The sequence below is a fragment of the Podarcis bocagei genome (genome assembly GCF_964188305.1).
Source record: "Podarcis bocagei genome assembly, chromosome: 13".
Lineage (NCBI taxonomy): Eukaryota > Metazoa > Chordata > Lepidosauria > Squamata > Lacertidae > Podarcis > Podarcis bocagei.
Window position 1 is genome coordinate 51,558,390 of NC_138138.1, and position 70,619 is coordinate 51,629,008.

Consider the following 70,619-nt stretch of genomic DNA (forward strand, 5'->3'; position numbering starts at 1 on the left):
TCTCTAGAACAATTTTGTGTGTTTTGTTTTTTCCACGCGGGAACCACCAAGACTGCGCGGAGCGTCCCAAGCCCAGATATTTTCCGCCCAGAAGCGCCTCTGATCTTTTCGCCCGCCTTGCGGAGCCAGATGTGTCCCATCGCCGCTGCCACCGCCAGGCATGGCTCTGAGCGAGTGTGTGACCTCCCCCTCCCTTACACTGCGGAGTCTAGGAAGGGGGAGGAGCCAGCGAAAGACATGGGATGGAGGGAACGTGACAGCAGCAGAAAAAGAGAGAGAGCGCGCGCACGAGACGGCAGGAGGAGCGAGGAGGTGGAGGGGAAAACGACAGAGCCACAACAAGGACTTGCCGGGGAGAAAAAGAGCCGCTCAGCAGGAGAGGAAGGAAAGGAAGAGAGCAGCCCAGAGGACCTTCCATCCTCCGCAGCCTTCTGCCAAGGTAACAGCTGCCTCGCCTCCTTCTGTCTCAGCCAGCCCTGCAGTGGTACCCAAGGAAAGCCATTTCCCCCGCCCACGAGGGATGCTCCGGGAGCTGTCCTGGTGCTGAAAGGATGCTCCGCAGCGCACTGCCCTGTCTGTGCGGGTGCTGCTGCTGCTGCTGCTGCTGCGACGCGTTTGGCAGAGTTGTGGGATGTTGCGCGTGTCCCGGGACCCCTCCCCCAGGAAGGGGTGCCCCTCGGGTGGGGAGGAACCCCTTCCCACGTAGGAGTCCCTGTGGCTGCGTGTCTCTTTTCACGCGGGGCTGTGCCTGGTTATCTGGGCTCGTCTGCCGGGATCGTGGCGCCTTCCCTGCCCCACGCCTCCAGCCACGAGTCAGGTCATGCGTCGCGCAGCTGCCTTGCACCCCCGTGTCTCGTGCGCCCGCCTGGGGCCAGTGACGCATGTCACAAACTTGAGCACCGCCCTTGGCATGTTTGTGCACCTTTCCCTCTGTGTTGGTGTTGCGAGAGCCCGTCCCTGTCATGCGTGTGTCTGGCACTGCGATCCTGTCCATCTTTAGGAGATCCTAACCATGTGCGTTACGCGTGCCCTCTCGCCTTGCAGGGCAGGGCTCAGCTGTGTTGCTGCCCTGGGTGTGGCAGAACTGAGCCCTGGCTAGGCTTGCTCGCCCCTCTTCTTCGCCTCTCTCCTTGCCCACGGAAAGATTATGAAAACAGCCCCTCCCCTCTCCTCCCTCCCTGTGTCCCGGTCTCTTTCGGTGCTGCGTGGAACTGCACTTAGTTCTTCTCGGTCTCCAGGCAAACCTTTCAGGATCCCCCAGAGATTCGAAAGCAGGAGTTTGCAGGCAAAACTTTATTTAACTTGGACAATGGCCTGAACTCAGGCCGGGTTTTGCAAAAATTATATTAGTATATGAAAAGTATTAGACAGATTCTGGGAGGGTTCATAATCCTTCTCCTGGAAGAGTGAAAAAAATGGAGCCTCCACATTCAGTCGCAGTAGAGCTCTAGAGACAGACAACAACAAAATGCAGGGGGTTATTGCCACCTTTCTGGCTTGCTTGGGAGCACCTGGGGTGTGTCCCTTCAGCAGGATCAGAAAAGGGGTTCCATTTTTGTGTATTCCTTGAGTGCATGTTGGTGTGCTTTGTGACAACACTACACAGCTACAAGGGGTGTCTGTTTCATATTTTGTCAGGTCTCTTCCTCTTGTGTATGCGCGCTTTATGTCGTTCCTCCTTTCTGATGTGGGTCCTTGTGGTTTTGGGGGTCTCCGCTGACCACACCTGCGCTGCCCCCTTCCCCGTGGCCACGTGGCTTCTCCCCACCTCCCACCGTGGCCTCCCTCTGCTTCTCGGAGACATACCGCCCCTTATTCCAACTGCTTCCTGTGGACGCGTCTCCCACGGTTTCGTCCAATCCTTGCCTTTTCAGCCGCACAACAATCCAAGCTGAGAGGCGGCATCCGCTCCAGTGAACGAGGATTTGAACCTGAGTCTTTCTGGACCCGGTTCAGCCCTTGATGCACTCTGTCAAACTGCCGTCCAGTTTTGCACAGGTGTTGGTCTTATACACGTGTGTGTGTGTGTACTTTTCTTCCGTGTGGGCTGCTGAATTTCACTGCATCTCTCCACATGCTGAGGTGTGTGGCTTGGCCATAGTTATTCTCCCAGTTGATCCTCAGCTTGTGTTACCCTCAAGTCCCTAGTCCTCTTGGTGCCTCTGCGTAGCGTGTGCCTGGACTGCGAATTGTGCAGTCCCAGCACCTTAGACATCGCCTCCTTCAGGCCATCAGTTGTCAGTCACCTTGTGTGTTCCTCAACAGCGCTGGTGGGGTTGTCACATACCCTCAATCTACAATGTCCTTTGGGGAAAGGCAGTAGCTCAGTTCCAGAGCAGAAGGTCGCAGGTTCAATCCCTGGCCCCTCCAGGAAGATTTGGGAGACGTTCCCTGCCCGAAATCCCAGAGAGCTGCTGGAAATCAGTGTAGACAGCATGGAGCTAGATGGAGCAATGGTCTGACTCAGGATAAAGCAGTTTCCTATCTAGCTAACACACTTCGCTGTGTAATCTTTGCTCGCCCCAGGCTGTGTGTACTATACCAGCAAATGGGAGTTCCTTGGTCTACAAAGTGTACAAAGTAAGTCAAATGACGTTTCATGGCATTAACCTAGATTTCATAGCTTGCGTGTGTGCAAGCTTCGGGGTTCCACAGAGCTCTTTGGCAAGGGGATTCTGGGGTAGGGAAATGATTCTCCATGCAACGCTGAGATTTACTGATGGGATTGACTGCTGCAAGCTGTTGTGCTGGCCTTGGAAATGGGATTTTTCCAATGATTGCATCAACGGAAATTAGCCGGGACGGCTAAGAGATCGTTACGCATTGGGGGGGCAGCTGTGGTGGACAATTATAGGCCGTCTCCCTCTGTCAGGCCAGGCTCATGAGCTGCCCAGCAACACGTGACAGGCCTCTGGACCAATCTGGAGGAGCCTTTCCATTCTCATGATCTCAGCCTGACAAAGCGTTCTGTGGCCCTCCGAAGCTTGCATACCCAGACCCTAACTGAAACAGTTCCAATTGCAGCTACAATTGACCTGCTTTTAGCCTGCTGTGCTACACGCCTCATCTCCTGGTCCTTGAACTCTTTAGACGCGATGCCATTTGGATGTGTCTTGAGAACATTTGCCTCCTTGCAACAAACTTGGTGGGTTGCCAGACTCTCCTCTCTGCATGGGCTGGGGCTGCCCTGTTCCTGTTAGGTTTCCCCAAAAAACCTCCCTGGTGTTGTTGAGTTAGGCAGAACCTTCAAAGCCAAAAGCGGCCCAAGTTCCAAAGGCGACTGAGAATCCACATGTTCCACACCAGCACAGCCTCTAAGAGTAGCAGATTGTGGAATTGCCACAGCACTGAAACTGCCCCCAAACAAGTCTTTTTATTCCAGACATGCTGATTCTCAGAAACTGCAATTGTGTTGTGTCTCTCGCTGAGAAACTGCTCTGATCCTGCCTCTGTTCGGTCAACAGAGCATAGGCTGAGTTCTGCAGTTGGGTCAGGCCAAAGGCCCATCTATCCCAGAACCCTTTTCTGACAGTGGCTGGCTTGAAGTCTATATGGAAAACCCGTGAGCCCAACAGCCACCTCCCCTCCTGCCTTTTCCAGCAACTGACATTCAGAGACTTCTCCTCCAGGAATTTGTCTAATCCTCTTTTAAAGCAATCCAATATGGCGGCCGTTGCTGCTTCATGTGGCAGTGGGTTCCACCGCTTATGCTCTGTGTGAAGAAGGAATTCCTTTTGTTGCCTGGGTTCTGGTCCTGCTCAGCTTCCTTTGAGGACGCCCACGGGTTTCTACTCTTGTGGAAGAGGGAGAAAAAGCTCTTCTCATTCGCTTTCTCCACACTGCGAAGAAGTTTGAACATCTCATATCCCTTGCTTGCCATTCGCCCCCAAAAAACTATATAAAAAACCCCACCCAAATGTTGTAACCTTTGCTCAGAGGGAAATTGACATTGCTTAAGGAGGTGGGGACTGGGAAGCAGTTCTGGCTGTGTGCTCGGATCGTTCAGAGACACGACAGTTTCCTCTTCACCCCGAGGAGTCGTGCCAGAACAGGGACTCATGCAGAAGAGGACAGAGGTCCTCCTCTGTTTTCCCCCTCACACACTTTACAGAATGAAGTGGGGTTATGCACCGGTCCCAGCTCTACTTCCTTGGGGTATCTGAGTTTGGAGCAAGCATCCGAACTCCTGGTCTCTGAGGGCCTGGTCAATGCTCTAACTGCTATGCACACTGCTGCACAAATGCACCCAAAATTCACTGAGACCTAAAATAAGTCGAGAGAGCCAGTGTGGATGAACCATAGTGTCGTTTGGTGTAATGGTTAGAGCGTTGAACTACGACTCGGGAGACCAGGGTTCAGAGCTGCACTCTGCCGTGAAACTCGCTGGGTGACCTTGGCCATTCCCTTCTTCTCAGTCTCACCTACCTCGCAGGGCTGTTGTGGGGGGGGGGTCAAATGAGGAGAACGATGCACACCGCCTTGAGAAAAAGGTGGGATATCAGTGCAATAAATTATAACAATAATCCGAGAGTGCCGTGATACTTTCTGTTTAAATCCTTCGCCAGCCACTGTTGTTCTAGGAAGGGGTTTTTGAACTGGGCGGAGATCTCTCTCTTGTACACCAAATCGGTGTGCAGTCAGCCATGTGGTACAGCACACACACACACACCCCAAAATACACAGACACCAAAATCTTCATGTATTTGGAAAAGCAGGACACGGGGAGGAGGAGCTGAGCAGGAAGAAGAGGCAGCAAGCCAGGAAATTACATTTTTTCGTGCAGCCGAGGTTCCCTTATCACAGAACCTGAGCGCTGGAGCAAAGCGCTGGTCCCCGGCGCATTAATGCACCTCGCAGCGTCCGTAAAACCTTTTCCAGGAAATACTCAGTGGGCACAATTCCCCCTTCTTTCTTTTCTGCTGAGCCTGGCTGCGGTGCCTCAGTGCAGGCTCCGAGCAAGCTTTGCTGGATCAGACCCAAGGCCTGCTTGGTTCAGCATCCTGTTCCCCACAGCGGACAGCCGAGCATGACAGGGAGGCGACGGCACCCCTCTGCTGTTCTGCACCGTTCAGGGATAGAATGCTTCTAAACATGGGGCTTCCCTCTGACCAGCTGTCCCACTAGCCACCGAGTCTTCGTGTTGTTATGAATGTGTGTGTGTTGCTTTTACAAATGCAAAGGTCTACGGCGGCCCTTGAAACTAGACCCACGGCATCTGCTCAGATGTCCCTCTCGCCCCCCCCCCCCCCGTGGCTCTCTGCTCCTCCCCACACAGGCTGGAGCCTCTCGCTTTTGACCTGCCTCAGGTCCCTAGTGGGAGCCAAACCAGCCGTCCAGGCCGCAGTGTAATAAATCAGGGCTGGAGCTGAGTCAGCACCCTTTGGGCCCAGAAGCTCCCCTGCCAGTTTGGAACGTGTCAATATATATTTTCCTCCCAAAATTCTGCATCCAGAGCTGGAAGCAGGGCGGATGATGAAGGGAGGGGGGCAGAGTGGGGGAACGGGGTGGGAATCTCCATAACACCCCCCCCACACCCCGACTTGAAAACCTAGAAGCTTCTTTTCAGTGCCATTTTTCTGCTCAGACTTCTGAGCATGCACAGAGCGCCATCGGCGTTGCCAAATCCGCCTCAGGAGAAATTATTTGATTCTCACCCCCACAGGCCATCACCTATGTTTGACTCACAGCACCCCCTCCTTTTAGCACCCCCTCAGATTGGACCTCCGTCCCCCTCAGAGACTCTCATATGCAACTTTAACCCTCCTTTTTTGGCAAAAAAACACAATTTTTTGATTGCCCACACCTCTGAAGAGCCCTGGCACTGCCCGAAACAGAATTTTGAGGCACTTGGACGAAAAATCCTTTCTCTGAGCTTTTACCTCGGTTTGTTGTTGTTTTTTTGCTATGGGCTGGGGTTCCCGAAGGCATCTGTTTTCTGCCTCGAAAGCTCAGCTGTGGGGGGGGAAGGATTCGAACAGAAGTGGAAAGGCCTTTCTGACCGAGCAGGTGAAGAGCCCGTTTCTCTCCCTGGGGAGGAATTGCAGAGTTTCCCCACCCACCCCACAAGCCAGGAATATATTTTGGGGGACAGATTAGGGGGAAGATATTTCCAGATTGACACGAGCCCCCCTTTTTCGCTAGATTCCAGGAATTGAGCTCTGCCATTTTCGGTGTGTGAAATTGACCGTTCGGCTCTCCCATGAGAATGTGGACATTTCCCACTCCTTTTTTTTATAAATATTTATTAAGGTTTTACAATTTATAACAAACATAACAATACACACACACAGAGACAAAAATAACACAAAAAAGAACAAGTATAATTTCAATACCTTATTTTCTTAAAACGTATTTCACCCACCTCCTCATACCTCCCCTTTCTGCATTCCCATTTCAAAAATTTAATTCAGCAAGTCCTCACCCTTGATTTTATCTAATTATCATCCTTACTTTCCTTTCACTCAATCTTTACAGCTGTACTCCATTTAATTTTAAAAGCCACATTATTCTAAAATTCATAAATTTTACAGTATTTCTTAAGGTAATTCTTAAATTTCTTCCAATCTTCTTCCGCCATCTCTTTTCCCCGGTCTCGGATTCTGCCAGTCATTTCTGCTAGTCCCATATAGTCTATCACCTTCATCTGCCATTCTTCCAAGGTGGGTAGATCCTGTGTCTTCCAATACTTTGCGATGAGTATTCTTGCCGCTGTTGTAGCATACATAAAAAATGTTCTGTCTTTCTTTTGCACCGACTGGCCGACAATGCCCAGGAGAAAGGCCTCTGGTTTCTTAGGGAAGGTATATTTAAATACCTTTTTCATTTCATTATATATCATTTCCCAGAAAGCCTTAATCCTTGGGCACGTCCACCAAAGGTGAAAAAAAGCACCTTCAATATTTTCCATTCCTCTCCTTTCTTGTTGTCCTATTCCTTCGCTCGGACCTCTCCCAGTTCCATCCATTCCCCACCCAGCCAGCTCCCTGTTCCGTTAAGCAATATCCTTCTGTTTGTTTCCGCCCGCCAATCTCTTCCCCTCCTGCCCTTCTTCCTCCGACCCCTTGACCCCACTCAGGACCCACCATGTCGGAAGGGGTCGACTCTCAACCCGTGGCCCTGGGAGCCAGCCGAGTGGAGCTTAGGGTTTCCTGCTGGAGCCTGTCGGAGCGAGAAGATGCCACCAAACCCGACCCTTGCCTGGTTCTTCACCAGCTCAGCACTGGACAATGGAGTGAGGTAAGACCACCGCTTTCGACCGGGCTGATGACCTCTGAGGGTCCCTATTTTCTTTTCTTTTTAAAAATCATTTTTATTGATTAAAAAACATCCCGTTAATATATCCAATCATAATAATCCAATTAAAATAAAAAAACTAAGATTAAAAAAAGGACCAAATTATAATCCAAATTATAATTATTGATTTTTTTGGAGCTCCCCACAGTCTGGACCTCTGAAGCATATTTCCACATCTCAGTTCTGTCTCTCCCATATTTTGGGCATCTCGATTTTAACGCTTTAAAATTCTCCGTCCCTGGTTCCATGATTCTCAATCCTGTCAAACATCATATATCCTTTCATCCGTCAAATACAGCTTTATTTGTATATACATATTTTTCCAACTGCCTTTTTACCAGCGCAGCTACCTCTGACTCCATTCCAATCCGGGATGTTGTCCAAGTCTGTTATCTGAAGTTTAATGGTGCAGCAACTCCCAATCATTAATTGTCCAAACCTTCCGTTTGAGCTTTAATGAACCAGTACCTTCCACGTTAAATTGTTGGGCAAAACCGTTTGCAATATTGCAGTGTAAAGAATCTGTATTCCAGAGGCTGATCGAGGGTCCCTATTTTCCAGGGACATCCCTGATTTAGAGAAGCCGTCCCGGTTTCTGATTTGATCCTGGGATGTCCCGCTTTCCCTTAGGATGTCCCTATTTTCTTTGGAGGGTTTGGCGCTATCTGACCCCTGAGCCGTCGGAAGGCAAACTAGAGAAGGTTCTTTGAAATGTTTAATGTTTTATTATGTTTTTATATATATTGGGAGCTGCCCAGAAGCTGGCTGGGGCAAGCCAGTAAGACGTGTGGGGTATAAATAGTAAAATCATCATGATGGAAGGGGACGTCCCTCTTTTCGTCAGAGAAATGTATGTGATGAGTGGGAACTGTAACACTTGGTTGCAGTGCGCAGGGCTTCCTGTTTAGACGTCTCTCTGTGCTTAAGCTTTCCCTCCCCCTTAATATTATCTGCAAACGTTGTGGGGTTTCCTCCAGACTCCCGATTCTGGCCATTGGTCATAGAATCATACAGTGGGAAGGTACCCCAATGGACATCTAGTCTGACCCTCTGCAACGCAGGAATCCTTTTTGCCCAACATGGGGCTCGAAGCCACGACCCTGAGGTTAAGAGTCTCATGATCTACAGACTGAGCTATCCCAGAGTGTGATGCTTTCGCTGAGATTCCTGCGTTGCAGCGGGTCAGACTAGATGACCCCCGGGGTTCCCTTCCATCTCTGCAATTCTATGATTTACGGTTCCTCGCCTGTGCGTGGCTGATGTTTCCGTTTGCCTACGTATAAACTCCACGCACGTCCACTCGACTGCTCCGATCTGTAGATCAGGCACTTTTGCAAACCCCACAAAACATTTATTCCGTGGCTGCAGGAACGCCACGAGTACCAATAGTATTGATTTGGAAGCTGCAGCTGATGCAGAATGCTGCAGCACAATTGCTGACAGGAGTGAGGCCTTGTCAGCAAACAGCACCTGTGCTCAGAGATCGGCCACTGGTAGCCGATTTGCTACTTGGCCAAGTTCAAAGGATTACTTTTAGGATATAAAACCCCTGAGATTACAGGTGAAACATCAGACCTGTTTTGCACCTGTCAGATTTTAGTGTGGCAGCACCTGTACTTGGGAACTCCTTGCCACTTGATATCCCGCAGGTGCCTTCCCTGTTCTCTCTTCGGCACCTGCTAAAAACATTTTTGTTTCAGCAAGCCTACCCAGATATTTAGAATGCCGATGTGTGTTTTAATCTGATTTTAACTTTTTTAAAGGTTTTAAATAGTTTTAAACTGTTTTCGCAGAGAGGTTTGTTATATTCGTAAACTGCTTTGAGGTGTGTGTTTTTTCAACGATCAAGCAGTGTATAAATATTATGTAATTAATAAAAAATAATAATAATATCGGCATCATCTTGACCTTCTGCTTATAAAGCACTTGGAGCAGATTTCATCAGAAAGAAAACCACAACAACACAAAGTACAGATTTAAAACGTTGCCGTCTGAAAGCAGGAATTGATTTGTAAATATCCCTTTTGCTCCTTTTTCACTCATTATGATTATATCTGTAATATCAGCGATTTTAAAAATGCTAACATGGCCATTTTCAAGAAGAGCATTGGGAGGAAGTTGATTAGCTATTGGGATAAAATGTACCCATGGATGAGTATTTAAGCGGAAATTTTAGTACTGGGGAGAGGTAATAGATAGTTAACTCTTATAGCAATTTTATTATTTTATTGCTTTTAAAAGCTACCTTGATTCTGGATAATATGTTTTGTTTTAATTTTGAATAAAAGTTTTTTTTTTAAAAAAAGCTGCCTTGAACTCCTTGCAGGAAAGATGACACAAACAGGGAATAAAAAGAAGTTAAATCAGTTCAAAACGGCAGCCGAATCACATGTTAACTGGCTACTGAAAACTGGAAGAATAGAGATATGATTCCCTTAATCAACGGCTTGACAATATGACAATCTTGGCAATATATGAACGCAATATATAGACGCAGACTTTCTTTGGAAAAATATAGTGATATTTGGAATGACTGTCCACAGAATATATTAGGTTACTGATAAATATATCTGTACGAGGATAATAAGACCAGACACATCTGTATACGAATGTACGGAAATGTGACTGTTTTCCTTTTGTTTCTATTTTCATTCGCTTTTTCCCTTTTTCCTTTTTTATCACTCTTTCGTTTTACGAATGGAATTCTTCTAATAAAATATTAATTTAACAACAACAACAACTAGCTACAGATTTCTTTTTAAATGGCTTTCCGTTTCTAGCTAAGAGCTTATCCAGACTAACCCTCCCTCCACTCTTTCCAGGACGATCAGTGATTTAAAGCTCTCTGCCCAAGCACCCCTCTTTTTGAACTCTAGACCATGGGTAGGCATACTAAGGCCCGGGGGCTGGATCCGGCCCAATCGACTCCTAAATCTGGTCTGTGGACGGTCCAGGAATCTGTTTGTTTTTACCTGAGTAGAATGTGCCCTTTTATTTAAAATGCATCTCTGGGTTATCTGTGGGGCCTGCCTGGTGTTTTTACTTGAGTAGAGTGTTTGCTTTTATTGAAAATGCATCTCTGGGTTATTTGTGGGGCATAGAAATTAATTTTTTTCTCCAAAATATAGTCCGGCCCCCCACAAGGTCTGAGGGACAGTGCGCTGGCCCCCTGCTGAAAAAGTTTGCTGACCCCTGCTCTAGACCTTCCCCTGCGAAAACCTGCAGAAAACCCCACACTCGGACACGAAGCGTCAGCGGGACAAAAGGAAAGAGGGGGATAAGCCCTATGTCAGCCTCTGCCAATCTGAGGCTGATGGGATTTGTAGTCCAACACATTGGAAAGGCCCCGGATTGGCAGGAGCCTGGTCTGAAGGTCCATTTTATAAGAAACCAGCTTCCTTTAGTGCTCAGCCTCGTAGAATCAAAGGAGCATAGAAAGGCAGAGTTGGAAGGGCACCCCCAGAGCTCATCTAGTCCAACCCGCAGCAAAACCTCCTCCCGAAACTCCCTCCTTCCCCCTTTCTGCCTCTCCTCCCAGGTGGGTCGCTCCGAGGTCCTCCGTGGCTCCAAAAACCCTGTCTTTGGTCATGTATTTGCACTGGACTACTTCTTTGAAGAGATGCAGATCCTGAGGTTCGACGTCTTCGACGCCGATGGAGAGAGCGCCGAAGACGTGGGGTCCGAAACAGGGGTCCTTCTGGGCACCATTGAGTGCACCTTAGGCCAGGTAAGGCTGGTTTGACCCCCTGTGGGGGGTAAACCTTTCTCTCGCTGTATTTTTGGGAAATAGAGGCCCAAACGTCAATTTATTAGGATTGCTCCAAAGGGTTGTGGGCGGGTGGGGAAAGCACAGCAGGACCAGCGATGTCATCTGCCGGAGGGAGGGCGGCACCCGGGAAACTCGTGGGCTTTGCTGGCTCCGGCAACCAAATGCGGCGATAACGAGGCTTTCAAGTTTCGCGGCGTGGTTTGCTCGTTTCACTTTTAAATAGGCAGCGTAGTTTCGTGCAGCCGAGGCACAATCTACGTGCCCGAGGTTTTGAGAACGCCAATAGTTAAAGAGCTGGTTTTCAAAACGTGTGTAAAATTTACTCATTTCACTATTTTGGAGCTAGAATGAATGATCGAAATAGTGTTTGATATGTTGGAGCAGAGGCTTCAACAGGTGTTTGACTTGTTTTCTGTTTTGTTTAAAGCTTTCCGCTTTTCCTTCGGTTGCTAAACACAGATAATCCATTTCCTGTTCTGAAATTCCCAATTCCCTTTCTGTATAATCAGTTACTAGTTCTACTTACTTATACTAAACTCCTCTCCCTCCCTCGGCTGTTAGCCGAACAATATTTAAGTTTTCCAATACTTCCCTTACTAAAATCTGATCTATTAGGCTTCTGGTCTCCCCAAGCCTTTGGATAAAGGATTCCTGCTGGATTTATGATGCCTAAAGCTTGATCTTGCTGACTTCCTTCTAAATAGTTTAAACATGGGGGGGGGGGGCGGGCAGCTAATGTAATGTCCAGCTAATTTCCTAGAGTAAACCCAGAAAGCTCTCTGCATATTTAAACTCTTCTTGGGAATGTGGCTTGTATTTTTATGAACCGCCCTGATATCTGCGGATGATGGGCGACGTACAGATTTAATAAATAACAATAATAACAATTGCCCTTAGGCCCCGGATGAAGTGCAGTTGGCTAGTCACTCACGAAGACTAGAAACTTGTTGGACGACTTTTTAAAAAGGAAAGTGGAAATTTCCAGGGAGCTAAATCGTATGCTAGGTTTTGAACCCTGGGCAAGTACTCTTGCCATATGCATGGGCTCGTTTGTGGACCTGTTTATTGAGCGTTCATCCAGATTTGCTTGTACGATATTTGCAGGAACGTCAGATGATGCCAGCTATTCATTAATCCCACAGTTTCCAATGCATTTCCCATCACTTTCGTTACTGCAAGAAGTCCGACGGTGGGATATTAATATTAATATTAACCAATATTAATTCTACAAGCTGAATTTGTTGGTATACAATCCGTGTCTCACCTGAAAACAGCAACAGTCTGGAAACCCCTGTAATTTGGGACACGAAGACTCTTTCCACCTCCCTTTTCATTCTTTATTCTCCCTCCTTTCCTTTCCTTTCTCGTCTCCTTCCTTCCTTCCTTCCTTCCTTCCTCCCCCCCCCTCTCTCTCGCTTTCTCTTTCTCTTTCTCTCCTTCCTTCTACCGTCCTTCCTTCCCTCTCTCTTTTTCCCCTTCTCTTCATCAGCTGATGTGGATTTTAATTTGTTTAGTGTTTTTAACTTCGATGTTTTAACGCATTATGAATATTTCCTGATTGTATGGTTTTTATCTTTTGTCGTAAACCGCTTTAGCCAAGCAGTGTATACATTTTAAACAAGCAAATCGGCAAATAAACATGTCCCTTTCTTCCTTCCCCTGAAGCACAGTTAATTCTCTGCCCTTCTTCCCTCCTTCCTCGCCTGCCTGCCTGCCTGCCTGTGACTCAACTGCCGGCTCCCCAGATTGTCTCCCACACCAAGGTCACAAAGCAGTTGCAGCTGACAAGTGGAGAGATTGTGGAGAATTCAACCATCACGGTACACAAATCGGTCGGTCCAGGGGTGTGGATGGGAGGGGAGGAGGAGGATGGGAGAGCCTGTTGAGGGACAAGGAAGGACGAAGACACTCAAAGGGCAGGCAGGAGACAAAGAGCCAGGAGGGAGCCTCTTTTCGGTGGTTAAAAGTCAGCCTCGGAATCTGTGGGTCGCAAGAGTGCTCCTGAGCATGCACAGAGTGCAATTGGCTACCTGGAGTCTACTGGGGTTAGAATGATAGAATCACAGGTTTGTAGAGTTCGAAGTGATCTCAAGATTCATCTAGTCCAATCCGTTGCAATGCTGGGATCACAAGAGTGCAGGGATCACAAGACGGCCACCCAACCCCTGCTTAAAAACCTCTAAGGCAACAGAGCCCACAACCTCCCGAGAGAGACCGTTCCACTGTCAATCAGCTCTTGCTGTCAGAAAGGGGCAGGGCTTCACTTAAGGGGTGACGTTTGTTTACCAGGCTGGCCATCCTTGCAGGGGTGTTGCGAAGGAGATTGGACCAGAACACTCGGGAAATGCCGAATGATGAATGCCTTGCCGTTGCTTTCCCAAGGACCTGTTTTTTTTTTAAAAAAATTATTTTTTTATTTATACCCCGCCCTTCCCAGTTCAAAAAGACCAGGCTCAGGGTGGCTAACAACAAATTTAAAACACTTAATTGATGCAACAAAAAACAGCATAAAATACAGTATAAAACGTAAGTAACAATAAACTCAGAATTCAAAAATCAATTTAGGGGGGAAATCCATCCAATAAACATAAGATGATCACCAGGGCTAGCTGGCTAAATTACCCTATTTTTTGCTCTATAAGACTCACTTTTTCCTTCCCAAAAAAGTAACGGGAAATGTGTGTGCGTCTTATGGAGTGAATGCAGGCTGCGCAGCTATCCCAGAAGCCAGAACAGCAAGAGGGACTGCTGCTTTCCCTGCACAGCGATCCCTCTTGCTGTTCTGGCTTCTAGAATTCAGAATATTTTTTTTCTTGTTTTCCTCCTCCAAAAACTAAGTGCGTCTTGTGGTCTGGTGCGTCTTATAGAGCGAAAAATACGGTAGTCCTATTTGGGCCAGGGAGGAGACCAGGGGAGAATTAGTTGTGGGATCCCAGAGCGGGTAATCTTCATAAAAAGGGAAGGGGCAGGGAAGGAAGGGGAATAAAAGATCAGTCTAAGTTCAAATTGAAAGCCAGGCGGAATAGCTCTGTCATACAGGCCCTGCGGAAGGAAGTTAAATCCTGCAGGGCCCTGGTCTCGTGGGACAGAGCGTTCCACCAGGTCGGAGCCATCACTGAAAAGGCCCTGGCCCTGGTGGAGGATAATCTGACTTCCTTAGGGCCCCGGACCTCTAAACTATGATTATTCATGGACCTTAAGGTCCTCTGCAGGGCAGACCAGGAGAGGCAGTCCCGTAAATACGAGGGCCCTAAGCCACAAAGGGCTTTAAAGGTCAAACCCAGCACCTTAAACCTGACCCGATACTCCACCGGGAGCCAGTGCAACTGGAAAAGCACTGGGTGAATATGCTCCCATGGCAGGGACCCCGTGAGGAGCCTCGCTGCAGCATCCTGCACCCTCCTGTCAAGAAACTGGGCAGTTCCCAGCCAACGCAGGAACCTGCTTTATCCTGAACCAGACCATTTAGCTCAATGTTGGACACACTGACTTGACAGCAGGATTTTTGGCAGGAGTCTGTCCCAGCCCTGCCTGCCGATGCTGTTGGTTTCCGAACCCGGGACCCCCTGCATTCACGGCACAGGTTCTGCCCTTTAGCTACAGCAGTTTCTCTCCCCTCAGGAGGCCCAGGGAGCTAAACGTCCTTGTTCCAGCGCACCGGGAGGGTTGCGCTTCCTACTGTGGGTCTGGCCAGCACATCTGCAGTCGCCAGGCAGAACATTTGCATCGCCTCTCGTCCCCTCAGACACCAGCTTCACCGGTGCAAATCCCCCCAGTTTATCTATTGCACATTATATTTTAATGTTTCGATGGGTTTTCTTTACTGCGTATTTTAATTATGGGTGTCCCAGGCGTAGTCAGAGGGACGCAGGTGGTGCTGTGGGTTAAACCACAGAGCCTAGGACTTGCTGATCAGAAGGTCGGTGGTTCGAATACCTGAGACAGGGTGAGCTCCCGTTGCTCGGTCCCTGCTCCTGCCAACATAGCAGTTCGAAAGCACGTCAAGTGCAAGTAGATAAAGAGGTACCACTCTGGCGGGAAGGTAAACGGCGTTTCTGTGCGCTGTTCTGGTTCGCCAGAAGCGGCTTAGTCCTGCTGGCCACATGACCCGGAAGCTGTACGCCGGCTCCCTCGGCCAATAAAGCGAGATGAGCACTGCAACCCCAGAGTCGGCCACGACTGGACCTAATGGTCAGGGGTGGGCGTAGTCAGGGGGCAGGAGGGCAGCTGGCCCCCTAGATCAAGTAAGTAAATAAAAACACTCAACTAAAAGTAGAAATTGCAGAAAGATTTTGACAGATTCTTCAGAGCGCTTGAGAGCAAAAGAAAGTGATTTAAAAGAACTGTTGTTGAGACATTTCGTTCCAAATCTGCTAGATGGAGCTGGACAGAGGATAATGACAGGGGGGTGTCCTGCCTCCCCACAACATAAAATAAATCCTGGGCGTTGAATGCTTGTCAGATTGGTTTTTAAACTGTTCACCTGTCTTGGCATTAAGTGGCGTGCACATTAATTCAGCTGTCGTTTGTCAATATGGGCAGGAATGGAATATAGGAATATAAATGAGTTGGGTGACTCTGGTGCCTTGAAGTCCGAAGGAGTTTTTGCCCTGGCTGCCTGGCCATAACTTCAATTTCCACCCACCTCTGCAGTTTGGCTTACTTACACGAGGCTTCTGGAATCACCTGCTCTGATTTCCAGAGCCAAGCTAGCCTGCTCATGGTGTGCTTGTTTGTTTTGCATTACGCTGATAGCCTGCCTTTCCCCAAGGAGATCATGGCTCCGCCCCCTCATTTCCCTCCTTTACAACACCCCTGCAAGGTGGGTTAGCTGAGAGATAATGACCGATTAAAGGTCAGTCGCTGAGTTCTGAACATGGGTATACGGCGACTCTCCTATATTTAAGCACAGTCTATGGGGAGGGGGAACAGGGCAAGTGCCAGGGGTTTTTTTTGGGGGGGGGGCATTTGGCACGCTGCAAGTTTGTTTTATGGTAGTCAGAAGGCCTGTGTTCAAGAAAACAGAATGAAGGCTTTGAGATGTTTATCCACCTGGGACTTGTATCGCCGCAGATTGAAGCAGAGGAGGTCTCCAGAACCAACGAGTTTGTGCAACTGGAATTTCATGGGCAGGAGCTAGACGACAAGGTAGGTAAAAAGCAAAGTGCCAGCCTTGCAGGGGGGGAAAAGTGGTTTTTCGAGTTCCACAGAACTCTTCTTCGCTTTGAGGAATGTATTCAGTGGTCTGTGTTTGCCTGAGCTTGAGTCTGGACTAAAGATTCTGAGCTCCCGTGTTCTGATTGGATACATGACGTCCAATCGCAGAACATTTCAGGATTTGGGCCTCTGCCATTGGCCCTTCAACTTGTGATTGTTATGATTCGCAGTGTGGAAGTTTAGACAGCCAGTCCCGTTGGGAGTGGGAGTGGCCCAGGTTTTCAGGAATGTATATAGGCAGTTGCTTTGCCTCTGTTTCCCAGTATGTAGTTCAATAAAGGTTCTTGCTGTTATCACTGTGTCTTGCCTCGTGGGAACCCGCCTAGACTTCACTGGCGACGAGGATGGGATGCTAGGCTAGGTATGCAGCCCTGGCTAGCTTCCACAAGCTGAAATCACCGCTGAGCTGAAATGGCTGACTGGAGCTATAAGGCAGATCACACAGAGCAGAGCTCTGTGGAACCCAAAAACTGGTGACATTTTTGAGATGTTTGGGGTTGGTCCAATAGACAGGATTATCTCATCAATCATACATTTCTAGATATGGAAGTGGAGAAAGGGGGAGATTTGGTCGTCTGTTAGGTATATTTGCATAAAGTCACACTAAAATCCTGATGAATGTTCGCGAGGACACTTTTTAAAAAATCACAAACTGAACTGATGTGTTTACTGATTTAAATAAGCATAAAGGATATTGCCTGCCGCCCTTGATGTATGCTAGACCATGGATCTTTTGAGCTAATTCTTGAAACTGTAAAGAAAACATAAAGGAGAAAGAAATAGTTAAGATTATCAGTATGCCTCGTTACTGAGCTGTCTTAAGCTGGTTATGTTAATGACTCAGCCTCTATATCCGCTTTCCTTCATTTCATTTTTCGTTTGTACTTTCAAAAAAAATTTTTAATAAAGACTTCAAAAAGAAAGAAAGAAAGCTGATGTGGAAATCTGGAGAAATGAATGTAAGACTGGGAAAATGAGAAGCTGATAGAAACAGAAATTGACTGATTAAGCCCCCCATCCCTAGCCGAACCTCAGCTCTGCCCTGCCCCATAGCATTCAGACAACTGAACCCTCTCCCTGATCCTTGTAGGATTTCTTCAGCAAATCCGATCCTTTCCTGGAGATCTATAAGGTCAACAGCAACGAGAAAGAACACCTGGTCTGGAGGACAGAGGTGAGCTATTATGGGCTGCATGGCGTGCTTAGCGGCAGAGGACTAAGGGGGAGTTTTAGGAACTGGCTGCTTTTAATGAGGGGGCTGGTTCTGTGCTGTATATGCAGTTTTAATTCTATTAATGCTTAATCATTTTTTAATCCCCCCCCATATCTTTAGCTGTTCTTGTTTTATCTTTAAGCTGCCTTGAGTTCCTGTCAGGGGAAAAGGCACGGGGTGTGTGTGTTTATATATATAGGGACGCGGGTGGTGCTATAGTCTAAGCCACTGAACCTCTTGGGCTTGCCGATCTGAAGGCTGGCAGTTCGAATCCCCACGACAGGGTGAGCTCCCATTGCTCTGCCCCAGCTCCTGCCAGCCTAGCAGTTCGAAAGCATGCCAGTGCAAGTAGATAAATAGGTACCACTGTGGCGGGAAGGTAAACGGCGTTTCCATGCACTCTGGCACTCATCAAGGTCCTCCATGCACCAGTAGCAGTTTAGTCCTGCTGGCTACATGACCCGGAAAACTGTCTGTGGACAAATGCTGGACCCCTCGGTCTGAAAGTGAGATGAGCGCCACAAACCCATAGTCGCCTTTGACTGGACTTAACCGTCCAGGGGTCCTTTACCTTTACCGTGTGTGTGTGTGTGTGTGTGTGTGTGTGTGTGTGTGTGTGTGTGTGTGTGTATTTCAAGAAGTAGAAATCTGAACACAAAGAAGTTGTTGAGCTTCGTTTTTTTAATAACTCCCCAAAAGGCACTTCCTGGTTCTGTTGGCAAAAAACCCGATATATTTGAACCAACCCCCCCCCCCAATTCCACCACTTGAATCCTGGACAATCCAAAAATATCTGGATGTATGTCAACTCTATAATACTGCAATCATCATCTTCCGATTCATCCATGGGCTGGGAAGATGAAATTGCACATGATAATAATAATAATAATAATAATAATAATAATAATAATAATAATAATAAATTTTATTTATATCCCGCCCTCCCCAGCCGAAGCCGGGCTCAGGGCAGCTAACAACAATAAAACAGTACAAAAGTACAGCACAAACAACACTCTAAAATCATTCATTATAAAATTAATTAATTCAAGCCACTGGCATCCATTGGGCCAGAGCTCCGTGAAGATTGCTGAGGGAGGGAGGTGGAGAAGGATGACTCGAAGGCAGGGTGTGTGTGATAGGCCCATGAGGAGGAGATGCTTTCAGGCAGCGGGAAAAGATGTTTGGATGTTTGGGTGGTCAAACCATTGAAGGCTAATGAATCCATATTAACCAGTTGCGTTGGCATAAACAGAATCTTTGCCAAAGACGGCAGCTGCCAGACAACCTCTGAATCACAATTTATGTTCCCATCCAATCTGCCGTGGAGACACAGCCACTGAGCTGATCCACACATAGCTTTGCCTCCTTCCCCTTTTAAGTATAGGAATATATAAGATTAGGGACATAGGAAGTTGCCCCACCCTAAACCAGACCCTTTTGGTCCATCTAGTTCAGTGTAGTTTACCCTGACTGATAGCAGCCTTCTTAAGTAAGTTGGCAAACATTTGCAAAACAATAGCAGCAGCAGCAACACGGCTAAGGTTGTTGTTACTGGTGGTGCTGGTTCACCGTATTTTTTGCTCTATAAGACTCACTTTTCCCCTCCTAAAAAGTAAGGGGAAATGTGTGTGCGTCTTATGGAGCGAATTCAGGCTGCGCAGCTATCCCAGAAGCCAGAACAGCAAGAGGGATTGCTGCTTTCACTGCGCAGCAATCCCTCCTGCTGTTCTGGCTTCTGAGATTCAGAATATTTTTTTTCTTGTTTTCCTCCTCCAAAAACTAGGCGCGTCTTGTGGTCTGGTGCGTCTTAAAGAGCGGGAAATATGGTATATTATCTCAGTTTGTTCCACGGTTTCCCCACAAGGATTTTCACCCAAGCATTTATTTTCTTTTACTTAACAAAATCCATGTGCCTCTTGATTGTACACAAACCTCTTAAGCAGTTTACAAGAAATATTAAAGGTTTCGATCAAAAACAGTTAACAGCACATAGAGAGATAATTTAAAATGAGCAGCAAACGGTGTTTTAATTTTAATTTTTTTTAATGCTGCAAACAGCTCTGAGATCTACGGGTAAAGGGCAGTATACAAAATAAATGAACAACCAAAAGGGATTGAAACTTAACATCTATGTGTCTGGTTAGGCTTGCCTAGGCAAAAATGTTTCTAAAAAATACAGTTAAGGCTCCTGCTTGATATCAAAAAGCATTGCGTTCCATGGTGCTCATTCCAGCACACGCAAAGGTTGATTTCTTGCAACTGCAGAACAAGCACCTTATTTACTCGAGTCTAAGGCGCCATTGCATCTAATGCACGTCTCAATTTTCAGAACCTTGAAACCAAAAAAGTATTTGCTGGCGAACGCAAATGTGGCATCGAATCTAATGTACACCTTAATTTATGCATTGCAATTTGGCCAAAAAAAAAAAAGGTGTGCATTACATTTGAGTAAATAAATATGGTATTTGGGGGGCTCGTAATAGTGCCAGTTTTGCAGATACGGTGTACAACAATAAGAACTAGAAGCAATTTGGTACGCTCAAAATGTTCATGACAATCACTCAGCAAGATGAGAAGGCGGCAGATCCAGTGCTTAAACAAGCTGCTTCATGTAAGATAAGAGTCTCAAGGTCCAAACCAAAACATCCTGGCAAGGCTAGCTCGACAGAACTCTCTGTGAAGGGTATCCTGGAATTTCGGTGCAGCCACCAACAAGTCCCCGTCGCTTTATGCTGGCCTGGACAGGAGAGTAGAGATCCATTTTGGGGAGAGGAAGTTGTGCAATGTGGGTGACAGGAGGGCGGGAACATCTTTGGTTTCAGTTTGTGGATCTATTTTTGTGCATTTCCCTTCCCATCATGCACCAGGTGGTGAAGAACAACCTGAGTCCCCGATGGCAACCTTTCCGTGTCTCCCTGCAGTCCCTGTGCAGCTGCGATCCGGGGAAAAGCATCCGGGTGAGTCAAAGGGGTGGGGGCGGGGGTTAGGGCAGGGGGTCAAGGACCTACGGGGAAAGAGGGGCACATTGGGACCCAGACACCCAGGGTAAAACTAATGTTATTTTTATTTTTATTACATATATATAGGGATGTAATAGGGGTGGCATATTTCAAAAAGTAAAATTCCTGACACCTGTTGAGCTTTTTTTGGGAAACCATGCATTTGGGTTTCCCCTGACATTTTGCCAATTCCTCCAGTTTTATGCCCGAAAACCAGGACTTGTCAGGAGTTTTCCTGATTTATGGCAAGCCTAGGCTATAAGGTGGCATGGCGTTGTATACCACCCTGGGATATTTTGATGAAGTGAAGCATATAAATTTAATAAATAATAATAAGTTGTTATAATAATAATAAATAATGGCCCGACTTTCTCTGTGTGTGCATGTTTCTGTGTGTCGCATTCATGATTTCAGGTGTTGGGACAGGTATAAATAAAATTCTTCTTCCTCTTCTTCTTCTTCTTCTTCTTCTTCTTCTTCTTCTTCTTCCATCTTAAGCACACTTCCCCAGGGGATTAGAACCCGTTGCACTTAAGTCCATATGCTTAGGAACGTTTGCATAAACTTGGCTGAGCAAAGAGCATTCAATTAAAATTGAAATTTAATTAACATGTTCGCATTCTGTCAGTACAGTGGTACCTCGGCTTAAGAACTTAATTCGTTCCGGAGGTCCGTTCTTAACCTGAAACTGTTCTTAACCTGAAGCACCACTTTAGCTAATGGGGCCTCCCGCTGCCGCCACACGATTTCTGTTCTCATCCTGAAGCAAAGTTCTTAACCTGAGGTACTATTTCTGGGTTAGCAGAGTCTGTAACCTGAAGCGTCTGTAACCCGAGGTACAACTGTATTGCGGAAACCTTTTCTTCTGGGATTAGAAGCCACAGGCAATTAGAACAGACAATTTCAATCATTCTGGGTCTCACATCGGGATTTCCCACAATACTGATGGGACTTGAACTTGTTTGTTGCATTTTTTAATTTTTTAATTTTTTTGTGGGGGCAGACAAACCCCAGGAGCAGGTATCCCCAGGCCTGGTTCCTATTCTCATCCTCTCACCTGCTTTCTCCTCCTAGTGCATCATCTATGACCACGACTCCAGCGGAAAGCATGACTACATCGGCGAGTTCAGCACCACTTTCCAGGAGATGCTTCAGGCTTCCTCAGGGGATGAGGTAGTTTGAATGGTCAGCCGGGATGCCCAGGGGTGTGGGGCAGCGAGGAAAGCGGAGAAGAACGAGGACAGGCAGGCCTTGCGTAAAAACGGAATTCAGTGACGGCCCCTTAGTTATGGGAGGGGCGTGTCCTGTGTGAGAGGGAGGCCACGCCCACTTTGGGGCACGCCCACTGCTGATATGCGGCAGGTGAGCTGTGGCTGAATGGGTCCCCCTCCCAAGAAGGCCAGCCAACTCTGGATTTCATCCTTGTAGTCTAACACCTGTACTGGCGAATGCCAGAATCCAGGAATCTTTGTCTGCAGGAATCTTCCCAGTCCTTTTCTTCTTGCCCCCAATAATCCTGGAAAGGGTGCATTTTTGCGGGGAGGGAATGATGCAAAGGGACGCAACAGAGGTTGATCAAAACTGTGGTTCGGAGGAAAGAGACTGTTTGGCACGTACCGTATGTGCCCAAACACCTGCCTTCTATATAGCTGGGATAAAATGTAAAGGTAAAGGGACCGCTGACCATTAGGTCCAGTCGCAGACGACTCTGAGGTTGTGGCGCTCATCTCGCTTTATTGGCTGAGGTAGCCGGCGTACAGCTTCCGGGTCATGTGGCCAGCACGACTGAGCCACTTCTGGCGAACCAGAGCAGCGCACGGAAACGCCATTTACCTTCCCGCTGGAGTGGTACCTATTTATCTACTTGCACTTTGACGTGCTTTTGAAGCGCTAGGTTGGCAGGAGCAGAGACTGAGCAACGGGAGCTCACCCCGTCGCGGGGATTCGAACTGCCGACCTTCTGCCCCGCTCTGGCCCAGGTGCCCGGTTTGGGAGTTTGCCGGAAGCATCTGTTCCCTCCTTTGGCACAATGGGTCAATGTGTCTGGCTGTTAACCAGAAGGCTGGTGGTTCGAGCCCACCCGGGAATGGCTGTGGGCAGGATTCATGCATTATTCTACATTATTCTACATTTGATTGGGAGCCGCCCAGAGTGGCTGGGGAGACTCAGCCAGATGGGCGGGGTATAAATAAAAAATTATTATTGTTGTTATTATTATTATTATATTCTGCCTGCTTCGCCAGCTCGAGGAGCAGAGCAGTGGCCTCTGTGAGCCCCTGGACGGATCCAGCAAAGCTCTCCTTTGACTCTGGTGGTCTTGTGTAATAATAATAATAATAATAATAATAATAATAATAATTAATAATAATTTATTATTTATACCCCACCCATCTGGCTGGGTTTCCCCGGCCACTCTGGGCTGCTTCCAACAAAGTATTAAAATACAGTAGTCTGTTAAACATTCAAAGCTTCCCTAAAGAGGGCTGCCTTCAGATGTCACGCGGTGCTCAGATAGCCCTGTCTCCTTCTCTCCCGGCAGGTGAAATGGGAATGTATTAACCATAAATATCAAGAAAAGAAAAAGCACTACAAGAACTCCGGGTATATCGTCCTCGCTCAGTGCAAGGTAAGTCGGCAGTCCGGAGGTCGTCATGATCGTGTCGCACAGACAATCTAGGCGTCTGTCTGTCCCCAGAGACAATGGAGTGCGCCTCTGGGGGTGAAGTCAAGCTGCTGTGTTGCAACACCAAAGTGACCTCCTCGGGGCGGAAGCCTGGTCAGTGTGTCTGGAGGTCCCAGGCTGCAGCCTGGCTGATGTGGTCCAAAAGAAAGCAGAGCAAGATGTTTGGTACCAGCTTGGCTGCAGGCAGTGGCGTAGCGTGGGTTGTCAGCACCCGGGGCAAGGCAAGTAATTTGCGCCCCCTAACCCATGGATTTGCGCCCCCAACCCGTGGATTTGCGCCCCTAACCCTAACCCCCAGATGTTGCGCCCGGTGCGGCCGGCCCCCCTGCACCCCCCACGCTACGCCACTGGCTGCAGGAGTTGCCGGAAGGAGGCGTACAAGGCGCCATCCAACCCCCTTAGGGACTCCATTCCGGATCTGAGTAGGGTTAACTCCTTAGCCCTTTCATCCATAGATATCCCACAAGACAGTGGAGGTTTCGGATCAGAGTTTTCCTTCTCCTAGATGAGCTCCCTTTCCAGGTGGGCGGCTGCCATCTGTCCCTCACTTTCTTCTACAAGACATGAAGAAACCACCGTTTTTTTTTAAAAAAATTATTTAATCATTTTTTCAATACAAACAACCACCACAAAAAACACATACAACAAAAACCACAAGAACACTAATAACACAATTTAACATAGAAACCACCTTCTTGACCATGGGTAGGCAAACTAAGGCCCGGGGGCTGGATCCAGCCCAATCGCCTTCTCAATCCGGCCTGCGGACGGTCTGGGAATCAGCGTGTTTTTACATGAGTAGAATGTGTCCTTTTATTTAAATGTATCTCTGGGTTATTTGTGGGGCATAGGAATTTGTTCATTCCCCCCCAAAAAATATAGTCCAGCCCGCCCCCCAAGGTCTGAGGGACAGTGGACTGGCCCCCTGCTGAAAAAGTTTGCTAACCCCTGTTCTTGACCGTCGGACCCACTCTTGGTCGCCTCCACTCAACCAATTTTTGCACGCAGAAGATGTGGTCTAGGGAATATTGAGCATTCGAAAACAACCCCCCCAAAACCAGGCAATTGCCTTTGAAGTTCTTAAGCTGGGAAGTGCTTAATTAGTGCAAAGCGATTAAAGCCTTTGGTGATGCTTTTGAGAACCTCAGTGATTGCAAACCTTGCTCTCTTCCTAAAACTATTTTCAGGAACAGATCAGTCAAGTTGCTGGTTATTGTTTGGGTAGGCGGCTGCTGGAGCCTCAATGCAGAACCGGGGATTGCTTCATCCGGCAGGGCAAGGGAGCTGGACCTTTGGGGTTCCATCACTCCCATCTAAAGAATATATTTTTCAGAAGATGCCTGAAAGAAGGCAAGGATAGTTTCTGCAAAACTTCTACTGGCAGGGAGTTCCACAGGGCGGGATCTGCCACACTGAGTCCCTAGGGAAGGCTGACCAAACCTCAGGGGTGTGAGTGGGGAGCCACCAGAAATGAGGCTGGGGGAATTTGAAAATGGCTGTCAGTATTCCTTTCCCCCTTTTACCTTTGCAGATGGAGAAAGTTCACACCTTCCTGGATTACATCATGGGTGGTTTACAAATTTCCTTCACGGTAAGAAAAAGAGAATTATGACTTTGGTAATATTATTGTTTATGAAAAGTATTCTTATTTCTTTTCTCTTTTTTTAGTTTGCATTTTGGAAAACATGTATATTGTTGTTGTTGTTGTTTAGTCGTGTCCGCCTCTTTGTGACCCCCTGGACCAGAGCACGCCAGGCCCTCCTGTCTTCCACTGCCTCCCGCAGTTTGGTCAGATTCATATTTGTAGCTTCGAGAACACTGTCCCGCCATCTCGTCCTCTGTCGTCCCCTTCTCCTTGTGCCCTCAGTCTTTCCCAGCATCAGGGTCTTTTCCAGGGAGTCTTCTCTTCTCATGAGGAGGCCAAAGTCTTGGAGCCTCAGCTTCAGGATCTGTCCTTCCAGGGAGCACTCAGGGCTGATTTCCTTAAGAATGGAGAGGTTTGATCTTCTTGCAGTCCATGGGACTCTCCAGAGTCTCCTCCAGCACCAGAATTCAAAAGCATCAATTCTTCGGCGATCAGCCTTCTTTATGGTCCAGCTCTCACTTCCAGACATCACTACTGGGAAAACCAGAGCTTGAACTATACGGACCTTTGTTGGCAAGGTGATGTCTCTGCTTTTTAAGATGCTGTCTTTTATTTTTAACACTATAATCACATGTATATAAATGTGTTTATAGTGTTAAAAAAAAGAAAAGAAAAAGATAATAAGATGGGCAGAAGACCTCAGGAGGGCCAAGAGGGGGAGGACACCTCAGGGTGAATGAATGAATGAATTTATTAATACGGTCACAGACCAGCATCAACACACACAATATCACAGATCATTAAAAAAAAATAATCAGAAATACAGAGGACAATTTGAATATAACAAGGATTTAAATATAAAAAATTAAAATTAATTATTAGCGTGCCCCCTATAATTAACATTTAGGGGTTTGGTCATTATGGGATACCACTTGCTTCCTGCGATTAATTGCAGACGCACAGAATTTGGCTACATTTAATGTAGTCTTGGGATTCTTGTTCTCTAGCAGTAGTTTTAAACTATGGTGTTCCGATTCTTTCCTGGACTTTTGCAAAACAGGTGTAATAAAAGTCAAACGTATATCCTCATAAAGACGACAACGTAATAGTACATGTGAAGCAGTTTCAACTTCCATCGAGCCACAAGAGCAGACCCGTGCTGTATATGGTTTACCCTCAAATCTGCCCTGAAGTAAGGCAGAAGGGAGAACGTTGAATCTGGCGAGGGTAAAAGACCGTCTGTATTTGGGTACCTGAAGACCTGACAGATAGTTAGCTGGAGAGAAACCTCTCCCATGGTCACCTCAGGGTGTCCTTACCTTGGTGTAAGGCGCGTTCCTTCACAAGTTACATTCAATGAGTGTGCAGTGTGTGTATCCTGGTGCACAATGTTCACCAGAGCGCAGGGTCTGTGTGTCCGTTTGCACGGCAGCCGAGCTGCACAAATCGACAACGTTGCACTCTTTGCACTTCTCCTGATTTTGGGGCGCTGTTCTCTGATCAAGTAACATGAGGGGAAGTGCAGGTTAAGGAGCGGCCGTCTCAAACCTCCCCCGGCGAGCTCGTTGGCAAAACGGGGGTGCGACCCCGGATTTTGTCAAGAGGACACTGTAACCCCGGTGCCCCCCGCTCTGCTTTCTCGCTCGCCCAGGTGGCCATCGACTTCACAGCCTCCAACGGAGACCCGCGCAGCGAACACTCCCTGCACTTCATCAACCCCAAGGAGCCCAACGAATACCTGAAGACCTTATCCTCTGTGGGCGAGATCTGCCAGGACTATGACAGGTACCGTTTGCGCTCTGCACGCGGGCAGGAAGGCGTGCCACTCGTTCCTCAGTGACCCAGATTTTTCTCTTCCAGCGACAAGCAGTTCCCGGCGTTTGGCTTCGGCGCACGGATTCCTCCAGACTTTGAGGTAAACCCCGGGGGATTCTGGGATCAGATTAGACGGGGCTGGCGGTGAGTCATTCATCTTCTTCTGTTCTTGCTCGTTGACCTTTTTCTCCTTCTTTGTCTTTTCCTAGGTGTCTCACGATTTCGCCATCAACTTTGAGCCGGACAACCCGGAATGTGAAAGTACGAAGCTCAGATGCGTTTTGGAAAGGCAGATGATCTATAGCCTTTCTCAACAGGGGGATATATTAGGGCAGAGGTTGAGATTGAAAACCGTGGGGCTTTTGAGGGATCGGGGTGTGTGAAGGAATGGATTGACACTGGAGAGGAAGAAAGCTCTAGAGGCCTTAAGAAATAAAACAGGGATGTTCCCAGGTCCTTTGTGGGGAGTCTTTTAAACATAGCATGTGTACGGAGCCTCTGTTGCAAAGACTTGGGCGAGGATAGGCCATCCTTTTCCAACCTGATGCCCGCCCATGATCTGACATGGTTGCCCCAGCCACTGTGGGCGGCTTCCAACGTATATAAAAAACATAATTAAACATTAAAAGAAATTTCCCTCTACAGAGCTGCCTTCAGATGTCTTCTAAAGGTTGTATAGTTACATATCTCCTTGGCTCGGGGTCAGATAACTGCCTATAATTTTCTCCAGTGAAAATAGGGACGTCATAATGAAAAGCGGGACATTCCGGGATCAGATCAGAAACCAGGACGGCTTCTGTAAATTCAGACTGTCCTTGGAAAATAGGGACACTTGGAGGGCCTGGGACCTGCGCCAAACGCATAATGCGCCTGGTGCCTGGTTAATTTTGAACACTGTTTGGCCACTACAGTGGTACCTCAGGTTACATGCGCTTCAGGTTACAGACTCCGCTAACCCAGAAATAGTGCTTCAGGTTAAGAACTTTGCTTCAGGATGAGAACAGAAATCGGGCTTCAGCAGCAGCAGGAGGCCCCATTAGCTAAAGTGGTGCTCCAGGTTAAGAACAGTTTCAGGTTAAGTACGGACCTCCAGAATGAATTAAGTACTCAGCCCCCAGGTACCACTGTTTGAGAACAGGATTCTGGACTAGGTGGGCATTGACTTGACCCAGCAGGCTGTTCTCACATTCGTAGTATAGAAGCATTTCTGTCACCTGAGCTCCTTCATTTCCTGTCCATTCGTCCCCCACAGGGATCGCCGGCGTGATTGAGGCCTACAAACGCTGCCTGCCCCAGATCCAGCTCTATGGCCCAACCAACGTCGCCCCCATCATCAACAAGGTGGCGGCTCCTGCAGCTGAGGAGGAGAAAACAGGGCTGCCAACGGTACATGAATATGCGCCGGGGGGCGGGGCATTGGTTGCGGGTGGCGCTGTGGTCTAAACCACTGAGCCTCTTGGGCTTGCCGATCGGAAGGTTGGCGGTTCGAATCCCCGCGACAGATTGAGCTCCTGTTGCTCTGTCCCAGCTCCTTCCAACCTAGAAGTTCGAAAGCACGCCAGTGCAAGTAGATAAATAGGTGCCACTGTGGCAGGAAGGTAAACGGCGTTTCCGTGCGCTCTGGTTTCCATCACGGTGTCCCGTTGTGCCAGAGGCGGTTTAGTCATGCTGGCCACATGACCTGGAAAGCTGCCTGTGGACAAATGCCGGCTCCCTCAGCCTGAAAGCGAGATGAGCGCCACAACCCCATAGACACCTTTGACTGGACTTAACCATCCAGGCATACTTTACCTTTACCTTTACAGTGGTACCTCAGGTTACAGACACTTCAGGTTATGGACACTTCAGGTTACAGACTCCGTTAACCCAGAAATAGTACCTCGGGTTAAGAACTTTGCTGCAGGATGAGAACAGAAATTGTGCTCCGGCGGTGCGGCAGCAGCAGGAGGCCCCATTAGCTAAAGTGGTACCTCAGGTTAAGAACAGTTTCAGGTTAATAACAGACCTCCGGAACGAATTAAGTTCTTAACTTGAGGTACCACTGTATTTGGAGCAGAGGGAAGGAGCCCAGGGGAGGCTCTGGCTAAGTTTGGGCCTGGGTCCAACCCGTCGCCTCTCCCTCTCCGCAGAAGTACCGTGTGCTGCTGATTCTGACGGACGGCGTGGTGAGCGACATGCCCGAGGCGTGTGACGCCGTAGTCCGGGCCTCCCGCCTTCCCCTCTCCATCATCATCGTGGGCATTGGCAACGCCGACTTCTCTGACATGCGAGAGCTCAATGGGGACCGCGGGATGCTGGAGTCCGACGAGGGCCGGGCCGTCCGCGACATCGTCCAGTTTGTGCCGCTCCGTGAATTCAAGAAGGTGAGGGAGCCTCCCCAGAGACTTCAGGGCGCAGATATAAAAGGAGGTCCTTCTTTGTGTGGTTAGACTATGGAACTCGCTGCCACAAGAGGCAGTAACGGCCACCAACCTAGATAGCTTTGAAAGAAGCTTTCAGTGACTACTAGCTACTGAGCGCACACCCCCAGCTGCTGGGTGTGGCCCCAGTCCCAGGAACAAAGAAAGGCCTACTGGATCAGGCCAGTGGTCCATCGAGGCCAGCACCCTGTTCTCACAGTGACCAGCAAGACTCTGGGAGGAGGTGCCAATAATAATTCTCTCTCCACCCCTCGGCCCAGGTCGTTTTATTCACAAAAGAACTTTTTACACAGTGTTCGTAAGAACCAATCAGATTTCCTCTGAGCATTTCAAAAAAACCCACGTGGGACAAAGTCAGATCAGAAGAAATTCTTTTAACTACAAAGAAACTATTTCCTACTTGAGCATGCATATGTAGTTTAGAGTAAAAAAAAATAGGAATAAAAGGAGGAATGCATTCAGCAAACCCGGAGGTCATAAAGAAGAGTAAACAGGAGAGGAAGGATGACAGTGTTTACCGTCTCCTTGTGAACTCTCTTCCTGGCCCTTAAGATCTATCTAAAAATTAACAAACTACATCAAAGTAACCTACGATCTTTATGTACTGAGGATGCCCGGTGAAGCAACTGGCCTGTGTTTCAGAATGCTTATACGTGCCTGTCAGGCAGAGGGAAAGAAAATGGACAGTAGAGAAAATGGGCAGAGATGCAGAGGCTTGTGGAAATTGATCAGAAATTATTGTCAATGAATCAAACCCCAGTCAACGCAATGCTTTCATTGCTGCCACAATTTGTTGTTGTTTAGTCATTTAGTCGTGTCCGACTCTTCGTGACCCCATGGACCAGAGCATGCCAGGCACTTCTGTCTTCCACTGCCTCCCGCAGTTTGGTCAAACTCATGCTGGTAGCTTCGAGAACACCATCCAACCATCTTGTCCTCTGCCGTCCCCTTCTCCTTGTGCCCTCCATCTTTCTCATCATCAGGGTCTTTTCCAGGGAGTCTTCTCTTCTCATGAGGTGGCCAAAGTCTTGGAGCCTCAGCTTCACGATCTGTCCTTCCAGTGAGCACTCAGGGCTGATTTCCTTCTGAATGGAGAGGTTTGATCTTCTTGCAGTCCATGGGACTCTCAAGGGTCTCCTCCAGCACCATAATTCAAAAGCATCCATTCTTCGGCGACCAGCCTTCTTTATGGTCCAGCTCTCACTTCCATACATCACTACTGGGAAAACCATAGCTTTCACTATACGGACCTTTGTTGGCAAGGTGATGTCTCTGCTTTTTAAGATGCTGTCTAGGTTTGTCGTTGCTTTTGTCCCAAGAAGCAGGCATCTTTTAATTTCATGGCTGCTGTCACCATCTGCAGTGATCGCTGACACAATGGCTTGCTCCATATTTCATAATTCCTCATAGTAATCCCACCTGATCACTATAAGAGCATAGCCACTGTGGCTAGTAACCCTCTCAGTGTATTTGCCTAATCTTCCTTATAAAGCCATCCTGGCTGGTAGCTGTCGTCGCCTCCTGCGGAAGTGAGTTCCAAAGTTTAATCCTATGCGTTGTATCCTCCAAAATCAGCAGGGTTTGAAGCACCCTTAAAGCCTGCAAAAACAAATCCGCTCTCTGGCGCTGTCCACATCTTGAGTCTCCTGAAGTGTTTCCTTCATCTCCCAGCTAAGCAGGCAGGATCTGCTCAACGGCTAGTAACCACCAGCCATCAAGAGCCATCGAGCAAACGCTTTCCGCTTGCAGACTCTGAAACAGTCAAGAGAGAGAGAGATGGTCATTTTTGCCTTCCCAAATGGGATGCTTGTGACAGCCACTGTCTATTGCTCGGGCTGTGCATGGACCATCTGCTCTCTTTCCCCCCTCCAGCATTCAAACATAGTTTTTGAGCCCCTTTTGTTGGGATGCAGATAGAGGCTAGGAGAGTATATCTATTTAGCCTGGAGAAGGGGAGACTGAGAGGAGATACGATGGCCATCTTCAAATATCTCAAGGGCTTTCACATGGGAAATGGAGCAAGCTTGTTTTCTACTGCTCCAGAGGGTAGTACCAGAAACAATGGATCCAGGTTACAAGAAAAGAGATTGCGAATAAACATCAGGAAGAACTTTCTGAGAGTAAAAGCCATTTGACAGTGGAACAGTCTCCCTCGGGCAGTTGTGGACTCCCATTGGCCTACAACTCCCATGATCCCTAGCTAGCAGGCCCAGTGGTCAGGGATGATGGGAACTGTAGTCTCAAAACATCTGGAGGGCCAAGTTTGAGGAAGCCTGGACTAGACTCTATGATATCTATTAGAGATTTCCCTTCCGTCGTCACGTTTTCAAGTTCCCAGAATCATGGGAGGGTTTCTCAACAGCCTTACCAAAATCAAGATACACTACATTCACAGCATTTCCCTGATCTACCAAATTTGTAATTCCTAACCCCCCCCCCAAAAAAAAAAGAAATCAGAGTGAATCCCTTTGCAGCTTGAAGAGAAGCTTAGACAGGCTAGTCTTTGGCTTTTCAGTTTAACAATCCAGGATGCTTTAAGGCAGGCCGGATTCTCCTGCTATTTCCCCCCTTTCTCCCCCTTAAAACAATAATCGCAGAGAGAACCTTGCAAAAGGAAAAAATGACATTTACTCACTTGAAATATTTGTTGAAGAGTAACAGCTGCAGCAGATTTGCTCAGGCGGCTTAAAATGGTGATTCGGTTACAAAGACATCCTTCGGTCTAGCTTAAGAGGGTGAAACTCGGACCTAGCTGATGTTCCCTCATTTCTGGCTTGTGGGGGGGTGAAGAGACGAAAAAGAGAGGATGAGAGAAAATATTCAGCTATGCCCTCTGCCTGTCAGGGCCCAGTGGGAGTGTCTCTCAATACGATATGATACGATAATCTTTATTATTGTCCCATACAGAACAATGAAATTGAATAAACCTACACCAGACATTAAAAAACCAACAAGCCTGCTATCCCAGCCTGGTTAACCCCCTAAAAACTCTGATACCCCATAATTAAATACAATATACTCCCATAGAGACTACCTTACACTGCGTTTAAAACCAAAATCGCATTTGGACAAAAACTGTTTCTCAGGCGGCTAGTCCTAGTCTTTATAACCTTGTACCTTCTTCCAGAAGGCAGAAGCTGAAAGAGATCATTTCTGGGGTGCGCACTATCCTGCGCCATCTCTGCAGCTTTCTTATGGCATCTGGAAGCATAGATTTGATCCAAGGTGGGAAGAGTGCACCCAATTATTCTCTCCGCAGTCTTTACAACCCTGGACAGCATTGCCTTTTCCCTGACCGTGCAGCTCCCAAAACCACACACGGAGACCATAAGTTAATACACTCTCCACAGGACAGTGGTAAAATGCCATCAATGGGTCCTTTGAGAGATTATTTTTCCGGATTCTCAGAAAATATAACCTCTGCTGTGTTCTCTGTAGCAAATTTGCAGGAAAACTCTGAGCTTCAGCCCCTGTTGTGTGCCCTATCTAGCAAGGCACAGATTGTTGGTTTGACTGCATTTTTAAATATATATTTTTTCCTTGTCTAGGCTCCACCCAACGCTCTGGCCAAATGTGTTCTGGCTGAGGTCCCCAAACAGGTGGTGGAATACTATGGCAGCAAAGGCATCGCCCCGGCAACACAGAGGTCCTCTTCCCCTCTGCCCCAGTGAGACCCACGCGCACCTATCCCCCCATGGGCATGGTCTGTCCAGCACCTTAATGTGAGTTTCCCGAAAGGGGGTGTGCGGGGGCAGGAAGCAGATGGAGATAACGGAGACATGGGAAAGATGGAGATTGATGGGAGAGTGGGAGGGTGTTGACAGGAGGAAGAAGACAGTGGAAGCTTTGATCCACAGATGGGCTGAGAGAAGAGATTCAGTGAAATGACAAAATGGGCCCAAGCACTTGAATTTCAACAAGCTGGGTGTGGGTGTGTGTGTCCTGGGTTCAAATCCCCACTATAGGCAGGAATGCTACCTCGCAGGGTTGTAGTGAGTGGAGAATGAGGCAGTAACTACATGAGCTCATTTATTTTATTTATTACATTTATATTACATTTACATTTATATTATAAGGGATGCGGTTGGCGCTGTGGGTTAAACCACAGAGCCTAGGGTTTGTTGTCAGAAGGTCGGTGGTTTGAATCCCCGCGACGGGGTGAGCTCCCGTTGCTCGGTCCCTGCTCCTGCCCACCTAGCAGTTCTAAAGCACATCAAAGTGCAAGTAGATAAATAGGCACCACTCCGGCGGGAAGATAAACGGCATTTCCGTGTGCTGCTCTGGTTCGCCAGAAGCGGCTTAGTCATGCTGGCCACATGACCCAGAAGCTGTACGCCGGCTCCCTTGGCCAATAAAGTGAGATGAGCAACCCCAGAGATGGCCACGACTGGACCTAATGGTCAGGGGTCCCTTTACCTTTACCTTTACGAAGTCTTCCAAGGATCTGGAGGTATTGCACATGGTTTTTCTCCTCCCCACTTCATCCCACAACAACCCTGTGAGGTAGGTCAGGCTAAAGAGACGGTGACTGGCCCAAGGCCACACCCAGTGAGCGTTGTGGCCATAGCTGTCAACTTTTCCCTTGTGAGGAATCCTATTCGGAATAAGGGAATTTCCCTTAAAAAAGGGAAAACGTTGACAGCTATGATTGTGGCTGTGGAGATTTGAACCCATTACTCGATCCGTTATGCTGCACCGTCTCTCCTTCAAAGAAGGGTGGGAGATAAACTGGATCAATCAAAATCAGAGGGTCTTTGGCAGTGGCAAAATGGCAGGTACGTCCCAAGATGGCTGCCTTTGAATTGGGGACCGCTATCAGTTGGCGGACGACTGGAACGCCAGACGGGAGGCGAGTTCTAGAGATGGGTGGGCTGTTTCGTCACCCCATTTCTACTTGCATACATGATGCCTCTGATGCAAGCAACGTGCCGTCCTGCGGCAATCATGGACGCTGGTGGAAGCGGGGCAGCGTATTTTCCCACAATGCCTCAGAACGAAGCGCTGGGGAGGGGGTACAAAATGGTGTCCGCAGGCAGGAGGGCACCCATGGAAAAGGGGGCCTACTGTATGTCCCCTCCAGCTGAAGACTCCCTGAAACCTGGACCTGCCTCCTGGAAGGGGAGGCTATAACGTGAGGCAGACATGCGCTCACCTGGGCTCACAGATTCTCTCCTTTCTTCCCCTCCCTTTTTTCTCTGCGCAGGTGCCTGTTTCTCTTTCCCCACACCTTTGTCTTCCAGCCCTCGGTCCTGTAGGCGCCCTCCCACCCTCCCCTCTGCCTCTTCTGGTGGGGAAGAGAGAGAATGAGAAAGAAAGAGAGAGAGAGAGAGAGAGAGAGAGAGAGAGAGAGAGAGAGAGAGCGCACTTCGCCTCTGGCCTTGGGCCTCCACCCACGACTCAGGACGGCAGCGGGAACAGCATTCCATCCAGACGTTCTCAGCTGTTCCCCATCTTCCTCCCGCCCCCTCACAGATCCTCACCCCGATAAGCCTGCGACTGTGACTCCCATCTCCTTTAATAAACCAGCTCTCTTGAACACAGCTTGTCTCCCCCCAAAAAACTGGGCTCTCTTCTTTCCCCCTCCTTCTTCTCTCCTCCTCTAATCTCTCACGAAAATCTAGAAAAACGGGAGACGGTCGGCGCCTGTTTTCGCAGCGGTGAACGTTCATATTTTTTTTATTGATTAGAATCATTCGTCGGCTTTCTTTCCTTCTTGCAGAAAGTTAACTCAAAGGCAATTACAGCCAGCAGCTCTCCTTCAGTGGAGATCTTTAAACAGGTCAGGGATTCCTTAGCCGTGATTCCTGCATTGTGACAGGTTCAGCTAATAATAATAATAATAATAATAAATAATAATAAAAATAATATTTATACCCCCGCCCATCTGGCTTGGGTTTCCCCAGCCACTCCAGGCGGCTCTCAACAGAACACTAGAAACAGAATAAAACTTCAAACATTAGATGACCCTCAAGGGTCCCTGATTCTGCAAAATAATGCATGCAACATAAAACGAAAACAGAGTGAAATTTAATTTAGTGGAGAGATTATTGATATTGGCCAGCGAATGTTGGCAATCCCATTTCCTGGCATTTGGCAGGAGCGCATGCCTTTGTTCCGGAGGCAGGCAGTGATGTCAGAGGAGATGTGCTAAGCAAACCATATTGGGATTGGGACCCAGATGGGAGATGGGGGGCTGGGAGGGAGAGAGAGCACCCTATAGGCACCATCAGGGGTTGTAAATAGGGGAAATAAACCTATTAAGTGGTAGCAACAATGGCTTAGCATTAATTAATTAGATTCTTGTGCTGCGGGACACAGGAAGAAAACTCTTTTCTCCCTCTCTCTTGCACCACGTCTCGTTTTATGAACTGCTGGTCCTGGCCAGACTCAGCCAGGAAATTTGTGAAGGGTGCCTCTAAGCATGCACAGAGTGCCTTAGCCAGACCACTAAACAAGGAAGCACGGCCAATCTGTTCCCCGTGGCCCGTCAAAGGACACAGCAGCTTACGGGTCAGGCTGGAGCCCCGGCTGCTGAAATTGCCCTCTGGCTTTGAACAGCTGCGCAGCAGACAGAAATTCAACAGAGAGCGCTTCGCCCGGGGTGAGCTGAGGCCTATGGCAAGAAAGTAAACATTGGGCCAGCACTGTGTCTTTCGGAGCCTCGGTTTCCTGTATGCCATAAAGAATTTATGCCTGCTTTTTCATATTTCCTCCCCCGAGAGCCACGATGGAGATACTAAGTTCGCTTGCATAAAAATCCAGAAATGGGGCGAGGAGTGGATGCCTGCAACCTCCTTTGCTAAGTTGCTTCTCCCTTGATAAGCAGCAATTCTCTGCAAAGTGAGGGGCCCGGAAAACACTTGCCTTTACTTATTTATGCAGAGCGCCCAACTGCATATGCGGCTCTTGGAGCTCGCAGTCACGCAATGCTGATAAATGGAGGAGGTTGGCTGCAGAACTTTCCCAGTGATAGCCCGGGGCCACAATAAGCTGGGTGGGAGATTCCCCAGGATAGAATTGCGGGGGAGAAATTGGATTAAGTTCACATTTGAAGGTGAACCTATCTATTTCACACTCTCTGCTTGCTCTGGGAGGTAGGACTTACCTAAACCAATGGATTCAAATTCCATGAAAGGAGATTCCGACTGTACATTAGAAAGAATTTTCCAGTGGAAAGAGCCATTTGAAAGTGGAACAGACCCCCTCAGAAAAGTGGGGGGCTCTCTCTCCTTAGAGGTTTTTTAAACAGATGTTAGATGACCATACGTCAGGAATTCTTTAGCTATGCACTGCAGGGGGTTGGACTAAATTATTTTTTTTGGGGGGGGGTTCCCTTCCAACCCCACCCTTCTATGGCTCTGGGAAACCACCCGAGAACAAAACCACAACCATCTTTTGACATTTGCACTTCTCTGAATTTTGCAATGCGTTTCTTCAACGTGTGCAAAAATGCACATATATGCCAGGCCAGTGATGTGTTAAAATGTATTACAGTGGTACCTTGGTTCCCGAATGACTTAGTTGTCGAACAAAATCAGCTCCCGAATGCCACAAACCCGGAAGTGAGTGTGCCAGTTTGCGAATGCTTTTCAGAAGCCGAACGTCCGACGCAACTTCCTCGACTTCCAATTGAGTGCAGGAAGCTCCTGCAGCCAATTGGAAGCCGCGCCTTGGTTTTCGAACCGTTTTGGGAGTTGGACGGATTATGTTTGAGAACCAAGGCACCACTGTACTAGTGAAAACGCACTGCATTCATGGAAATCGCTTTGCAAAAATGCACGTGTTATGGACAATAGCATGCAAACACACATCTATGATCCAGATGGATTTTCACAAGGACTTTTTAAGGATACACCTTGCAAACCGAGGTGGAGGACTCAAGAATGGCAAAGTGAGAAATTGAAAGAAACTGAAATTGTCAGGTTCATCGTTCCCAATGCTGGGATGGAGGGGGGCGGTGAAAGGGGGCAACTCTAGGGAACTGTTTGATCTTCCATCAACTAAAATTGCCCCCTGGCAATGTCTGAACAAGAAGGTCTTATCCTGCCAATGGATAAAGAGGGAGCCAATTCTCTTGAGGGAGAATTCCACAATCTGGGGGCCACTGTAGAAAAGGCCCTCTCTCATGTCACACACATAAAAGAGAGAGAGAGAAAAGTATTCCAATAAAATCAACAGGCTTGAAAAACAAGGAGGCATGATGATATAATTAGGATATGGATATAGGCAACAGAGTAAGAACAATCATACGTAATAAAACTATGCGTCCAGGTAAGATCGCATAAGCAGAAAAGGTTTCAGCAGATGTCAAATCTGGACAGCAGAGGCAGGGAGGTTCAGAGGTGCTGCCAAACTAAAAGACTGGTTCCTTGCAGGTGATATGGCGCTTGTAAAAGTGTCTGTTCCGCTGATCAAAGTGGTCAACAAGGCATGTTCAAATGTGGCAGCTAGACTGGTGACTGGGAACGGCCGCCGGGACCATATAACACTGGTCCTGAGAGACCTGCATTGGCTCCCAGTACATTTCCAAGCACACTTCAAAGTTTTGGTGCTGACCTTTAAAGCCCTAAACGGCCTCGATCCTGTATACCTGAAGGAGCGTCTCTACCACCATCGTTCAGCCCGGACTCTGAGATCCAGCGCCACAGACCTTCTGGCACTTCCCTCCCTGTAAGAAGCGAAATTACAGGGAACCAGGCAGAGGGCCTTCTCGGTGGTGGCGCCCGCTCTGTGGAACGCTCTCCCATCAGATGTCAAGGAAATAAGCAGCTACCTGACTTTTAGAAGACATCTGAAGGCAGCCCTGTTTAGGAAAGTTTTTAATGTTTAATGCTGTATTTTAACATTCAATTGGGAGCCGCCCAGAGTGGCTGGGGAAACCCAGCCAGATGGGCGGGGTAGAATAAATTATTATTATTACTTGTTGAAGTATACTTGTCAAAGTATTAATCAAAATGGCATTACCTCTGAGCATGTGCAGAGTGAGGCCTCCTCACCATGCAGCGGCCACAACCAGCACCAGCTGGGAATTAATTTATTTAAAAGGAGGCAAAGACGACATTTGCTTTCTTCTTCCGAGGCCCTGTTTCCCAAGCTGAGCTAAGATGTGTCTCCTGGCATGGCTTCCTTCCACTGCGGTGTTCCCTCGTCTTTCATTTGTGGTAACCTCTGAGAAACCCTATTAATCTGGTGGTGATACATAGTTGTTCTCCTGGCGCCAAGGCTGTTTCGGGAATGGAAGCCGGCCGTGGAATGGTTTCTGAATGCAGCCGGTCCTGTTGCTTAAAAAGAACCTGCTGGGTTGAATCCATAATCAGAGTAGACCCAATGAAACTAATGGACTTAAGTTTGTCATGTCCATCCAGGCTAAGTATAGCTAACATATGACCCATTACAATGGGCCAGTTCTACACCATCCATTCAAAGCACATTATTTTCCCCAAAGAATCCTGGGAGCTGTTGTTTGTTAAGGATACTGCAAATTGTGGTTCTGTGGGGAGAAAACTACAGTTCCCAGCATTCTTTGGGGGAAGCAAAGTGCTTAATAATAATAATAATAATAATAATAATAATAATAATAATAATAATTTATTATTTATACCCCGCCCATCTGGCTGGGCTTCCCCAGCCACTCTGGGCGGCTTCCAAAAAAAATATTAAAATACTGTAATACATCAAACATTAAAAGCTTCGCTAAGCAGGGCTGCCTTCAGATGCCTTCTAAAAGTCTGGTAGTTGTTCTCTTTGACATCTGGTGGGACGGCGTTCCACAGGGAGGGCGCCACTACCGAGAAGGCCCTCTGCCTGGTTCCCTGTAACTTATGTGTGCATCGGGTGTGCTTTAAACTGCTGGCGTTGATCCTTTCCCCCAACCTTGAGCATTTATGCACAGCCGCCGCCCTACTTACTCAGAAGTACCCTTTGCACATGCTCAGAAGCACTCTTTCGAGTTTAGCAAACTGCAGGTTTGGGCCATACACCCCTTCTGCAGGTGCCATATCCACTCCAGCTCTGAAATTTGGCAGGTGCTGACTCAAGCCGGCTCACAGATACAAGGCAGCAGGAGCGGTTTGCTCTGCAGACGCTTTCTCGTGATGTGGAGCGCACGGGCAGATTGGATTTGCTGTTGTGCTGAGTGCGCTGCAAGAACCGGCCGCCTCAGCTAAATCGGAGTCCCCAGGCTACGCGGTGATTACATGGAAGCTTCCCACCCTGGTCCTGCTCTCCGCCAGAACTGCTTTCGAAAATTCCTTGAGGCTTAAAAGGTCGGCGTTTATCAAGCTGGTGTCTTGCGAAGTACACCAAGGTACGGCACCAATTTATTAGCGGTTCCTGAACTTGTGTTCACAGGAAACCCAGAGTGCCTCAGAAGCCTCTCCTTACTTCCTTAGTGTGAGATCAGCCATGGCGGAGAAGCCACCTTCCAAATCAGTTTGCCAACACATCTCCCATGCTCCCCTCCCAGAAAGCACACTTTTTACTCTCTCAAGTCGACCCAACAGGCCCAGCGTAAATGGTTGCAGCTATGGGTACCGTGCCCCTTCCCATCGCCATCCCAGTTTCAAATGTCACCCTACAGAGGATTCTCACAATTCCCCAGATTTCTTGGGGGAGCCGTACTGCTTAAAAAGGTAAAGGTACCCCTGCCCGTATGGGCCAGTCGTGTCCGACTCTGGGGTTGCGCGCTCATCTCGCTCAAGAGGCCGGGGGCCAGCGCTGTCTGGAGACACTTCCGGGTCACGTGGCCAGCAGTGGTGTAGCGTGGGTTGTCAGCACCCGGGGCAAGGCAAGTAATTTGCGCCCCCTAACCCGTGGATTTGCGCCCCCTAACCCATGGATTTGTGCCCCCTAACCCCCAGATGTTGCGCCTGGTGCGGCCGGCCCCCCCTGCACCCCCCACGCTACGCCACTGGTGGCCAGCGTGACAAAGCTGCTCTGGCGAGCCGGCACCAGCGCAGCACACGGAAACGCCGTTTACCTTCCCGTTAGAAAGCGGTACCTATTTATCTACTTGCACTTTAGGGGTGCTTTCGAACTGCTAGGTGGGCAGGAGCTGGGACCGAAAGACGGGAGCTCACCCCGCCGCGGGGATTCGAACCGTCGACCATGCGACTGGCAAGCCCTAGGCGCTGAGGTTTTACCCACAGCGCCACCCGCGTCCCCCGAATGCTTAAACTAGTACAAAACTGATGTTTGAAGGGCAGGTATATTCTAGGAAGGTTGCCATCCTGTGCTTCCCATAATCCTTTGCAGGATGCAGGAGTTTCTCAGCAGACAAATGAGCAGGGGTGGGAAGAGGTCTCCAAAGTTAGGGGAATGAGGGGTATTTTATTTTGTTAAGTTGTGGGTGAACATATCAGATGACACAGCGATTCTGCAGACAGCTCTTGTTTATTCACAGGCCAGAACTGAACTGAACTGAAGGGTTCAGCCAACCTGAAGAAGAAGAAGAGTTTGGATTTGATATCCCGCCTTTCACTCCCTTTAAGGAGTCTCAAAGCGGCTAACATTCTCCTTTCCCTTCCTCCCCCACAACAAACACTCTGTGAGGTGAGTGGGGCTGAGAGACTTCAGAGAAGTGTGACTGGTCCTAGGTCACCCAGCAGCTGCAGGTGGAGGAGCGGAGACGCGAACCCGGTTCCCCAGATTACGAGACTACTGCTCTTAACCACTACACCACACTGGCTCTCTGCTTATATAGAGCTCAGCTACAAAGCAACAGTAACAACTTTCTGTAACAGATAGGTAGCCGTGTTGGTCTGCCATAGTCAAAATAAAAAAATTCCTTCCAGTAGCACCTTAAAGACCAACTAAGTTAATTCTTGGTATGAGCTTTCGTGTGCATGCACACTTCTTCTACCTGAAGGTATCTGAAGAAGTGTGCATGCACACGAAAGCTCATACCAAGAACTAACTTAGTTGGTCTTTAAGGTGCTACTGGAAGGAATTTTTTTATTTTAACTTTCTGTAACTATTCAATCACTGAACGTCACTTTCAATTCCTTATTTGCATATGTGGACCTGAGTGAAAACTATCTACAGAATCCCCCCCCCCGCTGACCCAGGGTGAGAACTTCAGTACATAACATATTTCCCTCCCCCCCCCCAACCAATCCCTAAATGACAGGAGCCTCTGTAGGGTCCATTTTCTGATGTAACTTTCACAGGAGCAGAACAAAACTCTTCTACTTGCATGCACAGGCCAGCTTTTCTGTTTACAGGAAAACTAAGTTTCTGAGTCTCATTTTGCCTTGATGGCAGTCCATTTCTATCCCCCCCCCCACACCTTGCTAAGATATTTATCACTGATGGTTTTCTCTACGCACAGCGCATTCAACTATTCCCATTTCGCTTTCGGCGATTCATAAATAATATCGATTTTTCTCCCTAATGTTTCCAAGAGTGTGTGTGCACGTGCTACTGTTAAATCACACCTGCCTGCGGGAGCCGTTATTATCAGAAGATTTGCATGGGGGGGTATTGCTGTGTCAGCCCCAGACCTCAGATGCAAAAGTAGTATCCCCACCACTTCCTTTGGTATCATCACATATATTGCTTGCATCTGCGTCTCTCAGATGGCATTATGAATTCTTGCAGCTGTGGAGTTTTTAATTATGCTCCAGCGCTGTTTGTGACCAAGTCTGATATTTGGGAGCTCAGAGTGGGAGGAAGCGGAGATCCTAAATCTCCCTGCCTGAGCATCCTCCAGCGTTGTTTCATTTTTCGGTGGAGAGAAGCATCAGCCGGTCCAAGCTTTCCTGGAAGGTAGAACGCCAGCCCTAAAGCCCTGCTCTCTGCAGAATCGAAAGGAAACACTGTGTGTGTGTGCTTAGTCAGCTTAGTTATGTTAATTGCTTTCATATGGACTAGCATCTGTGTTGAAAATCAATTCTGGGACTGTGCCTGAGACAAATTAAAGTGCATTTAAAGCACTTTGATACTACTTGGAAAAATCATAGTTCCCCCCCCCAAAAAAAAAAATCTGGGAGTTGCAGTTTGTTAAGGGTGCTGAGAGTTGAAAGGAGACACATATTGCCCTCAAGAGAACTACAGTTCCCACAATTCCCTGTTAAGCGGGATTGATTGTTAAACCACTCTGAGAATTGTAGTTCTGTGTGGGGAATAGGGGGACTCTTAACAACTACCAGCAGGCTTAGCAAACTACAATTCCCATAATTACCTGGAGGAAGCCAGGGCTGTTTAAAATGGTGTGAATGTGGCCTATGTCTGGTACAGGAGTCGGCTCCCAGAACCTCCTGGGCCAATTTAATAATCATAATAATCATAATAATTTATTTCTACCCCACCCATTTGGCTGGGTTTCCCCAGCCACCCTGCGCAACTCCCAACAGAATACTAAAAACACGATAAAAGATCAAACGTTTTAAAAAAAAATGGAGGTGCAAGAGTATGGATCTTTCAGAAGCCAACCCCAAAATTGTTGAGTTTCTTTCTACCAACACAAAAACACGCAATTTTTCGATTGACTTGTCTAAGATCCAGGACAAAGCACTGTCTTTCGGAAATCCCCTCCAGATGTCAATTCCACTTTTGAAATCCCGGAAATATCCGGGGAAACCCAACGTATGGCAGCCCTAATCAGGCCCCTTTGGGAAGCGGGTGCGTTGCCCTTGTTCTGTCTCCCCAGGGTCACCCTCTCTGGCCAAATCTGCACCACACATTTAAAGTGCTTTTGTACCGCTTTAATCCCTATGGCTTCCCCCCAAAACAATTCTGGCAACCATAGTTGTTAGGAGAGCCTAATTCCCCTCCATCACAGAGCTTAACCCCTTAAGAGGGGTTCAGGAAAAGCCATCCCTCTTCCCAGGGAACTCTGGGAACTATAGCTCTGTGAAGGGTCTCCAAACAACTACAGTTCCCAGGATCCTTTGGGGGAAGCCATGTTTGTTTATAGTGGCACAATGGTGCTTTAAATGTGGATCTGATGGCTGGTGTTGCGTGTCAAGGGGGGACTTTGTGGGCTAGACAACCTCGCAGGCTTGTTGTAAGGATAAAAGGGGAAGGGGTAGCCTGTGCACCACACTAAGCCATTTGGGGGCTTTGAGGAAAACAACAACGAAAGTAAAGCAAATGAATAAAATTGCTGTTGCAGTTCTGGGAGAAAGGGAGAAGTTAGGCCTGGTTGCTAGGCAACCGCTTGGGCCTAGTTAGTGATGCAAGCCTCTGGCTCTCCTGGCTGCTTTGCTGGGCAGTGAGAAAAGGCATGGGGGGGTGAGCTCCATGGTTGCTAGGCAACCACAGGTTGCCGTATCCTCTGACCCACCTTGGGTATGTTAACACGGAGAAATCTGAAGGCTCCCTTGGACAAAAAACAAGGACCCCAGCCAGGAATACCAGAGCAAAACAGCAGCCAGTAGGCTTGGTCTTGATTGAAGACTGTCGCGACAGGACTCCCACCTGCCACAAGGTGGAACAAGATGGAAGCCCGGAACAAAAGAGCCCCCAAACTTTTATTAGCTGCTAATCCCCATGTTACATCCCCCCCCCCAAACTACATCACTCATCCATCACGGTTACATCATGAAAGGGGAGGTCTGGTGGCAGTAATCTGAGCATCCTGGACCCTTCCCCATGGTTCTCCTTGCCCTCCACCAAACACCCATCAAGTGTAACAAAAAAGATCTTTGCATTTCCCTGTTTCCCAGCCAAGTTCATCACACCCTTTTGTCTTCATCAGGGTTTGTTATTTCTGGAATGGCTACCTGTCTGGCACTCAGGTATCAGGATGCCAGGGATTATCACTCAGGCAGAGGGGCTGCTGAGGAGCTGAGCTCACATTTCTATATGCATTTCTGAAGTTTTCCCAGTGAGCCAGTACACAGATCCATTTATCAGTGAATTCTTACATTTGGTATCCTGCAGCAAAGCCCTTTGAATAGACAGGAAGAAACTGTGATGAAGTGTTTTGTGGGGACAAATCACAAAAGTCACAAAAGCGATTGTGCTGGTTTTGGTAGAGGGCTGCACGTGCATGATATCTGCTGGAGGGGCAACCCCCCCCAACCTATACATAAATTTCTGCAACAGGTACCAGAGAGATGCCTAGGGAGCAAATCCTGGCAGCCTGATGAGCTCCCTGCCCTGGCACCTTCCCCACCCACCTCTTGCTAGCCTGGCACAACCGTCCCTTTGGACCAGCACAATGGGAACAGCATAGCAAGATGTCCTGGGACTTGGAGGGAACTCAGTTGGCCGGTGTGCTCTATAGAAGAAGCCTCAGATTGTGGCAGGGAAAGTAATTGAGGAGGAAGCGGAAAGTGGCAGGATGCTCAGAGCGGCTGCCCAATGGGTGCCGCATTGCAGCCAGCGAGGAAGGAAACCCCAAGGCAGATTCGCACGGGAGTCAGCCTCCACTAGGCGTCAGGCTCGTTGGGTTCTCTCAGGCCGGTCGTGGTCTCCCCCTGCCTAACCCGCCTCTTAGGGTTGTCGCCACGAGATAAAAGGCAACCACTACTAGGCCGCACTGCGGTCATTGGAGGGAAATGAAGGGTGCAGGTGGGGTGCCAGAAGAAGGAGAAATAAGTGTAACTGCGGCTCCGATACACAATTGTGCAGCTGACACTTGCGCTTTCCATACTCTGCAGAGCTTAAATTTAAGCTTAATAAAGTGTGGTGCATCCTGCTGGTGACTTTGCAACCACCAGCTTTCCTTTTGCTCCCCCTTGTAGAATTCAGCCTAAGAGCATGTCCACGCTCGGAAGCAGCAATGAGTGCTTCTGACCGCGCGCAGAGTGCAATTCCCTCGTCACTGACTCTTCACACAGCCTCACGGCCGGACGATTTGGCACCCTGGGGGCAGGTTGGCTGGAGTTTGAGACCTCTTTCTGTAGGAATTACCGTAACTACAGTGTGCTGTAGCAGTTAGAGTGTTGGACGAGAACCTGGGAGACCAGGGTTGAAATCCTCCCTCGGATATGAAGCTCTCTGGTGACTCTCGGGCCACACACTCCTGCTCAGCTTAACCTACCTCATAGAGCTGTTGTGAGGACAAAATGAAGGGGAGAACCACATACGCTGCCAAGCTCCTTGGAGAAAAAGGTGGGAGAAAATGCAATAATAATGAGGACCAGAAGCATGGAAAACAAAACCCAGATTTTTCCTTCAGTCTGCCCAAACTACTATATATTCTGGGTCTTGGATTATATTCTGTTCTCTGTGACATCCTTTTTAATGATAAAGTGATAAAGAGTTTGAATAGCTCTGGTTGGCAGAGCACAATCTCTTAATCCCAGGGTTATGGGATTCACCCCGCATTGCAGGGGGTGAGACTAGATGACCCTGGTGCCCCTTCCAAAGCTACAATTCCATGAAGGCTTTTTAGTGGGGGGTGTCTCCCGGATAGATGCGGTTGTCGCTTCCCTCGCCCTTTTCAGAACAATTTAAACGTCGGCTCTGCAGCGAGAGCTCTTTTCTTCCTCCTCGATCAGCGTGCCAGATAGCCGCCCACGCCTGCCCCCCATCCGCTGGGGGAAGCTCTGTATTTGGGACACTGTCAGTAGGAATTTGAAGAAGCAAAACAAAAACACAATCTCTCCCACTTTCAACAGAAGGAGAGACTCGCGGGAGAAACAGAGTGTGCATTCCTCCCCTATCTCTTTCTCAAGGCCTCGTAGATGATGTGCAATGCAGTCATCTGTTCTCCCACCTCGATGCCATCATGTCCTAAAAACAACCCCCCCCCCAGGGGCCGGCTGGAGAGGGGAGGAGGTGGGGAGCAGAGATATTAATTACAGGGATATTCATTAAGAGGAGAAAGGGCAAATATGGGATTGCTGGCGACAGGGTGGCTACCGAGAACGGCACTTCCACCCCCTTTTCCGACGAGAAAAAGCCCGGGCAGGGTGCCAGCCCTGGGCACAGGCCAGCTTTGCAAGCAGAAAGCAAATTTCACAACAGCTCTCGGCAGGGTTCCTGGGGGTGGGTGATAGCAGAGCTGAGATACTGGCAGGGGGTCAGGGCGAAAGACCTTGGGAAACTTATCTGCAGAGCTGAGCGTATTCATTCTGCCCACTGGGCATCAGACACTTGGAGAACCCACAAGCAGGGCCGCAAAGTAAAAAAAAAAAAATACCCCTCCACTTGCCTGACCTGCCAGCAACTGGTAATCGGGGATAGAGTGCCTTTGAACGCTGAGGATCCATTCAGCAATCGTGTTTAGAAGCAATCTAAGGATCTTCGCCATAATCTTCCCCTTTTTTCTATTAATCGGGGTGTTGAAGCCAAGAGCCGCTTGGGTATGATTGGGATGACGGGCTGTGCATGTAAGAATGAAGAAGAGCTCACAGGATCAGGCCAGTTAGTCCAGAATCCAGTTCTCACAGGGATGCGGGTGGCGCTGTGGGTTAAGCCACAGAGCCTAGGACTTGCCGATCAGAAGGTCAGTGGTTCGAATGGGGTGAGCTCCCGTTGCTCGGTCCCTGCTCCTGCCAACCTAGCAGTTCGAAAGAACGTCAAAGTGCAAGTAGATAAATATGTACTGCTCCGGCGGGAAGGTAAATGGCGTTTCCGTGCGCTGCTCTGGTTCGCCAGAAGTGGCTCAGTCATGCTGGCCACATGACCTGGAAGCTGTACGCCGGCTCCCTCGGCCAATAAAGCGAGATGAGCGCCGCAACCCCAGAGTCGGCCACGACTGGACCTAATGGACAGGGATCCCTTTACCTTTACCTTTTTCAGTTCTCATAGTGGCCGGCCAGCCTCTACACTACAGCAAGCCTGGAGAGTGTCAACATCTTTGGGAAAAGGGATGAGACTCTTGAGGGGAATTCGGTGCCCCTGAAAATCTAACCAACTGTTTTGTTTTTTAATGTGCCAAGGCCTGGGTTGAGTGAGAGGGCTCCTGCCTGCTGGCCGGCATCAAGTCGGCCGCTGCGAGAACAGAATGCTGGACTAGATGGGCTCTTCTGGAAGCAATAAACAAAGTGCCTCTGAGCACGTGCAGGCCGCTTTTCTTCCTCACCACCACCATTCGAGAATCACAGCCTTGCCCTCGCAGGCGCTGCTTTGAATCCTTGCTGGGGAGCTTTCGGTTTCTGAAGCGAGCCTGCATGGGCACGATCCCTTAGCACTTAGGGCAGAGCTCAATTCTACCCGGGTTGCAAAGGCAGTTCAGATCACAGCCCAGTATCCTTTGCCAGAATCCCAGGCCTGGAGCAGGGGGGGTGGGGTAAACCCTCACCCAATATACACCCAGCATGCCTCCAATCTTGGGTATCATTGTGCGCAAATCCCTTTGCCCTCCACCAATAGCTCATATTTTAAATCGCAATTTAGTCATACTTTTTGTGGAGGGGGAGGAGGAAGAGAACGGAGGAAAGCAAACCTTGGGGTCAGGGAAGGCTACGGATCGTGTGGGGCGAAAGTGCCAAGGAGACGCCGGGGCTCAGGACAGCAGCCAACTTCTTCAGCGGTTCTGCCAGGCTGATCTGAGATCCGCGGCTTTGGGGTCTAATTACAGAGCTGCCAGGAACCAGCCTGGCACGGCAGCTGGCAGGCGGTCTTTGTGTCACCCTCCTGAGAGGGGGGACATTTACCCAGCAGGGGGCGCCACCCAGAGGCAACAGCCTATTATGCATCCATGTGCAGCCCAGCCTCCTAGCAGATGTTTCCGGGAACAAAAAAAAATAAAAAATTGGGGGTGTCCCCAATTGCCATCTCTCAGGGAAGGAATAGGGAAGGGAGTTGATGAGTTGTTGGGAACTGCAAGAGGGGAGAAGGCTGCTGCGTTCAGGTCTTCTGGGCTTCCTGTTGTGGCGCCCGGGGCAAATTGAGTCCTTTAGAGGCCTTGAGCACTTAAAAGATTTTGGTGCCCCCGTATATATCTAATTCAGAATTCATCACGTGCTGAAATAAACTGAAGTCGCTACCACATGAGGAAGAAACCCACTCAGGCTAAACCTAAAATAAACTTACAGTAACATAATCACACTATTCTGTACACGATAGTCAATTGTCATTCGCTTTTTACATGATGCCTTGGAATCAGTATAAATAAAACAAAACTCTAGGTCATTCCCTTATCAGTTATCCCAAGCAACGTTTGGTATCTGAGTTGACGATGTGACGAGTTCATAGTGATGCGCGTATCATTTCTTTGCGAGTTGGCACATTGATTGCCTCCAAAATCTATGCGGATATTTTGCTCACCGAGAAAACGCCCAATGAAAAGTTATCTCCGACGGCTAGATTGGAGTGGTTTGTTCCTCTTGATGAGGTGCAAAGGAATGAGAGCGTAAGCATTTAGAGCAGAGCTTTCCAAACTTTTCATGTTGTGACACACTTTTTAGACATGCTGCATCATTTTCCGACACAGTAATTCAGTTTTACTAGCAACCCAGAGGTTAAACTAACCCTTTCCCAGCCCCGGAAAGAGCACAAGGAGTGTTCGTGTGATACACCTACACACTGCAGCTGACACGCTAATGTGTCGCGACACACAGTTTGAAAAGCTCTGGGTTAGAGGCTGTGATGAATCAAATTCACATGGGATGGCAGGAACCCAGAACAAATGTTTCTGAGCATGTGCAGAGTTCCTTCTGTAACCTTTGCATCTCTAGGACTGGAAGCAAGGAGGTGGGGGGCACAGTGTCTGTGGCAAAACAGGGTCTCCTTTCATTTTACACTTGATGTTTTTACAGTGGTACCTCGGGTTAAGTACTTAATTCATTCCGGAGGTACGTTCTTAACCTGAAACTGTTCTAAACCTGAAGCACCACTTTAGCTAATGGGGCCTCCTGCTGCCGTTGCGCCACCGCCGCGCGATTTCTGTTCTCATCCTGAGGCAAAGTTCTTAACCTGAGGTAATATTTCTAGGTTAGCGGAGTCTGTAACCTGAAGCATATTGTCAGGGAACTGACATCGGAGCTAGAGGCGGAGGGAAGGCTCTCAAATGATGCTGGAGAAGGGCCCAGCAGGGAGAGAGGCAGCTTCGCAGATGGGGAAGGAAATCAGCGCAACACCAGGGATATAGAGGGGCTGATGGGGGAATCGGCGAGAGGGCTCCAGGACTCTTCACCGGACACCAGCGGGGAGAGCACGGGTCCTCCGCTACCCACGCCCACCCTGCGCAGAAGACTTCCGTGCAGAGAGAGTAGGAGGAGACTGGGTGTCAAACAACTTTTATGTTGGAAAAGATTTAAGAAATGCCCACTGACGGATTCTGCTAGCGACTGAGGCAGCCACGAAGTGAAGGGCTGTCCAGACTGAAAGGTTTAGCAAGGCAACAAAGCCTGGAGAGGCGGCAACTTACACACGAGCAACCCATACACATTACACATATGTAACCTGAAGCGTATGTAACTCGAGGTACCACTGTATTCTGTTTTTAGATATGCTGTAAGTTGCCCAGAGTGGCTGGGAAAACCCATGCAGATGGGCAGAGTATAAATAATAATATTTTATTTTATTTTATTTTATTTTATTTATTCTGGTCCTTGGATCTCCTAGCCTTTAGGGCTTGCTTGTCCTCTGGCGCCACCTTGTGCTCAGGTATGGCAGCACCCCATCTTATGGTTTATCATCTCCTTTGGCCCCAGGGACAAAACTCAGCAAAACTGATGCATCCCGCAGGAGGTGGGCTGTTGTTTTTTCCAGCTATGCTTTCAGCAGAGCTTTGACTATATTATTAATCACAGCCATTTATTCAGCACTTTTTTTAAGAGGGAGAAGAGAAATAATATACGTGGTGTTTTTGCAGTCCTTGCTTGTGAACATCGTGCAGAGTCGACTTGCCAGGAAGCTGTCTTACACAAAGCAAAGCCGTTGGTTTATCTAGCTCTGCAGGATTCTCTCCCCCAATCAGGGATTGAACCTAGGACCTTCTGCATCCAATCAGATGCTGGGCCACTGAGCTACAGCCCTCCAGTGCCCACCCCACCCAACATTCTTAGCATCCCATTGTACAGATGTGGAAACTGAGGCATATGCGACTTGCCCAGGTGATAAGACCACGGCTAGGCAGACTTTGAGCCAAGGTCTCTTCACATCTGGGCCTTTTATCCATTGGATTGTATCCAGATCAGATTGCCAGGGAGCAGAAGGGAAAAGTCTCTCATTGATTATCTTAGCACAAGAAGGGAGTAAAGTACAGGAACGTTGAACAGTCTTCTCTCTTCAAAATGCTCAGAAAGCAGCCAGGCCTGACTACGTGGCCGTAAACAGGCAGTAAACAGGCACCATGCAGAAACTGAAAGAACTCCACACTCTTTGTTACCTTCTTTTGTTTTTTTAAAGGGTCCTTTTATTATTTTTAAAAATCCATCCATACCAGAAAATCTTCTGTCTCTGATTTCCCCCTCCTGGGCCACCCACCGGCTCAGAATTTTCACTCGGAGCGAAAAGGAGTCGTTTCGAAAATAAATAGTAGAAAATATTGGAAAGCTAAACAGATTGAGGCAGCTGCCTGGGTGGGGTGGCGTTGTTGCGTGTGCGTCAAAGGGAGCGATAAATTTGCGCCACACAACGCACATAATAGGGAGTCACCCGTTTGCCCACAGCCCCGTCCTGCTTTCTCCCCAAATGCCCACCTCCCTGCCCCATGCGCAAGTAAACCACAAGCCACCCGTTCAGACACACGCTAAGGATCACTCACAATCACCCCTGCACGAGTCCATGCTCAGAGTCATGCGCAGGGTTCATCTTAAGTGCGCTTATCAACAAGGATGACTGCAACGGGACAGCGCACAGCTGCACAATAAATTGCGTTTGCGCATCCCTTGCTGCGGGAGCACTCGATTGCACGCCGCCGTTTCCGTGTACTTCTCCGACGGCACCATACATTTAAAGCACATTCAATGCACATTTAAAACGTATCCGACTTCCCCCATTGAATCCCAGGACCTGACAAGTTCCCAGGGTTCTTTTGGGACATGCCACGCCCTTTAAGTGTGCTTTAAACGTGTGGTACGCTCATTGTGCAGACATAAAACCCTGTCACACATCGTTGCATGCACAGCTAATGCAAGTGCGTGGCTACAACAGCATGCACAGACACACACACACACACAACACAGATTTGAATCCACGCATTACATCTCCTTTCCATATTTTACATGCATGCTATGTTCCATTCTGAACATGCACTCTTTTATGATCGCACTGAAATGCACACACACACACACACACACACACACACACACACACACACACAATCAGACACTTTTTATAGTAATAGTACCTGCCTAATATAAAGCAGTTTTTTAAAAAATCATTAATATAATTATCCCTTTCCAGGCAGTAGGGAAGGTGGACTCTCTAGATTCCCCAGCCTTCCCTCGTGGATATGTTCCAAGGTGCCGCCTCCATCTTCCTTTAAAACTTAGCTTGCCCTTTGCTCTTTGGACTCTCGGAATAAGAAAGACTGAGCACACAAACTGCAGTGGTGTTGTTTCTCCTCTTTGTCGAAAACGGAGGTTCCCAGACGGGGATTTGATCCTGAGACGTTGGGAGGAATTAGCGTGTGGGGGGCGGGAAACTCTTAAAATATCATGTTATTGACAGGAAGAAGGCCTGAGACTGCGGCTCCCTTTGGAGCAAAAAGCGTCCTTGAGACGCACTGTTAGATATCACCCCTTTCCCTAACAATTTCCCTGCAAAACAGGCCAAATCCTCAGAAGGGTGCGCAGCGATTCTCTTCCCCGTCACGACATGGCCGCTGCACTTCAGTTCCACTGAGCTGTTTTGCCAGGACTGAGAAAAGGGCTGGGAAGGGATGCTGGGGCTGTTGCTTAGCAACCGCAGCAAGTGCTTCCTTCCCCATTTCTGGAAATTTCTATCCCGCCACGCTAGGCCCACACGCTCTGCTCCCTTTATGTTAGCACGTTTCTCCCCACCTCAAAAACCAGCCCGGCAGGCCTGGAGTTGTGAGCCACAAAGGAAAACCCCGCTACTGAATGTGAGATTATTTGTGTACAAAAACAAAACAAAACACCACACGTTTTTCCTTGCTGGAAATGGGCTCAAATGGTTTTGTGGCATCCGCCCGGTTTCCCTATATGAAATTATATATTTTGTATGTGGCCCTCAGAACATAAGAACAGCCTGCCCAGGGCCGAATCCAGGATCTTGTTCTTGCAGTGACCGGCTAGATGCCCTAAGAGGAAATCTGCAAAGCAGGACATGAGCTCAAAAGCGGGGTGCATGGATCCCCAAGAACCCAAATCCGGTGACCCCAATTGCCTCCCCAGGCCCCGCTGCAACGACATCACTGCCCAATGCACCGTCGCTCTGGGGAGAAAATGGAAGCCGTCTTCAATCATCTCTCTCATACACACACACTCTCTGGCTTTTATTATTTTTCCTTTGCCTGGCGGTGGAGGTAAGAACGATGCAGAAAGCACACTTCTCAGAAAGCCCAAGAGCTCCCAGGGTAGCTACACAACAGACTCGACAGGGCTTCGGCGCCACGGGGAACCATGGGAAACTTCAGTTCCCAGGGTTCCCTGAAAGGGAAGGAGCCACGGCAGCCCCAAGACCTGAGAGATGCTTTTGCCGTGGAGATTGTCTCCTCGCCTGGTGGCCTATGTTCTCTTGCGCCACCTGGTGTCGGAAAAGGGGAGTGCCTGTGTTCATGTCGCCCCCTAGTGGAGGGAAAGAGGGGGCAGCCCCTTGGTCCACAGCGACCCCCAGTGGCCAAGTTGGTGGGGCAAGAAACCAACCCGTCCAGTTCCCTCGCCCACCCACCCACCCACCCACAGTCCGTCGCGCCAGGAAGGGAGCCGCTCATAGGTAAAAATGTGCCATCGAGGTGGGCTGAGGCGCCGGAGGCTCCGCCCCCTCGCCGCAGTGCCCCCCGGCGTCCCCCAACAACTTCTGGCAGCGGGCCTTGTAGATGTCCCTCTCGTGAGCCACCCTCGCCACCTCGGCGCGCAGGGACTCCAGCTGCTGCGCCAGCTGGGACTTTTCGGCCTCCAGGACGTGGCGCTGCTGAACCCTCTTGAAGCGACACGACTGGGCGTAGCCGCGGTTCTTGAGCGTGCGCCGTTTCTGCTTCAGCCGCTGAACCTCGTCTTTGCCGAAGCCGCGCAGCTGGCGGTTGAGGTCGCGCACCGACATGGAGACCAGCTGCGCGTCGGAGAAGCGGTCGCAGAGCGTGGACAGCTGTAAAGGAAGGGAGGGAAAAGGAGAAGAAACACCGGTGAGTAGGAGAGCCGAAAATCCCTCCGGAGACATTTCCATCAGGAAATCCCTCAGGTTTTCCCCCCCTGTAACCAACCAGCCTCCCTGGTGGAAGAAAATCTCCACGGCAGAATTATCTGTGAATACCCCTTGCCAACTTTTGTCCCCGCCCGGATAACTCAGTCGGTAGAGCGTGAGACTCTTAAACTTGGGGTGGGGTGGTTCGAATCCCACATTGGGCAAAACATTCCTGCGTCGTAGGGAGTTGGGCCTGAAGATTCTCAGGGTCCCATTCAACTCTACAATTGTATGATTTTATGTTATGTTTGTTTATATTTATTTCCAGTCATACCTCAGGTTGAAGTCGCTTCAGGTTAAGCCTTTTCGGGTTGCGCTCCGTGTCGACCCAGAAGTAACAGAGCGCGTTATATCTGGGTTTCGTCGCTTGCGCATGCGCAGACGCTCAAAATGACCTCACGCGTATGCGCGGAAGCGGCAAATCGCAACCCGTGGATGCGGGTTGCGTTCGCTTCAGGATGTGAATGGATCCCGTTCGCATCCAGAGGTACCTATCCAGAGGTATCTCCACATTGTGGCTCTCAGAGGCATGTAAGGGAAGGGTGCTCTGCACGTGCTCAAGAGCATTCGTCTTTACATCTCCAGTGCTTGGAAAGCGAATAGCAGGCAGTAAAAGACTTGGGCGTAAAACCCTCTTAACTACAGCAGTGGGAGGGGCCTATGCTTGTTTATTTCCTGGTACGACACGTTGCACATGTTAGAATCCCAGAATTGTAGCGCTGGAAGGCACCCGACGGTCATCTAGCCCAACCCCCTGAAATTCAGGGATCTTTCGCATAACATGGAGCTCAAACCCACCACCTTGTGATTAAGACCCTCCGGCTCTAACCGACTGAGCTGTCTCAGGGGGACCTTTCTTTTACTGAACTCTGGAACGGAAAAATAGGCCTCTGGTCTCTGGTCTGAAAAGGGACCCTTCCGTCTCTCCCGCCTTTCTCCTACGAACCTCTCGGCACTTTACAGAGCCCTCCCAGTCTGTCTCCCACTCCCCAAACGCCCATAATTCAACTCACCCACCCACCCGCCAACCTCTTCCCGCTCCCTCTCACCTGCTGCTGTTCCCCACCGGCTCCCTCGATGGCCCCTAAGAAACCTTGGAGCTGTGGGGCCGTTCCGCCCCGAAGACCCCCGTCCATCACCGGGACACCCAGGAGAGCTTCCACCGCCTCGTCCAGACCCGGCATCATCTGGGCTTCGGGGCCACCCCCTGCCGCCGCCGCCGCCAGCGTCTGGTGGAGCGTGGCCATCCAGTACAACTCTTCAAGGGTGGACTTGGGGTCGCCCGCCTTGTCCAGGGTGGGCGAAGGGGGCACGGAGCTGCAAGGGGTGGAGCTCAGGGAGAAGCTGCCCCCCGTGCGGGACACTTCCTGCTTCACCTCGAAGCGCAACAGGTCGATGTCGTCCAGGTAGTCCAGGCTAAGGGGGCTGGGCGGCGGAGCACCCATCCTGCGCAGGTGGGGAGAGGAAGCGGGGAGATTAGACGACTTCTCCCTCAGCTTTCCCCAGGGATGGAGAGCAGTCCTTGGAAGCCTGAAGGTCAGCTTAATGGATTAGCTCTCCATGTCAAAACAAACCCAGCGTCCTGTTCTTCTCTACTTGGTCGAGACTATATAACACCAGTCTTGAAAGACCTTCACTGGCTCCCAGGACGTTTCCGAGCACAATTCAAAGTGTTGGTGCTGACCTTGAAAGCCCTAAACGGCCTCGGCCCAGTATACCTGAAGGAGCGTCTCCACCCCCATCGTTCAGCCCGGACACTGAGGTCCAGCGCCTAGGGCCTTCTGGCGGTTCCCTCACTGCTAGCAGTGAGGTTGCAGGGAACCAGGCAGAGGGCCTTCTCGGTGGTGGCACCTGCCCTGTGGAACGCCCTCCCACCAGATGTCAAAGAGAACAACAACTACCAGACTTTTAGAAGACATCTGAAGGCAGCCCTGTTTAGGGAAGCTTTTAATGTTTGATGTATTACAGTATTTTAATATTTTTTGGGGGAAGCCGCCCAGAGTGGCTGGGGAAGCCCAGCCAGATGGGCGGGCTATAAATAAATTATTATTATTATTATTATTATTATTATTATTATTATTATTATTATTATTATTATTATTGGTCCACACCAGCCCCCCAACTGAGGGGCGCCAGCCCCCATGCTTCCTAGCCCCTCTCCGCAGCCTCGCAGCAGAGCAGGGCAACTAGAATATTGGGTGCCAATAAATCCTGCCGTTGGGAGGGGGAAAGTTAACCCAGACTTGCCTGCTTCAAATTCTGAAACAGAAAGGTAACCCCCTACCTAGCCAGAGGGTGCTCTCGGACTGTGGTTTTATTTTTATTTTTAATCATTTATTCAATTCATATACAGTGGTACCTCAGGTTACATATGCTTCAGGTTACATATGCTTCAGGTTACAGACTCCACTAACCCAGAAATAGTGCTTCAGGTTAAGAACTTTGCTTCAGGATGAGAACAGAAATCAGCTCCAGCGGCGCGGCAGCAGCGGGAGGCCCCATTAGATAAAGTGGTGCTTCTGGTTAAGAACAGTTTCAGGTTAAGTATGGACCTCCAGAATGAATTAAGTACTTAACCTGAGGTACCACTGTACCGCCAGATCTCAGGACAGATCTTCGCAACATAAAACTACAACAGCAGGCTATTCATGTTTACATATGTATTAGGATGATAATATCAAATCCGTTCCAGAATGCATGGGAGTACATTACATTGTGTTTTTTTCTACATTGTATATATTCATATATTGTTTCTTTCTACGCATTTATGTCCCGTTTTGTTTTTCGTTTCTTTTTCTTCGCATCCCTTTCTTCGTAACCGAAACCTTTCCCGTCAAAATATTGATACAAAAAACCCCACGGAATACATAGAAAAAATAAGAAGGATATAAAAACAAAGACAACGGCAAACCAACCGTCCCCTCTCCCACAACAGATTTCAAAGGGTGTCGGATGTCAGTCAGCTCAAGGCCTGGGTGAAGAGGACCCTTGTCGCCCGGCACCTAAAGGTGCCTAACAAAGGGCTGCCTCACGGTTAATGCCAGTGTGGTATAGTGGTTAGAGTGCCGGACGAGGACTTGGGAGATCCGAGTTCGAATCTTCACTCAGCCACAAAGCTCACTGGGTGACACGGTCACTGCCCCCTCAGCCTAACCTAGTTTTCTGAGGAGGGGGAGGACCACTAACCCACCACCTTGAACAGGAAGGTGGGAGATAATGCACAAAACAAACGTCCTCCCAGTAATTCTGGGATGGGCACTTTTCCCGTTGCAGAGTTCCAGTTCCTGAACAAACTACTTTTCCCAGGAGTCTCTTGGGGGTGCCAGCCAGCCCCTTTCTGATTCTGCCCCTTTCTGATTCTGCCCTGAGCAGCCAGCCTGTCCCTGTCAAGATTATAACCAAGATCTGCAGAAATAAATCTCGCCTTTTCACTCCAAGCACCTCCATTAATCACCCGCTGCAAACAGCTGTTTCCTCTTGAACTTCTGGTTGCCCCACCCTGCCTGCCTAGGACATCTCCTGCCTCTCTTGCTGGAGGGAGTGCAAGGTTGCGGGTATCACTGGGCGCCGTCGCAGAGTGTTCAGGGTGAAGTTAGAAGTCGGGGGCTTCTGATCAAGCTGGAGCAGCTATAAAAAGCAGCAATTCTCTCTCTCCCTTCACCCCATTCCTGGCCAACCTGTCTTCTTCCCCTCTCTTAAGAGCAGACCAAAGACTCTGGTCTCCGGCAGCGCACTAACCACTATACCGCACTGCCTGAAAACGCCGTCGGGTTCTGTCGGTTCTGGTTTGATCGCAGCGGAAAACCCTTCCTGGGTCCCTCGAGTTTGGTTTTCATATCCCTCACTTTCAGAGACACGCAGTGCTTCCTGGTCCCATTCGCTCTGACTGGTTTTGCACTCCTGCCCCTTCTGTGTCCCATTCTTAAATAAGACCCACATTCAAAGCTGCTGTCCTAAACCCACTCGCTTAGGAGTGAGCCCCCCCAAGCTAAAAGGGACGTACCTCTGAAGAAAGAAGCCCAACAGGAGAGAAGAGGGGAGCCCATACCATCCCTGCGTCCAGATCTAGGGCAACATCCCCGCAACCTGGTTCCCGCTAGGAGTTGTAGTACGAAACATCTGGAGGGAGCCAGGTTGTGGGGCAGTGGGAGGCCTGCTGTAGTTGGAAAGTGATTTAGGGGAGAGAGAGAAAACAAACGAAAGCGAGGAGACCACAAGTTGTTCCCAAACGCCTCACACACAGACACAAACCCTCAAACGCCTCTCCAGGGCTGTTTTGCTGTGGATCTCCAGGAGAGAGGAAGTGGGGGGAAAAAACAGCACCCAATAGGTTTGAGGCACCTTGGGGTGGGGGGAAAGACCCCCCCACACACACACACCAGGAATGAACCCTGGCCTAGCCTGCGACCTCCCTGCCCACCTGTTTGTTTGGGAGTCCATCTGCCTCCTCCTCGCAGCTCCTGCGCTCCAGCTGTTGTGACCTTCCTGGCCCCTGCCCACTGCTGCCAGGGGAGGGTGGCAGTCGCCCAGCCCAAGAGACCAGAGCCCGGACTCCGGGGTCCCATTTAAAGCTCCGGGGAAGGCTGAGCTCACAGGGACGCATTAGCCACCGGCCAATGGAGAAGGGACCTTGGACCTCATTAGCATGCCGGGGGAAAAGGGGGCAGGCCCAGTCCCATTTTGCCTCTGCACCCCCCAGCCCAGAGGCCTCTTCCCACTTCTGTGGGAGTTGCTGGAGGGTATCCCTGAACCCTCCGCGCCAAGGAAGCCAGTTTCGTTCTGCTCAGCACTTCCTCATCTGGAGAGGAGAAGAAAAAAAGCACAGAGGCCAAGTTGTTGTTGTTTTTCGCTCCTCCGGCCTCCCAGCTGCGGTTGTGCAGCCAGTCACACAATCGCCGTAGAGGCCTGAGTCACAGTTTCCAGGCAGAAAAGCTGGGAAGGGCTGTGCCCCCTCCAGAGTGATGTTTCTGCAACATTCGTCCTTTTCGCCACATTCATTATTTCACCCTTTTCTCAAGGTGCCATAAAGGGTACTCCCTCGATTCATCCTCACAACGACCCTGCGAGATAGATTATGCCGAGAAGCAGCGACTCAAGGTCACCCAGCAAGCTTTGTGGCCAAATGGGGAGCCCCACACTCTCGCCGCTGCCCCACACTGGCTTTTGGGGCACGAGAATAGCACACAGGGTCATATCCACACCATGAATTTAAAACTTCATGGCTTCCCCGCGAGGAATTTTGGGAACTGTAGTTTACTGAAGATGCTACGGTTTGTAGCACTGTGAGTGGGTAAACTATAGTTTCTTTGCGGGAAGGCGTGACTTTCAAAGTGATGCGCCGTGTCGACACAACCTTTGCGGTGGAGTCACGCCGCTTCAGTTGGTTCTGTAACACGGCGGAAGCAGGGCCAAAATAAAACCAGAAGATTTGAGGCAGAATGATGGGATTTCGGCAGAAAGCTGCAGGGGGCTCACCGGATAAGAGTGAAGCAGTGTGGCCGCACCAAAGGTTTTTCAGGGGCAAACAGGATTGTCTGTGACCTTCCTGATTGCGCCCCGAGTGCGGATTATGATGAATGTGCAGTGAAAAGGAACGTTTCGCAGGGAAGAAATCTAGAAAGGGGGAGAGCAGGGTGTGATGGAAAGCTGTCCTGGTGGGGGCAGCTGAGATGGGACTGTGCGCGGTTAGCTCAGGTGCAGTGCTAATAACGCCAAGGCTGTGGGTTCGAATCCCCGTAGGAGCCAAGAAAACCTCTTAGCTCAGCGGTAGAGTACAGGATCTGCTTTGAAGAACATTGGGGAGACTGCTCTGAGGCCACATATAAGGCAGGGCTAAGACAGACCCCTGCCTGGATCCCTAGAAAGCCACTGCCAGCCAGTGTAGGAAGTATTGAGCTAAATGGGCCATCAATCTGGCTTGGCATAAGGCAGCCTTCTGAGGTTCCTCTCCCCTCCTCTGCCCCCCGCTTTCCCAGTTCCCAGTCCTGGCTGAACCCTTCAGCCCCTCAGTCACGGCATTCGCTTCAGGCCCTGCTGTTAACAACAATACAGCAGAAGCTACGAAACAGTAATAATGAGCAGCTCTGAGCATATGCAGAGGGCATTTCTGTCCCTAACCACAGCTCACCTCGTACATGCCTGGGACTAGGAGGAGGGAATCGGAGCCGGGTCGCTTTCCGGGTCCATTTAAAATATAAAAAGCTGCCTCCTGTTTTGCGTGGAGGAGAAGCACTCTGCACGTGCTCAGAGACAAGGCCGTTTTTGTAAGCAGAAGCTGTCTCCCTCCAGGAAGGCGTTCTAGAGACCTCTTTCCCTTTCGCCCTTTTTATTTTCATCCAAGCTTCTTCCCCCATTGGGGGGAAAGGCACTCTGCGTACGTTCAGAGTCGTGGTCAGGGAGAATTGCCAGAACTTTCAAAAGCAAACTTTCTCTCTCGGGTGACTCAGCTGCGTCCATTTTGATGCAACAGTGCGGTGCTCGGCTGGGGGGGGTGCGCACAGAAAACGGGCGAAACCACACTTTGGCGTATTAAAAGGGGCAGGTTTGGGGCACTGGGGGGCTGGCCGGGGGGGACGACATGTTGTCCAAGCCCAAGCCTGTGGCCCGGTTGCCATGGCTTCTGCCCCGGCCTACGCTTTCCTAATACCCAGCGGTTGCTAGGACAAAGGGGCCGGGGAGCGTTGCTAACCCTTTGTGACAGGGGATTCTCGGCCTATTCAGGGTGACGTCACCCTGTCATCAGGCCTCACCCCACTGCTGGCCCGGACGCTGCCAACCCTGGTGTGACCTCCCCACCTGACCGGGCCCTGTTGTTAAGCCGAAAAGTGGGGGTAAAGTGGGGGGGGAGCTTCCCCTGGCAAAATAACAGGCCCTTGTCCTGTTAGCCCCTGCCGGTCCCCTCCGTCCGCTACCCAGCGCTCAAACAAACAAACCCAAAAAGTTTGGGAGGTTATGCACAAAATGCGCTTTTTCTTCTTCTTGCTGTGTGTTGATTCATCTGAGTGGACCGCCTTGCAGGGGGTGTTAATGGGCTCGATTCTGAATCCTCTGCTGCCTTGTGGGAGCAGAAAAGGCTCAGGAGCGAACCCGACATACCCTCCGACATTTCTCCGATGGAAATAGGGACGTTGCGTTCCATCGTTATCGTTATTACTGTTTCTACTCCGAGCATTTTATTGGGTTGCCCCAGCACTCCAGCATATATAAGAAACAGAACAAAACATTAAACATTTTTAAAAAGACTCGAAGCTTGCTTCTTGGGAGAAAAGCAATGACAAACCTAGACAGCATCTTAAAAAGCAGAGACATCACCTTGCCAACAAAGGTCCGTATAGTAAAAGCCATGGTTTTCCCAGTAGTGATGTATGGAAGTGAGAGCTGGAACATAAAGAAGGCTGAGCGCCGAAGAATGGATGCTTTTGAATTCTGGTGCTGGAGGAGACTCTTGAGAGTCCCATGGACTGCAAGAAGATCAAACCTCTCCATTCTGAAGGAAATCAGCCCTGAGTGCTCACTGGAAGGACAGATCCTGAAGCTGAGGCTCCAAGACTTTGGCCCCCTCATGAGAAGAGAAGACTCCCCAGAAAAGACCCTAGTGTTGGGAAAGATGGAGGGCACAAGGAGAAGGGGATGACAGAGGACGAGATGGTGGGACAGTGTTCTCAAAGCTACCAGCATGAGGTTGACCAAACTGCGGGAGGCAGTGGAAGACAGGAGTGCCTGGCGTGCTCTGGTCCAGGGGGTCACGAAGAGTCGGACACGACTAAACAACTAAACAACAACAACAACATGGGATGGCTCCGGAGTTGGATAACTCCGTAGCCTCCAATGAAAATAGGGACATCCTAAGGAAAAGCAGAATATTCTGGGATCAAATCAGAAACCGGGACGGCTTCTCTAAATCAGGGATGTCCCTGGAAAATAGGGACACTTAGAGGGTCTGCACAAACCAGAAGTGGAGTCCCTAAGGGGGTTGGACGGCTCCTTATACTTCTCCTTCCGGCAACTCCCACAGCCAAGCTGGTGCCAAATATCTTGCTCCGCTTTCCTTTGGGAAGCAAGGCTGAGAGGGGGGGGGGTCTTGTCATCTGGGCAGCCCAGGACCTCCAGACACCCTGCCCAGGGCGGTCACTTTGGTGCCACTAACACAGCGGTTCAACTTCACCCCCGGAGGCGCACTCCATTGTCTCTCGAGACAGACAGATGCTGACAAGGCGGTCCTTGTGGAACGGAGGAAAACTCTGGTCCAGAAGACTGAAGGAGGCCTTAATGCCTGCCTTGAGGGCAGATGTGACTGAAGACGTTATTTCGTCTCCAGTGACAGGATCAGGCCAGTGGTCCATCTTAGCCAAATGTCCTCTTCTCACAGTGGCTACTCTGGTGCTATGGAAAGAGGCCCGGAAGCAGTGCCGGATTTACGTATAAGCTAAGCAAGCTATAGCTTAGGGCCCCACTCTCTTGGAGGGCCCCCAAAAAATTTAGAGGGGGGGACGACTGGATGTACATTTCCAAAATATAAGATAAAAACAAATAAAATAAAACCTAAATACAGCAACAGTGTTGTGTGTTGTGTAGGATGTAAGCTAGCCTGCTCCCTAAAATATCACTGGTTTGCTCCTTTCTATGTATAGGGTGCCTACATTCTGCACGGACTGGTTGCATGGCAACATGGTCAAATGGCGTGAGATAATAATTATAATAATAATTATTATAATAATACATTTTATTTATACCCCGCCCTCCCCGGCCAGAGCTGGGCTCAGGGCGGCTAACACCATTAAAATTACAGTAAAAACATAATAATAATAAGAATATAAAATTTAAAAAACCAATTTAAAATACAGGTTAAAATGCAATTTAAAATGCAGCCTCATTTTAAAAGTAGCCCATCAGGTCCCTAAATTGCCATATAGCATATATTCAACTCAAAAAACAGCGACAATTTGTGGTTGACAAAGGACAGCTGGACATAGAAAGGGCCCCATTCCCTTCAGTAGCTGAGGGCCTCATCAAACCTAAATCCGGCCCTGCCCGGAAGCAGAATCCAAGCCCAAGAGGACCCTCATAGAATGGTAGAGTCGCAAGGGACCCCCAGAGGCCATCTAGTCCAACCCCCTGCAACACAGGGATCTCAGCTAAAGCATTCGCGACAGGCGGCCATCGAACCTCTGCTTAAAACCCTCCAAGGAAGGAGAGTCCACAACTTCCCAAGGGAGACCGTTCCGTTGCCAAACACCTCTTACAGCGAGAAAGTTCTTCCTGATATTGAGTTGGAATCTCTTTTCGTGCCATTTCAAGCCATGGGTTCGAGTCCTGACCTCCAGAGCAGGAGAAAACAAGCTTGCTCCTTCCTCCAAGGGACGGCTCTTTCTAATAAATATAATAATAAATTTTTATTTATACTCCACCCTTCCCGGTTCAGAAAACCGGGCTCAGGGCGGCTAACAACAAATATAAAACACTTAATTGAGGCAACAAAAACCAGCATAAAATACAATATAAAACGTGAATGACAATAAATTCAGAATTCAAAAATCAGTTTAGGGGGGAAATCCATCCAATAAACATTAGATGATCACCAGGGCTAGCTGGCTAAATTAGTCCTATCTGAGCCAGCGAGGAGACCAGGGGAGAATTAGCTGTGGGATCCCAGAGCGGGTAATCTTCATAAAAAGGGGGGGGGGGGAATAAAAGATCAGGCTAAGTTCAAATTGAAAGCCAGATGGAATAGCTCTGTCTTACAGGCCCTGCGGGAGGAAGTTAAATCCTGTAGGGCCCTGGTCTCATGGGGCAGAGCATTCCACCAGGTCGGAGCCATCACTGAGAAGGCCCTGGCCCTGTTGGAGAATAATCTGATTTCCTTAGGGCCTGGGACCTCTAAACTGTGATTATTCATGGACCTTAAGGTCCTCTGCGGGGCAGACCAGGAGAGGCAGTCCCATAAATACGAGGGCCTAAGCCACAAAAGGGCTTTAAAGGTCCTTTAGATATTTGAAGATGGCTGCCTTCCTACGGTTCCCAGCATCTAGCAATTCGAAAGCATTTCTGCCTCTGAATGTGGAGGCAGAGCAGAGCAACCTGGCTAATAGCTACCAATAGCTTCCTCCTCCATGAAAATTTATCCAATTTTCTTTTTAAACCATCCGAGCCGGTGACTATCCTGTGGGAGGAAGTTCCAAAGGTTAACTATACACTGCATAGTTCTATCTGCCCGAATGGGTTGCTGCCAAGGAGGGGTGGTGGTATCTATTTTGCATGATATTATACCATGTTTTTTAAACGTCTTTGCTGTTTCATGTTGTTCTCAACCACTTTCGTTGCTGTGAGGTGCCTGCATGAAAGGGGGTGAAAAAATTCTTATTTTTAATAATGATAGCAGTATGGTGTTTTTTCTGGTATGGAGTATATGAAAAGTAGGAATGCTGACAAGGCCTTAGTTGAGGTAAGACAACGTGCTAGTCCTTTGTGAGTTGCCCTGTAGCCCAGCAAGGTTCGGAATCACGTTAACCCCTAAAACAAAGGGACGCTGTTTCTCTGTGTGTTTAACCCGTGACCTGTCATTTACCAATACGGAAAAAAAGGTTTAGTTGTGAGCAAAAGGGGAATTAAAAGAGAACCATTTAGCAACCAGGGATGCGGGTGGTGCTGTGGGTTAAACCACAGAGCCTAGGACTTGCCGATCAGAAGGTCGGCGGTTCGAATCCTCGTGACGGGGTGAGCTCCCGTTGCTCGGTCCCAGCTCCTGCCCACCTATCAGTTCGAAAGCACGTCAAAGTGCAAGTAGATAAATAGGTACCGCTCCGGCGGGAAGGTAAACGGTGTTCCCGTGCGCTGCTCTGGTTCGCCAGAAGTGGCTTCGTCGTGCTGGCCACATGACCCGGAAGCTGTACGCTGGCTCCCTCGGCCAATAAAGCGAGATCAGCGCCACAACCCCAGAATCAGTTGTGATAGGAATTTTATGGTTTTAGATATATGGCAACGTTCATAACCACATGTACATAGATCAACACAGGAAGACCAATCTGGAACCATTTTGATTCCTAAACTGACCAAATCCTTTCTCTGCAAGGTTAAACTGGAAAAGCCTCCCCTTTCCTCACTAATCCTGTCTCAAGGATATGTCTGTTTGAATAAGGTGTGAGCCTGTGACCTGGCCCAGGAAATAAGTATTGTACCACTACAAAAGAATGGCCAGGCTCCCCAGGCAATCCAATCAAGTAACCTGCTAGACAGGAGATAAACTGTGACAGGAGAAAAACAACATTTAAATTTGTGTGATGTAGGTGGGATGTATCGGAGGGGTGGTCTTAGGTTACACCCCTTCTGTGATGTATGCATAATGTTTCTGGGGGTGGTCTTGATCTAGAGGATGGGAATTTCAAAGGTCTTTATAAGGCCTTGCACGCCATTGTTCTGGGTCCTCCTCCATCCTCCTGCGTGTGAGGGGAGCACCCTGTTGCAACAGATCAATAAAGATCAGGCTTACTAGCTGCTTTGCTTCTCAATATTCTCTGGTTGGCCTCTGTTATTTTCTCCTACCAATAGGGAACCTATGTAAGGACTCTATATGGGCTCTTGGATACCCCATAAGGGAAAAGGGCATATTTTTATTTACAACACAGTTACAAACTGGACCTAATGGTCAGGGGTCCCTTTACCTTTACAATACTGTCTTATTTATTTTATAGTGGAGTATATTGTTCAATAGGGGACGTGGATGGCACTGTGGTCTAAACCACAGAGCCTAGGGGTTGCCGATCAGAAGGTTGGCGGTTCGAATCTCTGCAACGGGGTGAGCTCTCATTGCTCGGTCCCTGCTGCTGCCAACCTAGCAGTTCGAAAGCACGTCAAAGTGCAAGTAGATAAATAGGTACCGCTCTGGCAGGAAGGTAATCGGCATTTCCGTGCACTGCTCTGGTTCGCCAGAAGCAGCTTAGTCATGCTGGCCACATGACCCGGAAGCTGTCTGCGGACAAACCTGTCTGCAGACAAACCTGTCTGCCTCCCTCGGCTAATAAAGCGAGATGAGCGCCGCAACCCCAGAGTCGGTCATGACTGGACCTAATGGTCAGGGGTCCCCTTTACCCTTTAACTATTTAGCAACCAGGAAAAAGGTTTCTGGGGTGTTGGCGGACAGAGAGAAATGCCCGTCTCCATCTCAGCTTCATCTCTTTGCAACACTAGCAGCTTTTTCAGATGTCTTTTTGTGCCCTGTCGGTACAGCGCGAGACTCTTAGCCTCAGGGTCATGGGTTCGAAGCCCCGCATTGGGCAAAATATTCCTGCATCGCAGGGGGTTAGACTAGATGACCCTTGGTGCCCCTTCCAACTCTAGAATTCTTTTATTCTTCTCCACACAGAGGAGGAAACGTGGCTTTTCAGATTTCAATTCCTTACTGCTTGTAATAATTTTCACCCGGGTGAATTTTCTGTTTGGATCTTCCTAGATCCTAGTTCGCGACAGCCAGGTTGATCTCTCCATAACATACGTCTAAGACCACAGCAGGATCCTCTTTCCTGGAATTTCACTCTGGACTGGGAGCTGTTTTCCTCCCTTGAACCAAACATGTACTCAGGACATCTGGGGAAATCTGGTTAGCGTTAACTAGAAGCCCGGATGAGTTTAGGTGGGTCGGTGCAGGATTCAGCCACGGTGAAGAGAAAGTTAATTTTCATATTGCACGTTGCGCTTCTAAGTTTCCTAATCAAGTTGTATATTCATATTCTGTTTCATTTCTCCATGTTAGCACTGCATACACTGTTCCTTATTTCTCCCTTCCTCGAGAGTCATTCATACATCATGTGCTGTTGATTTCTCTTCAATATAATTTCATTAGTATCCTCTAGTATTTTCACTGGTCTTCTGCTGAGGTCTGACGCTGGTGTCCTGCCCATTGGGACAATTGAAGAACCTTGTTTTCAGGGTGCATTCTTTGGGGAAGAAGGGGAGCAGCAGTCTTGTGCCATTAGATGCCCCGCCACAGGCGGAAATTCAACTCCTAACTGTTTTCCCCATCGGGCTGTGCTTGCTTGATTTCTGCCTGTCACACAGATGAGGAGACCTGGCAAAGGGGTGGGGAGAGGAAGGCTGCATCCATCTTGGTCTGTACAAAGGCCCAACATGCATACTTACGGTGCCACCTGAATGACCACTAGGCAACACAGCCACGTGAAGGCAAATCCTCCAAGGGAAACCCTGAAGCCGTTCCACACCTACATTTAAAGCACATTGCTGCAGCAAAGAATCCTGGCTAGTTTACTCCTCATGGAGCTACAATTCCTAGCACCCTTAACAAACTATAGTTCCTGGGATTCTTTGGGGGAAGCTATGGTCCGTATAGTTAAAGTTCTGGTTTTCCCAGTAGTGATGTATGGAAGTGAGAGCTGGACCATAAAGAAGGCTGATCGCCGAAGAATTGATGCTTTTGAATTCTGGTGCTGGAGGAGACTCTTGAGAGTCCCATGGACTGCAAGAAGATCAAACCTCTCCATTCTGAAGGAAATCAGCCCTGAGTGCTCACTGGAAGGACAGATCCTGAAGCTGAGGCTCCAAGACTTTGGCCACCTCATGAGAAGAGAAGACTCCCTGGAAAAGACCCTGATGTTGGGGAAGATTGGGGGCACAAGGAGAAGGGGACGACAGAGGACGAGATGGTGGGACAGTGTTTCCGAAGCCAGCAGCATGAGTTTGACCAAACTGTGGGAGGCAGTGGAAGACAGGAGGGCCTGGCGTGCTCTGGTCCAGGGGGTCATGAAGAGTCGGACACAACTAAATGACTGAACAACAACAACGGGCTTTAAATGTATGCAGCAACTGCAACAGCTTTGCCTGTTTAAGGGCAGAAGAGCTTGGCCAGGGGGGGGGGGAATGGCTGTCCTGTTTTGTTATTACATTTATTTATTCATTTACTATGTCTTTTGTGGTTTTTATATTGTGATTTTATGTTGCAAACTGTCCTAAGATCTGCGGGTGAAGGGCTGCATGACAAGTTTATTTATTTGGTTTTCAGATAAGTGGAAAGTTTAAAAAATAAAAAAATCCCTAAAATTAAAATACAAAACATGACAATACAATGGGAAGAAATGATGTAAATATCAGTGCAGTTTTCAGGTTGGTCACATATCCCAAATGCCCAACGAGACACGAGGCAAAGATGGTTGCCATTATTCTGCAGTGCTGTGTGAAACAAGGTCACAGCGTATAGCATGGAGTGAATCTGGTTCTACTGTGCCACATATGTTTTTCACACCTGACCCCTGACCTTTTCAAGAGCCGAAAAGCCATCTCCTTCCCACATGAACACAGCTTGGCTTCTATCCACCAGGATGGTCCATAACATTGCTTTGGTTTTTTAAAAAGCTGTTAAATGCGTTCAGACGCTCTCAATGTTTTAGGTGGTTTCAAAATTCCTCTTAAATACTTTTTAAAATCACATTCTTTTACATTTTTGATGCTCGCCACTCTGGCTCCTCTGGGAAGGACTGTGTGGAGATTGAATAAATAATAGTTATTATGATTTTTGCTCATTGCGTAGTGTATTTTATCACATGCAAAATGCTGACTGAGCCCTTGAAGAAAGACCACTGTCCCAGCCTTCTCGATAACCAGATTCTCCAGATGTCTGTAAATAAAACTGAGCTCTCCTAATCGCATCAGGGTATATTCTCTGTTTAATTGGCCAATCTTTCTATTATCTCCCACCCCCGCTGCCGCCCTCGGCCCCTTCTCCCTGCCCCGCTCTCGTGTCTCGACCTCGCTGACCCACATTCTCCCCTGACTAATCCTGACCACACCATTCCAGCCAAGCCGATCCAATGCCCCCTGCCTTGATCCCGGCAAACAAACAGGCGGATTAGCAGAATGGGGAGACTTTTAATGGGATCTAGTGGGAGTGGGCCAGAAGGGAAGATTTCTCCTGCCGTATCAGCCAGGGGTTAAACTTTTAACCCCAGCAGTCCGCACAGCCTCCACCGCCTCCTCCAACTTCAGATAAGGAAGGGGAGATTATCTCTCCAGGGTGCCAAGGGTTAAACCATTGGGTGCTGGGCAGGGAGCCAGGTGAAAGGTGCTGGGGGGGGGAGAGAGAGAAGGAAGGGTTGAATGAGTTGGCCAATGGGAGCTTCTTTCACTACAAACCCCGAAATATGAGACCCCCCCCCCAACCCTCAAACATTGGGGACGCTACAAAACGTGGGGATTTCACAGCAAAACTATTGCCAAACTTTTAAGGGATTCTGACAGAAGTCGGATTTCTGGGTGTTAGTTACAACCTCCGGCTTGGGGTATCCATCACAGCAGTACCTCGGTTCTCGAACGTCACTGTCGAGGAACGTTTTGGAACCCGAACGCCAAAAACCCGGAAGGAAACGCTTCTGTTTTTGAACAGCTCCCGCTGCATGTTTCTCAATCTTCTCGATTGAATTTGCGGACAGCCCTTCCTTTGCGCCTCGGCTTTCAATCGTTTCGGAACTTGAACGGTATTCCGGAACGGATTACGTTCAAGAACTGAGGTACCACTGTACCTCGGGTTAAGAACTTAATTCGTTCTGAAGGTCCGTTCTTAACCTGAAACTGTTCTTAACCTGAAGCACCACTTTAGCTAATGGGGCCTCCCACTGCTGCCATGCCACTGCCGTGCGATTTCTGTTCTCATCCTGGAGCAAAGTTCTTAACCCGAGGTACTATTTCTGGGTTAGCGGAGTCCGTAACCTGAAGCGTCTGTAACCCGAGGTACCACTGTGCTTTGTTAGTGGGACACAGGGTTTTCAGTGCAAAACAACTGCAAAACTCTTCTCACAGGCTCAGAGTAAGGTTACCAGATTTTTTTCAATGAATCCGGGGACATTTTTCAACTTCAATGGATTTTGTATGGGGACTGATTTTTAAATCCGGCGACTGTCCCCAGGAAACAGGGACGTCTGGTAACCTTAGCTTGGAGGGTGTTATGTACTGAGTTGAATAGGATCCAAACTGTAGCAGTCTGATTGGTCCTAGAACAATAGGATCCAAATTGCAGCAGTCTGATTGGTCCTAGAACAATAGGATTCAGAATGCAGCAGCCTGATTGGTCCAAGAACAATGCAGCAGTATGATTGGTTGGCAGGAACCACCCAATGATGCTCCAGATATAAGTGAATCCACAACCTGATTGGCTTAAAGTAGAATTCCAGAACTAACCAATCATGTGCAGCCCATTGTATAAATAATGTATATAAAGCACATACTTGGAGGGGACATTCATTCATTCCTCCTCACCACTATGAGCTGAATAAAGAGCATGAAATCACTTTGCGACTCTGAGTATATTTCAGAGGGGATCCCAAATTTTGGGATCCGTCGTTGATGAAGCTGGAACAGGGCACTGGGATTCCTCCATTTCCCTCACGGACAAAGTTCTCAGGGGCAGAATTCTCAGAGTCTCCCGTCAGCCCCAGACTGCTGAATTCTGCGGCGTGTGTTATTGTTGCAGCAGTAGTGATAGTGAATTGACCCCAGAGCTTTCCAGGGTTGCAGGAAGGGACTTGAACCCGAGGCGTTCTACATGCAAGGCAGCTGTTCTAACCGCTGAGCTACAGCCCTTACCCACAAACAAAGAGACAAGCGTGGTTGCTTACTATTTATTCATTACCTACTTTGTGGGAAACGATAGCCCACTTTTTATCAGTCCGGTGTAGAGCATAACTGTTAACGTAAGCGGCTGGCTTCATCTGTGACTAACAGAAGGAACTTCCTAAAAATAGACACAGATATGGAGGCAGCGAAGAACAGCAAGGCCAGGCAGAAACAGCCCTCCCCCCTTAAAAACACCTGCAAAACTATCGCCAAATTTTGTGGACAGTGTTGGGGTTTGGGAACCCCGGTTTGATGTAACAATTGCTCAGACTGTGGTGCGCCGCAAAATGAGGGGGTTTTGCTGCAAAACTTTGACATGGGTCTGGAGGGGATCCAAAATTCATATTTAACGAATTGGGAAATGATCCATAATGAGTTAGGGGAAAAGGGGTTTAATAGTACTCCCCGCCCCGCCCCCGCCCCCCGCAATACCTTTCTGTTGGGAATAATTCAGACTGAAATTCCCAGGGGTCAAAAAAGAAAAGGTTATTTATGTATGCCACTACTGTGGCCCATGTTTTGTTAGCCCAAAAATGTAAAACGGGTGAGGTCCCAACTAAAGAAGAATGGCAACTTAAGTTAACAGAATATACACACCTTGCAGACTTAACATATAGAATAAGCGAACAGGAAGAACATACGTTTAGAGAAGATTGGAAAACGTTTATTGAATATATGGGAAATAATTGTGTACAGCTGAAAATGCTGGCAGCATTAAGATAAATTCAACAGTGTAAACAAGTTTTGATGGACGCAATAATGGAATTCTGAATGGTATAAGGTAAAGGTAAAGGGATCCCTGAC

General features: G+C 48.8%; 2 protein-coding genes across 2 annotated transcripts; one reads left to right on the forward strand and one right to left on the reverse strand.

Moving 5' to 3' along the window:
• Positions 1-221: 221 nt before the first annotated feature.
• Positions 222-34,534, forward strand: CPNE6 (copine 6). Its single transcript, XM_081167897.1, has 17 exons — positions 222-439; positions 7,076-7,236; positions 10,832-11,020; positions 12,808-12,882; positions 16,136-16,210; positions 17,370-17,453; positions 20,360-20,449; positions 21,566-21,664; positions 23,031-23,117; positions 24,706-24,765; positions 26,411-26,544; positions 26,620-26,674; positions 26,784-26,835; positions 27,827-27,960; positions 28,704-28,937; positions 32,543-32,716; positions 34,198-34,534. Exons 1-16 carry the CDS (start codon positions 238-240, stop codon positions 32,663-32,665), a joined length of 1,854 nt encoding a protein of 617 aa, XP_081024023.1. The 5' UTR covers positions 222-237; the 3' UTR covers positions 32,666-32,716; positions 34,198-34,534.
• A 17,736-nt stretch (positions 34,535-52,270) lies between these two features.
• Positions 52,271-57,764, reverse strand: NRL (neural retina leucine zipper). The gene is made up of 3 exons (XM_081168360.1): positions 57,625-57,764; positions 54,254-54,650; positions 52,271-53,108 (listed from the first exon to the last, which is right to left on the reverse strand). Exons 1-3 carry the CDS (start codon positions 57,642-57,644, stop codon positions 52,731-52,733), a joined length of 795 nt encoding a protein of 264 aa, XP_081024486.1. The 5' UTR covers positions 57,645-57,764; the 3' UTR covers positions 52,271-52,730.
• Positions 57,765-70,619: the final 12,855 nt, after the last annotated feature.

What these genes read in the sequence shown, in the direction of transcription:
- CPNE6 (XM_081167897.1), top strand. Translation starts at nt 238, where the DNA reads ATGGGATGGAGGGAACGTGACAGCAGCAGAAAAAGAGAGAGAGCGCGC. An exon ending in GGATTCCTCCAGACTTTGAG is followed by an intron (nt 26,675 to 26,783) that starts GTAAACCCCGGG and finishes GTCTTTTCCTAG; the next exon opens with GTGTCTCACGATTTCGCCAT. An exon ending in AGAAAACAGGGCTGCCAACG is followed by an intron (nt 27,961 to 28,703) that starts GTACATGAATAT and finishes CCCTCTCCGCAG; the next exon opens with AAGTACCGTGTGCTGCTGAT.
- NRL (XM_081168360.1), bottom strand. Translation starts at nt 57,644, where the DNA reads ATGGACTCCCAAACAAACAG. An exon ending in ATGGACTCCCAAACAAACAG is followed by an intron (nt 54,651 to 57,624) that starts GTGGGCAGGGAG and finishes CCACCTGCGCAG; the next exon opens with GATGGGTGCTCCGCCGCCCA. An exon ending in CCGGTGGGGAACAGCAGCAG is followed by an intron (nt 53,109 to 54,253) that starts GTGAGAGGGAGC and finishes CTTCCTTTACAG; the next exon opens with CTGTCCACGCTCTGCGACCG.